This window comes from Tympanuchus pallidicinctus, unplaced genomic scaffold (genome assembly GCF_026119805.1).
Source record: "Tympanuchus pallidicinctus isolate F22 unplaced genomic scaffold, pur_lepc_1.0 scaffold6, whole genome shotgun sequence".
NCBI classification, from domain to species: Eukaryota; Metazoa; Chordata; class Aves; order Galliformes; family Phasianidae; genus Tympanuchus; species Tympanuchus pallidicinctus.
The window spans coordinates 911,358-964,957 of record NW_026294780.1 but is presented as its reverse complement, the minus strand read 5'-3'; the positions used below and the strand labels follow the sequence as shown (position 1 = coordinate 964,957).

The 53,600-nt window shown below is 48.8% G+C and overlaps 2 protein-coding genes across 2 annotated transcripts; both read left to right on the top strand.

Moving 5' to 3' along the window:
* The first annotated feature begins 23,801 nt into the window (after positions 1-23,801).
* On the top strand, positions 23,802-50,483 carry LOC128071752 (maestro heat-like repeat-containing protein family member 2B). Its single transcript, XM_052664776.1, has 33 exons — positions 23,802-24,022; positions 24,311-24,432; positions 24,572-24,694; positions 24,830-24,995; positions 25,151-25,249; positions 25,358-25,509; positions 25,861-26,004; positions 26,533-26,625; positions 26,904-26,973; positions 27,089-27,202; positions 27,305-27,378; positions 27,711-27,830; positions 27,978-28,085; positions 28,275-28,434; positions 28,562-28,602; positions 28,779-28,920; positions 29,330-29,382; positions 29,712-29,819; positions 30,083-30,202; positions 30,374-30,496; positions 30,631-30,786; positions 31,008-31,130; positions 31,426-31,505; positions 31,917-32,052; positions 32,168-32,260; positions 32,650-32,745; positions 32,920-33,043; positions 33,246-33,355; positions 33,742-33,894; positions 34,005-34,159; positions 46,646-46,692; positions 49,954-50,159; positions 50,295-50,483. The coding sequence occupies exons 1-33, from the start codon at positions 23,998-24,000 to the stop codon at positions 50,481-50,483; spliced, it is 3,825 nt and encodes a 1,274-aa protein (XP_052520736.1). The 5' UTR covers positions 23,802-23,997.
* On the top strand, positions 36,390-46,662 carry LOC128071702 (maestro heat-like repeat-containing protein family member 2B). The gene is made up of 30 exons (XM_052664687.1): positions 36,390-36,610; positions 36,899-37,020; positions 37,160-37,282; positions 37,418-37,583; positions 37,739-37,837; positions 37,955-38,106; positions 38,458-38,601; positions 39,130-39,222; positions 39,501-39,570; positions 39,686-39,799; positions 39,902-39,975; positions 40,308-40,427; positions 40,575-40,682; positions 40,872-41,031; positions 41,159-41,199; positions 41,376-41,517; positions 41,927-41,979; positions 42,309-42,416; positions 42,680-42,799; positions 42,971-43,093; positions 43,228-43,383; positions 43,605-43,727; positions 44,023-44,102; positions 44,515-44,650; positions 44,771-44,863; positions 45,010-45,105; positions 45,280-45,403; positions 45,606-45,715; positions 46,095-46,247; positions 46,358-46,662. The coding sequence occupies exons 1-30, from the start codon at positions 36,586-36,588 to the stop codon at positions 46,541-46,543; spliced, it is 3,414 nt and encodes a 1,137-aa protein (XP_052520647.1). The 5' UTR covers positions 36,390-36,585; the 3' UTR covers positions 46,544-46,662.
* Positions 50,484-53,600: the final 3,117 nt, after the last annotated feature.

Here is a 53,600-nt window from a genome sequence, read left to right as displayed (position 1 = left end):
AATTCACTTGAAACTGTTATTGGAGATACTACAGACTGTCTTGCTTGTAACAACCAAAAAGCTTTTCTCAAAAGTATCACCTTTTTGTACTTCTTGACAGTTTCAGTTGGCATGGCCTCCCAGGACAGTATCTCTGAATTTATAAAAACTTGTTTATTTTCGGCTACATCAATGTGCATCTCTGACATTCCTCTTCCCTACTGTTGCACTTTCTTTAGCAGATTTTATTTTCATATGTTTGGGTGTGGTGTTTCTGTTTTTTGCTTGTTTTTCAGTTTTATTTTTAGCGGGGACAATGCAAGAAACTTGCAAAAACTTGAACCATACTGGGGATCAGTAGTTCTTGGTAGTCCTAAATTATATCGGAACTTAACAGGTTAGCCCTAAAATTCCCACTGAAGTATCCAGAATCTCAGGTAGACAGGGAAGCTTAATACTGTAACCATACTTCTGTTTTTTTCTCTGTAACTCTTTAAATGTCCTTAATAGATGTTTTTAGTGGGATTCATAGCCATCCGAACAGATAAAGAGGTTTCTGTGCTTAGCTCTTTGTCATTCACTGCTTGCTGCTTGTAGAGCTGCTCATATCAGTGTTTTCTTACCTGATTCGGTCAGCATGGCTTAGGTTAGCTGAAGAAACACAAAAACCTGACTGAAACAGGCTTGTGAGTATTTCATGACCATGCTTGCCAGCAGGCTGCTGCAGAGGAGAGGCTGAGCTGAGGAAGCAGCTTGAAAGACAGTAATGAGTTAAACTGGCACTGCTGTAACACATGTGCCCTGCTTCCGAGGGTGTATTCTGTGTACGCATTTGAGGAAGTTATACTTGTGTGACTATAGTGTGTACTTAAGCTGGTGAATTTCTGAAGGTAAGTTCGTGCACGTACCTTCAAGAGTGGGCAGTGTCAGTGTATTGAGTATGGTGTAGGGTTTTGAATACTGCTGTCTGACTCTTCCTGTGGGAAGGCAAAGGAAAACTGAAGCGTGCTGGCTTTGATTTTTGTCAGCACTGAGGTATGTGAGCGGCTTGACACTGGGCTATGACAGTATGAAACTGAGTGAAGTGTTTTCAGATGACCAAAGGAACTCGACGAAATGTAACCCTAATGTTCTTCAGCTTGATTTCTAGTTTTTTATTTTGCTGCACCTATTGCACTTCCAAAAACCCAGGTGGTGCTGTTCTTTCACATGTGCCATTTAGAGCTCTTGCATCGCCTTTCGTTTTGGTGCTGTGTTGCTACGTGTTTCAAACTCCATGGAACAATTAACTGTTCCAAAGCCCATGCTTTTGTGTAGTGCCATCTTTAACTGAGATAATAGCACCTGGTCACAAGTGTTTTGGATCTAAAGTATGCTTTATGCCCCACTCTGAAAGAAAACACATGCAGATGTTGGGGTTTCAGTTAGCATTTGGTGTGAGCATTGAGCTCAGTGAGCATTTGGTAGAGTCAGCTGCTGCGTCTGAGATGTCCAGTATGAACTTGTCAGGCACTGGTGTGGGATCATGTTGCTCTTCATAATGCTGAGAAGTGTCTGCAGTCACAAGAGGAAATAAAAGGCTGATAGGAAATAAAAAGCGGTTACTGCTTTTCATGTTTGCATCATAATTGTTATCAAGGCATTTGGTAAATACGCTGAGGAGTTGGTTATTGGAGTTAAAGTACATACAAATATGTAAAATCCTTAATTTCCTGAAAACTATCCATTGCTCCTATGGAGTTGTAAGTATTTGTCTCCCAGAAGCATTTGTACAGGAGTGGAAATGCAGGCTTTTCATGGAGAAAAGCAGCAGTGTGTACGTGACATTACCTTAGCATCAAATGAAACCTTTCTTGTGGTAGTTAGCTGCACAAAGCTTGGGCAGCCCCAAGTCTTAACCTCTGGCCGGCTGTGTTTGATCACTTCCTACCCTTTGGACTGTTGACTGAGCAAAAAAGCAAGCTTGCCCTTAATGGATAAATTCTGCTTACTAATTTTAAGGAGTAAGTGCCAGATAATCACAGTGTGAGCATACTTAGCTCAAATGCATCAAGAAGTGTATTTCTGTGCTTTGTTCCTGTGTACTGTAGCATGTCCTCTGTGATATGACTTGAGAGCATTTAATAGCATTGTCAGGCCAAGTTACTTATTCTTCTGAGTAAATACAATTCAGTGTAATGAGCTTCTCTGAAACAATGGTTCTTGGTAGCGTGCTGCTTTCTTGATGTGTGTGACCATAATCAGTGCAATCTGGATGTGTTTCCATTGTCATTTTTCCCCAGTTGTTTATGACACAGTGTACTTGGAGGGATTGTCAACTTGTTCTATAGCTGCACCACTTTTCTGTAAGAAATGAATGAATACAGATGCTATACACGTACAGCCAGAGAAATATGGTATAGAAACACTAGAATACATTTCCTTTCTCAATTTTGGTGATTTTGGCTTTAAAAAATTTGGAGAATAAATCGCCTTGGGAAAATGCTACTAGCAATGAGTAAGTGACAGATGCGGATGCTTGCTAAAATCTAACTCAATACATCCTCTCTATGGCATGCATTATGTATTTTGTCTTTTTAATTCATACAACAGCTGACTTTTTTGATTGAGGCTCAAGATCATTGCAAACTGAGTTAAATCAGTGAAATATAAATGTGTATCCAGAGATGAAAAGAAAAAAAAAGAAAAACAAAAAACCCAAAGCAGAAGAAATCTGTTTTGTTGTTTGAAAAGACATACATCATGTTCCTTTGGTATATCGGTTGGTTGATCACATCACATAAAGTGCCTAACAATGTTAAAAAGAAAAGAAATTAATGAGATGCAAATTGATAAGTCCTGGCACTAATGGAGACCTTTAACAGTATCTGCCAAGGAGTGGGGTAAGTTCTCTAACTTTTTTTTCTGATAGAAATGACTGAAGGCTTTGATTGAGAATACCTTTCTCTCACTGTTACAGGATACTGGATCTACTTCAGGGGAAAAAAAATCACCAGGTATTAAAGTGTTGAATCATACAGTATGTTCCTGTGGATATTTCAGTGTGATGCCAAAGTGTATTTAACATCTGCATAGCAAAAAATGTTGAGATAAATGTGTTCAGTTTCTAGGAAAATGAGGAGCAGGCATTTCCATCAAAGCAGTAGTGTACTTCTTGTGCCTCTATTCTCTGTGAATGTTTTTCTAGTCTTTAACTATAATCTATTTATTCACAGGGCTAGTATTTTAACTTATTATTCTCTAAACTCCTTGAAATAAAGATATTTCCTAAGTACTTTTTGGCTTCACTCCCTTTTTTTTTCTTTACTTAGATTTTCCTAGTAGTTTAGAAAACAACAAAATCATGCCTATGTGATTCGGGGAGGGGAGAATGGTTCTAACAGACTAAATGTTTCTGATTTGTTTTGAGGTCTGATCACCAAATCCACCTTAAATATAACAGGATTTTGTTGATGGGTTCAAAAGTAAAGCCAGAACTGAGGAGATAAACTGTATGGTTCAAGTATATAGTCAAGTTCTAGAATAAAGTAGACAGAATTGCTTTTAGACTTATTTCTGTATGCATTTCTGTTTTCAACTTTATGGTTCTCCAATCTGTCTCGGTCACTTGATTGCAAGTACTGTAAATTAGGATCGTTCACTGGAGTGTAAAATTGATTAAATGTCAGCATGAGTAATCAAAACATCAAATTTTTGTCATTAGTTTTAAACATGTGAAATGTTACCATCCCATGTCAGGAGCAAAGACGTTCTGCCCTTCTTTTTACACGTTTCTTAGAAATACAATATATGACAAAATCTGCTGTCACGTGGCTGACCTGGCGAAGGTGTCAGTCTCAAGGGAACAGATATTTGGGGTAGTAAATGGCACTTGCCAACATCTTTATCTAGAGAGAAGGTGCTTGTGATGATCTGCTGCTGGGTAAAGGGTTGGTGTATAGATCTGCATGTGTGCTGTGGGAGACTCCTCAAGTGGAACCAGCCATTGCATCTCATCTCTGTATTTTAATGATAGAGGTGTAGAGAATGAAGCATAGCTGATATTTAGTGAGTTTTCACTGCTCACAGTCTTCTGTTTTGTAGGCTGCTGACTTGAGGAATCTGAAGTAGTTCAGTTGTGTTTAGATTTCACTTGCATGACTGCGTAGGAAGTAGATTTTAGTAATTGTTTTTAGTCAGAATGAAGAGGAATTTATTTTCTGTTGCTGTGACTGATGCAATGATGTAACTTGGCATTGCATTTGTGCGTTTTTCTAAAAGAAATATAGAATTGTCTATTAGAAACACTTGAGTAGTATCTAATTGGATGTTTCATAAGAATTTTGCTTACTGGCAGATGGATGATATGACACATGTAACGAACATGCAGTATTGCTTACTGTAGGCATTAAAATCATGAGTCAGACCCTTAAAAGTCTTGACAGTGATTAAGAAAATGTGAAGATTAACTCCTGTTCTTTGAGCCCCTTGGGTAACGTGAGTCAGGCTTATAGCAAGAATTGCTCAAGACTTCAGAAAAGAAAGTTGAGCTTTTCTGCTAAACGCGAGTTTTAGAGCTGGGGCTTTAGCGGAGGAAAAAAACACCAACCCACAACACAAAACCTTGCAAGACTGGCAATAAAACGATGATTTGGCAATGCTCTAATAGAACAGGATGCTATTAATCTGAAAATAATCAGAGACTGAATTTATTTGCGAACATCTGTGGGGACATAACACAAGCCTCAGATAGCAAGGTTTTCTGGGTAGGGCAGTTGTATCTGTTAATCTACTAAACAGTTTGCCTTTGCCAAAGGCGTAAATCTAAATTTGTGGATTCAATTTTTTTACTTGTTTGGAATGACTATTAATAAAATGAGAAATAAATTGCTTACCATAGTAACAGAATTGCCTGTGCATGATGATGAAGCTGCTGGAATTGTATCGGAAGAAAACAAGAAGCAAAATGTGGATTCCACTACGATGTGCAAGAGTAATATGTTGTTTATGTTGTTAAACTCACTTGTTGATTTATTTGTCTCTCTCTGGTTACAACATAAGAAACGACAGGTTGTCACTTTTGTCTTAGACCCAGACCTGTTAAAGATAGTGGGTATCTGAGGAGCAATTCAGGCTGGGGACAAGTCTGTGCAAGCAGAAGGAAGCCTCTTTCCAAAGCACATGGCAACCTGCATGCTTGTAGATACCTAGGTTTCTCCAGGGAAGTTATTCATTATTAGAAAGCTGAAATGAACTCTTTGCACCTGTGTCAAGTTTGCAAGGCCATTTGGGTGGTAGAACCTCTGCTGCAGGATGTCCATGTCCTGCCCATGGCAGTGTCCGCTACCCTGAAGGAAGAGTAATCGCTGCAATGAAAGCTAGGAGGAGTAGCAGACTGGAAATGCTGTAGCAAATGGGAATGCAGAAAGGGGTACTGAGCCTCAACTTTGCCATTGCTGCTTGGAGAGATTTTAGGGTGAAGAGCTTCGCAAAGATATGAATACATGCACTTATGTGAGATGATCTCTTCCTGTACTGTAATTCAAACTAACTTCAGGCATTCTAGAACTTTTACTTAAGGCTTTTGCTCTACAATACTTTGGGGATTTTTGTGAATGTATCGCCCTTGCTCTGAGCTTGATATAGGATACCACACTGCTACTGTACCTACTTATAACAAGAGCATTCAGAAACCTCTGAAGTAAGGAAAGAGAAATAAGGTGAAAAAGTACACAGAAGGTGTGAAGAGTAATGATTAGCTGTGGAAGGAGAGAACTGGCAAATAACAGGTTCACATGAGCACAATAAATGGTTTAAAGCAAGTAGCAGGTGAAATTCACTCTGCGGATTTGCTTGCTTCTCCTGCAGATTTAGTTTGTGATAGCTCGTGTCCTGGTAGGCATAGGCAGTCAGTGAAACCTGTACTTTGAGATCTTGGAGTGAAGAATCTGTTCTGCATGCTATCAGTTCTTGCTGGGGCACTGAGAAAGCTGATGATGCTTAGGGAGAAATCACTACTATTTTAGTGCCCTTCTCACTGTAGGACTCTTTATCTCCAGTTCCATACCAATCCAGACTTTTAAACGCTTGCATAAATCATTGTTGTTCTTTTCAGGAGCGTGTAACTCACAAACAGTAGAGGATACAACCTGGATTCAATTTTGCCGCTCTTCTCACCTTGTCCTATTGCACTGGTGAGAAAACAGCCATGAATGAGCCATACTTCTATTAGCACTATGGGGATTGAAGTCAACTGTGTCATATAATCGCCAAATCTCAGTATGACTGAGGTAGGAAGAGACCTCTGGGTCCACCCAGCCCAACCAATCGCTCAACAGGGGCCACCCAGAGGCTGCCACCTATGAGGACTTTCACAGTCAGTGACACCTTGGGGCTGGGCAGCAGTGTGCAGACTGACTGATTATGATTATACTACCTTTGGGTATCCCTACCTAGCTCAGAGGGAAGCACCTATGGGGTGTTGGCTTATGGAGGCATCTTATTTATACAATTATATTTATACAAATATATTTATCCAATATAATGATCAGATTTAACAAGCTTATAGAGGTTGGAACAGATGTCTGGAGGTCATCTTGATTGAGGAGAATACTTGTACAAGATGGCAGTGTGGTCTATACCGTGCTGTTAAAGGGTTTGAGGACAGCTGAGCTGTGGGCACCACGTGGGTTTAAAAGTCTGGATGCAGCACAGTATTTTGTATGGCTTTCTTTAGGATTAGCAGTGTGTTGCCTTTCAGGCCATGCAAGAGGCTCTAATAATGGCTGCTGGACATCATGGAGAATTATTTCTGAATGTAGGTTTTTTTTCATGTTTTCATTTCTGTTCTGAAGTCTGAGGCTTCATATTCTGATCGATTTGACATTGATTTTGACACGAGGTATATTTGGGCTGAAAAACAAGGTGAACCTTGTTTTGAAACAGACCTTAGTTTTTCTCTATAATTTTTTTGGTTTTTTTTGGCATAAATGACATTGAAGCCATTCTAGTCTTTAGCTATGTTAAAATATAAAATCAGTGATAATTAAAAAAAAATGCAGCTACACTTACCAAATGAGATTAAATGAAGCTCTAGTGTGCCTGGTGTGAACTTAGCCACAAAGAGGTTCAGTAGTCTTCTAAATAGATTTCTAAATAGACTTGGAATCAGTCATAAGAGCTAAAGAATATCAGAATCTCAGTCTGTCTCCTTAAGGTTACCTTGAGCACATGTGAACTGGGAATGGATGAAATGAGTCATTGGGCTTCCCCCATTGGGAAGATACCAGGGAGTCTTGGGCATCAGTAATGTGCTTGGTGAAGTTCCCATAGTAGAGAAGTGATGGGAGTTGAGTTGTACAGGGGAGCATACAGAAATGCTGAGGAACTGCTCAGAAACGTGGTAAGTGAAGATTTTGTGGTCATGTAACATATGCTTTCAAAATTGGGATGGGTGTATGCTTCTCTGTTCCTATTGATGAAATTCTGAATTATTCAGAAGGGAAAAAGTTCACTTTCTGGAATTATACAGATAGCATTTGATTAATATTCAGAAGAAGAGTGTAGTTTCCCACATGGGATTTAGGATGAGGAGTAGAGGATTACAACTGAGTCACCATATGCTACTCAATCTCTGTGTGTAATTTGGTAGTTGTTTCTCTAAATAATTAATTAGATAATGCTCTCTGTTAAGTAATCAGTTTGGGGTTCACTCCAAGAGAACTAACGTGAAATCCATCAAACCAGAGAGGATTTTATTAGGATAACCATGATTAAAGATTCAAACTCTAATTTAAGTATTCTTAATCATGGTATCCAAGTATAGAGAGAAAAACGTTTAGACTATGGCGAGGTCACAAAACACCCCTTTGGATGCCTCCTTCCTTGTTTGTTGGGTTCTTTTGTTTTAATTCCTCAGAGAGTAACAGGAAGAAAATTCACATCTTCCACTTAGAAAAATGAGTCTGACAAGCCTTGTGGAGCTATGAGTGGCAAACATGAAAGTAGAAGAGCGAATCAGTCAAAATATTTCCTAAAACTTTTCTTTTCCTCTCCCCCTCCCCCTTTTGACAACATCATTTCCTTGAATACAGGGTTATGTTAGGTATTTTTCCAGTCATTCTGTAACATTTGTTGTGTGTTAGCTATAATGTTCAAGAGCAAAGAAAAATCAGCACCTTTGTCTCTGATAAATAGCTTGAAAAATGTAAGTACAGCTGCCTGAGTGTTTTGGCCATATAGGAACAGAAAGATGTGCATGCTGCATGGCCTTGAATACTGGGGTTAATGGGGGTCATTAGATGGTTAGAGAGGAGCCATTTCTGTACCACTGTGTCTTGGTAACATTGCATGAGGCACAGAGCTGTCTGAGCAGCGAGGAAGAGATGAGTTGATGTGGACAGTCAAGTGTTTTCTGTTCTTCCTGCTTCACAGTGGAAAATACACTTGAGTAATGAGTGCTCCAGAGAGAAAGGATGTATGTGAACATCATTATGTGCAGCATTACACCTAATTATGTGTCATTAGAAGTACTGGGATACTTCTTAAATTAATGGTTGTGGCTGCCTGGAAGCGTTAATATATATATGTATATATTTATTCTTGAAATTGTCCCTCATTTTTGAATTTTTTCATATTAAGGAAGCATTTGTAAGCAAACTAATATTGAGATTATTCTTTTTTCATCTTACATGGAAGAAGATATAAAAAATCATAATTAAAGGTCCTGTTCTAATAATATAAATCCTCAACATATGTGTCTTGAGATGTGCAAGGCTAAGCATCATTGTAGTGCATCAGAAGTAAAATGTTGATGTGCTGCTGACATACTGCATATCCCATCATCCATCAAGTATATGTAGCAGGATGTATAGAAGTATACAATATATTTACTTCCTATACAGTAAATACTAAAATAATTGTTGTGTAAGCAGTCATATATGACTATAACTAGACATGCTACAGGCTACGTAGTTCTAAGGGAAGCCAGACAGATTTCATTGCTCTATTTGATTCATTTGTAATTTCAATGGAAAAAACATAGCTAGATCTGCAAAATCTGGATGGGTTTTGCTGAAGGAATCCAACTTAAACCATTTCTTTGAAGAAAACAAAATGATAAACCCAAGCAACAAAACATAAGAATATGTGTTTTAATGCAAAACAGGCTGAACAATGAGAAGCCAAAACATTTGAGTGGCAAAATAATAAGGTAGAGTTCATAGATTAGTGTTGATACTGATACTCTGTAAGTGATCTAAAATAATACCGGAAGAAAACTTAGGCACCAATTGAATTCACAGATGGTATTGAGAGATTATAAAGAAAGCAGGGATGGTAGATGAACCACAAAATAAACCTTAGAGTTTAGAGAAAAAAGAAACATTCAAGGACAATATGCAACTTCAATAACTATCAGGTTTTTTTGTGGAGGAAAAGAATGCTAATAGCATAAATGCATTCACAGAAGTCCATAGACAGCGATTTCACTGGGAGGCAGGCACCATCTTACATAACAGTGCCTCACATGCTGTAACCAGGGGCAAATAGCTCAAATCATTTTTTAACAGCACACTTTGGTCTCACATGCTTTGTGCCTGAGGGAGAGGCACCCGTAACTATTTCGCTCCCCTCTGCATAGAAGCTTCAGCATTTTGTTTTCATTCTCCCGTGGAAATAAAGCAAAACTTTGCATCTGTTGTTCCCAGTTTTGTCAGAGCTTGTATTTAAAGGAATCAGGCTTGGCTGCTGTTGTGTTTTGCCGATGACTGTTCATTACTAAAAGCTCTAACAGAATCAGCATGCCTGTGAAACTTGTTGACTTTCCCTCCACCAGCAGTGTGATGGGTTGGTACGTGACTGAAGTCATCTCCATCCACCCGCATGTGACACATGCTTTCGTGTATACAAGACAGCCTCCTAAAGCAGATTGGAAAAACTGTTGTGTTTAACTGCATAGGTTTGTTATCCTTGGATAAAGAACAAGCAAATAACTCTCTGCCAGATGAGCCAGTGGCCTAGAAGGAAACAACCAAATAGAACTTTGGCTATCAGCATGTTCTACCTGAAGAAAGAGACTAGCAGTTATATAAGGGATTTTTCTTACAAGCAGCCCTTCTTTGCTAGTCAGATAAAGAAAGATGCAGGTGAGCTGCGGGGACAGGAAGAGGTGAGACTTCAACAAAACCCTGGGGTCTCTGCAGGCACTGGGCATGTCCGAAAAGAACAGTGGAAAAATTGAGGCAGTGATTCAGATGCTATTTTTTTTAAGCTGCTTTTTCCTAAGTCTTAGTTTTCTTCACTGAAAGAGTAATATGATATTTTTAGAGAAATCTTGGTAGAGTTTTTGTGCTCCCATGTTTACAGATCCTAAACAAGGTTAGCATTAAACAATAGATGGTGTATCTACAAAGGCAGGTATCAGAAACTTGGAAAACATTTTGGTGGGAATGTAGAAAAAAGCTGCAAAGTGGAGCTGCTGATGCCCAGAGATTATGGTAATCGTACCAAGACTTTACTTGGTAAGGGCACACGTCACTGCAGGATAATGTCTCTCTACAGGCTGAAGGAATAGCTGCCGAATGAAGTTGGATAGCTAATTAGGAAGGGTTTATTTTTTGTTTTAACTGACAAATGGTTGATGCGATGTTGTTGCAAGAATGATTATGTCTCTGTAAATAAGTCATTGGTCACCTGCAGGGCAGGGAAGGCAGCTTACGGAGGGGAAGGGCAGCCTAGTTGTTTGGTCTGGAGAGCCAGTGTTTTGGGTTTCCCTTTCCTCTCATGTTTGTCACTGGTCTAAATTAATAAAGGATTGATGTTTCCTAAATGGGAATCATAGAATTACAGAATAGTTTGGATTGGAAAGAACCTCACAGCCCACCCAGCCCCAACCCCTGCCATGGGCAGGGCTGCCCCCCACCAGCTCAGCTGCCCAGGGCCCCATCCAACCTGGCCTGGAGCGCCTCCAAGGATGGAGCACCACAGCTTCTATGGGCAGCTGTGCCTGTGCTCATCACCCTCTGGGTAAAGGATTTCTGTATAACATCTAACCTAAATCACAGAATGTCAGAGATTGGAAGGGTTCTTGGAAGATCATCTAGTCAAACCATCCTGCTGGAGCAGGAATGCTTAGATTAGGTCACACTCTCCTCTCTTTTAGTTTAAAGCCATTCCTCCTTGTCCTAGCACTGTGCAAAAAGTTGCTCCTCTCCCTATTTATAAGTTCCTTTCAAGTACTGGAAGTTGGCAGTGTGATCTCCCTGGACTCTTCACTTCTCCAAACTAAACAAGCTCTACTCCTTCAGTCTATCTCCATAGGAGAGGTTCTCCAGCCTTCTGATCATCTCTGTGACCCTCCTCTGGACTTACTGTAACAGCTCCACATCCTGCTGGTGCTGGGAGCCCCGGGTATGGCTGTAGTGCTGCAGGTGGGGCCTCATGAGGTCAGAGCAGAAGGGGGCAATCCCTTTCCATTCCTAGCTGCTGCCCCTCTTCTGATGCAGCCCAGGATACAGATGGTCTTCTGGGCTGCAAATGGAGCCCAGTATGAGTAGTTCATAATCTTAAACCTAACTTTTTTACCCTTACTCCCTTGCTTCCTTTGCTAGTTGTTCAGGTGCATAGACTTGATAACCAGAATTCACCAAATGCTTAGTGCCTTGTTTCTATGCACCTGTAGAGAAGCCGTAGCACAGTGGCTACAACCAGACCTCTGTGCTTCTCATCAAGCGCCCTGCTGATGGATGTGGCCTGACAAAACTTTTCATCAGCCCTCATGCAGCATTTGGGGCAGAGACTTCAAACGCTCTCCTTTTATGTGTGCTCTGCAAATGACTGCAGAAAGACTTGCTGTTAATCACTCTTTCAGCAGGTTGCAGTCGTGGGCTTTGTGTACTTGCTCATTCTGACTTATTTCTGCAAAGCGTGAGCTGCTGCATGGAGAGCCTCGTTCCTGCAAACCACTCGTAAACATTTTGAATTTGCTCTTTTCCATAATACACTGTAGCAAAAGTTTGTCCGCTGTCTGGCTGTAGGCAGTATGATTCTTCAGTATAATGGCTGATCTGATATACCGTTAAAATCTTCATTTCTCCTCCAGCGATAGGACTTCTGGATCTGCTGGTCCTAACAGTTCCATATCCCTTTTGATCCTACAGTTGTGATAGACTTCATAATCGCTGTTTTGACAAAACAACTGCAATTTCTCTACTGCAGCTTCAGTTTTTATATTTTGTTTTTCTCTGCTGATTGTAGCAGGTCTGTCTATTATAATTTCATGAGAGCATCTGAACTTGGCAGGACAACATAATTTCATAACATACAGTAATCTTCCCTTATAACAAAAATACTTCATTCAAATTCTTAGTCTGAGAGGAAAAAAAAAATCTTATTTCAAGTAAAATAACAGGCTTTGCTCATATATTTTATTCAAGTTTTAAATCACTACTTAGGGGCTAGCTGAAATGCATAATTAAGCAAACCCTAGAAGGTTCCAATTATTTTACTGCAACTTTGAAATGTGCTTCAAGCTTTCTAAAATGTTTTCTCAACATATTGGCTTTTTCTTCTAAAATAGCAGTTGGGGGTAGTGAGCAGCGGACTCATAATAAATCTGAGTTAATCTATATTTTTCAGAGACATACTGCAATGCTGCATTCATGCCAACATGATCATCTTGCCATAATGACTGCATTGTGTTATTAGAGGGCTATTTTTTTTTTTTTTTAATGAAGTCATTGCCTGTTTTTCAGTCTAAGTGCATAGCTGTTTTAATTGATCTTGGTCTAAAAGCTCTCTATATTTTTAGAGTTACAAAGACAAGCATCCTGATGTAGAGACATATGCTCCTCTTGTTTCAGAAGAATTATCTCTTTCTTGCCAGAACTTCTTACAAATGTTTCAAGCTATCAGAATGGAAATATGAAAAGTTTGCAGAAGAAAATATGATCTGAGAATACAAACTCTCCTATTTCGACTTCATTGTTCTCTTCTAGTAGCAAAAAAAGCTTTCCAGCACATTTCTAGTATCTCTTTCTTGGATTAAGCTCAGCCCCAGATGTCCTGTCAAAGTAGCAAGTTGGTGATAATTATCATGCTTGTTAATTGCCGCCATTTACTGCTCCATAAATTATTGGTCTTATATTTTCTCTTCTTAAGCATCATTCACTGAAAATACAACCCAAAATTTCTCACCTCACGCCTGCAGAGTGCTGAGAGAAAACATGGAGTCAGCTCAGCTGAGGGATGGTTACTCATCCATCACAGAACTCCATCTAGGATGGCTTTGTCCTTTCTGCAGGGGAAATGTAGGAGGGAGGGAAGATTTTCAAATGTTTCAGATTGTGGCAGCATCTGAAAGCTCAGGTTCACAAAGGTGTTTCTCTTTAGTCTAGAAATATCAGTATCTTTGTTTTATGTGCCACATGATTTCCAGCCCTGCTAAAGCGTTCTAATCATGGAGTATTTTTGTATTTCTGGTTCTGAACTCCAAGGATGAGGTCTCCTAGAGGTATCAGATAAGTGAAAGAGAAGTAATTTTATCTTTGAAAAAGTATTTCTTTTGAAGCTCAAATATTTTCAAGCTTCGTTTTCAGTTTCAAACAGTACATTTGGGGCTTATAATCCTTGCTTGGTATCACAAATAAATGGGATGAGTCAGCTGAGTAAGCTAGAGCTATCTTGGATGCCAGTGCAGGAATGTTCCTAGAACAATGAAATAAGTACCCTGTTGTGTGCTGGATTTTTTTATTTAGTTGGATGGTTTGATTTTAGACAAATCTTAAGATTGCAGAAGATAAGTGGTCCAAATTTGTAAGGAATTTAAATGGGGCAGGATTCACTACCAGTTCTTCCTTGAATGACACTCCAGTGTGGGCCCTGCAAATGCAGGCATTATAAAGAGTGACTTACAGTTAGTTGCCAAAGACTAGACAGAAGAATAAAAACTGATTGCGATTATGGAGTTCTACTTTCCAGTAACAGCAAATAGGAAACAGCGTAGGAAAAAGATAAATTCAAATTGTATTAGTTGACTATGCTTTAAGAGCATAAGATATTCAAGGAAAGAATAAAGGATTTGGAAAATAGAGATAGATGGTCTGTTTGGTAAAAAGTCAGAATGAATCAAAACCTGAACTGGGAGGGAAGAAGGGAGCAGCTGCTCAGTGCCCACTTTGCCTTTTCTTTGAGTACGAGGGCAGTGGGAATTGACCTTTTTTGGAATTGACCTTTCTTCCACTCTAAAATTGCCAGGTGTTACATTAATGTGTTGGTTTTTATTTTTATTTTTATTTGTTATTTAGTTTTCTCCTATAGTGTTCAAGAGAGACTTCTAAGCAAAGTTCTTGCCTTGTGATCTCTGGACTTTTGCATCTGCATGCTTTGCCTTTGTGAGTTTATGTAAAATGAAATGAAGCATTGGCTCAAGTTTAACTCAGTTGCAAGAAAGACAGTTATATTTGTAAGTTAAATTAAGCTAATGTATGCACTCTGACATGTCTCAAGGCAAGAGAAGCTCTTTGTTTTAGACATATTTACATAACCTCCTCTGCCTTTTGCATCTTGTTGTCATTCTTTCTTATTTATAGCTTTTCTGTTCCTGAGAACGCATGACTGGAAAACAAAAACGAGAAAGATTTTCACCATTACATTAAGCTGCCATCTCTGATTTTTAGATGAAGAGGACAGCTTTTTTGGTTTTACCTTGTAGTCTCTGCTTGACTCTTTAGCACATTTCCAAAGCTTACCAAAAAAAGAGAAAACAGTTTCACCTGAGCAAGTTGTTGACTTGTATGCATCTTCACAATTTTGCATTATGGCAGTGTAGATCCAGAGATCTAATGCCTGGTCACATGTCTTCTTACAGCTGGGTCACAGCATGAACTAGGAGAGTTTACAACTCAGCAATGGGGTGAAAATCCAACCTCTGGCAATGTGAACTCTCCAGCAGTTTCCGCTGTCAGCACAGCTTGTGAAAGTGATAATGTAAAAGTGCAAAAATATCAAGACTGCGCTCAGTAGTGGCAGTTGCAGAAGCTTAGATTTTACTTTTAGGTCTTGAGAGGAAGTGAAGAAACTCAGTCCTGTACCAACGAAATACAGCAGAGTTGGCATGGCGAAGTGATTCTTATAGGCACCTTTGGGAAAGCAAAAAATATCTGCATATAGGAATGCATTTCTGGAGGACAGGCGGGTTACATTGGCTGGCTTTTCCAGGCAAGAATGATGGCAAATAACTCATGAGTTATGGCTGCAAATACTAAATAAAAAATGCTACTGGCAGAGTCAGCTCAGGGCTGTGACAATGACCATTTTACAACTTCCATCATGGAAGCTTTTCCCAGCAGCTTTTCCACTCCTCTGACAGTAAGTGAATAGGCAGGCCCCTGCAGTTGCCAAATACATTTGTTTATTTAAAATATGTTTGATTTCCTAGATCTGATTTTATCTGGCCTGCATGGTAACATCACTGTGAGATGAGTAACCTAGATCTTCCTACTCCTTGTTTGTATTTTGAGAGTGATACAAGGCCAATACCAGGGCTCAAGCAGGTTGGCAATACAGCCTCAGTCTATCAAAAAGTGAGTACCACCTTCACAAGTCTTAATGAGCAAATTGAGGGGATAAGAGGTTTGAGAAAATAAAGAACTTCCCACAAACGCCAGTAGGATTCCCATCACTCTTGAAATGGGCACAGGCCCATCAAAGAGGGATGAGACCCAGCTCTATTCACAATGAAGTTGGTAAATGACAGGGGGTACTAATTGCAGAGAAATGATGAGGCAAACCTCAAAAAACTGAAGACTGAAGGGAAATATATGTTGTAACTGGGGAGCCGCTGAATGTTTATTGCCAGAGAAGTAATAAAATAAAACATTATCAATGACAAAATCTAGTGGAAATAATTGCATTGATAAGAGACAAATCTTTTTCCCAACCCTTACAGAAACTCAGAGTAACTTATTAAATAACAGCAAGAAATATGTAATGATAGATTTCTAGAAACAACAAAGGAATCATGTTTTGATTTCAGGATGATGGCATTTGATGGGGTAAAACATTTTGCTTTAGAAAGTGTCATATTGTTTGAAGTTAATTTACACCATTTTCAAAAGCAGCAACCGTCTCTTCATGTTTTTTGTTTCAGAATGTTTAAATGAGAGACCTGCACTGGCCCATTTGTCAGAAGTGCTGAGTCCCTTAATAATCATCAGTCCTATGTAAAAGATATTGACATACTCATCTGAAAATAAAGATTCTCAAAATCACAACTTGCCTTCCAAAATATTAGTCTCAATTTACAAAGGAGCTCTGAAAACCATCCTCCAAATGGTAGAGATGCTACACACGCTATGCTCCATTGAGGCAGGGCCAAGACCTGCGGAGTGAGCAGAAGTGGGAAGCTTCAATTCAGATAAATGAAGTACTTAAGTACAACAATGCCTACAACAATAATGTTATCTCGGAATGAGAGCTAACACTTACAGTACAGTTTTTATGAAATATATGAATCATCTGTCTTTTGGGGAACCTGTTGGAGCTTCTCTTGTTTCTGTGCTAATATAGCGATTTAATTTCTGTTTCTTTCCCACCCTCTGGAGAGAAAAATAGTAGCAAACACCAGCATTTAATAACCTGGCCTTGCAAAGGCAATATATATACCTTCAAAAACATACAAATATGCTGGGAGCATGAGAAATTGCGGAGGGAAGAACAGCGTATTCCTTCAAGCCGGCGGGCACCTGGGCACCTGTGTGGAGTGGTGCTGCAGGGCCGAGATGCAGGGAGCCTGTGTGTGCCAGGGCTGGTGGCAGGTCGTTCTGAACCCAGCAGTAGATGCTGCTGAGATTAGTTACACAGCTTCCTTGCTCCATCCTTCAGAAAGATCCTTGGAATGCGTTTCGGCTATCAGGGGAGACAAACGTTTGGATGTGGTGCTTGCCTGGTGTACAGCAATCTGGGCAGAGTGGATACCTTCAGATTGCTACGGTTCAGCTCACAATTGCTTTTATTTGGAGACAGGATTACGGCCGCAAAGACAGTTTCTTGGCTCACTTCTCAGTGACACTGTGAGTTCTCCCTGAAAACCACACAGGCGTATGTGGGGATGCTTCATTTCAGCTCGCACAGGGTGCCACTGGGCTGTCTGTATCATTTCATTGAGTTTTGTGAGGGATCTCTCTGCATGCGTATCTTTCATATATGTGTTTCTTTTCTGGACGGCTGGAAATAGGCCATATGGTCACTTGGAGATTAAAACCCTTTTTACACACTATGATCTCTTGTTTCCCAGGAGCGCTATAATAACTCGTGGTATGTTTTGTTTCTATGAAACACGTTTTATAACGCCTTGTGCTTTGTTCAGACAGAACAAGGAAAACTTATCAATTATTTTAATTTCCTGCTTCTCATGTACCAGCATAACATTTAGCAAAGTATAACAAGTGTTGGCATTATCCAGGAACGCTTGGCAGTGCAAAATCACAACAGCGCTGAAATCTCAGCAATCTTTTCCCTGAGGAAAAGAAAAGAATAAATTTAAAATCAAATGAAGTGCACTGGTGCGAAGCGTAAGCGTGGGCAGAAACTAGTGGGTAGAGCTCACTACAGCGTAACATTCTCTAGCAAGAACTGATTCAGGTTTTAGGAAACTCTGAATGTAATATGGGCATTTAGGATGTGACCCAAAAGCCTGTGGAGTCCGTATGTTGTCTCCTGTTGTCCTCAGGGGCTGCAGATGAGGGACACGCTGGTGATCTGGATCTAAATTCCATTTCACCTTTCTCATGTTTAATTCTCTCCTAAAACTCATCTCTTGTTCAAGAATCAGAATGACAAGAGCTGCGAGTGAGCCAGTGCTCTGTTCTGTTTCATTCCACATTGTGTAGAAAACACGTGGATGACAAGAAGGTCATTTATACTCAATCTCAGACTTTAATCTCTGTGTTTCGCTGGTCTCTGGTTGGACTAATCAGAAAGTACAGTCTCCTTCTGTTGAGCACCACTTATAGTGTGACCAAAGCTATGTTCTCAAAGCATGCATTTGAGACTGTCTCTGCCATTCCACTGCTTTTTTAGAGCAGATTTCATTTCACGTTGGCGAGGTGATGCAGTGTTCCTGACATCGATGCTCAAATCCCTCATGCTGTCAAGAGTGAAAAATAATCCCTTTCCTGTGCCTTCTGCCATACACACAGATGTACGTACACATCCTGGAGCAAAATACTGAACATGCTGAAATCCTGCAGGGCTGCTAAGGTGGGAATGGGACAGCGTAGATATGTAATTTGCATCTCTCATGAGCAGGGTTGGGGAAATGTCGAATCTCCAGACAGGAGCAGGAGCAGGAGCAGAAAGAGAGAGAAGTTATAAACACAGCTTGTATTTTGGTATTTATACTGATGAATAAAGAATAGCATTAGCTAGATGTTTCCAAAATTACCAAGGGTGAGTGCTCTGCTTATTGTTTTGATGTATTTCTCTTATTTCCTCAGACTGAAGCTCTATTAATTTTTCTCATAAATAACACCTCTTTTTTAGTGCTCAAAGCTTCCAAGTGAGGCACGGCTCATTACTGATTCCCAAGAATGGTAATCCTTACACTGGTGAGGATTTGAGGTAGTGGGTATTCAAACCTTAAAACTGATTCTTGTCCTAAGCACTGTCCCATGGCAAAAAGTGATGCTTCTCCAATTATTACTTCTTCAAACTGCAGTTCATGCATACAGTTGATTTTGTATAAGTTGTTTCCTAATTTCACACTCTCACTACAAGAGTAGATAACATGATTAGCTCAAGGTCATAAAATGAGTCAGTAATGGGTTGTGTTATCTGTTGGGATCTCTACCAAGTACTTAATCCATGGAACTATCACAGGCAAGATTCTCATACTGAATTGTTAGCAGGACTGCATTTGTAGGAATATGACAGAAAAGGACGCAGTTGACTTAAAGGAAACTTGAGAACCCATCAGTTGAATCATATCATAAAGAAAAACTGGTAGCCTACCTCCTCCCAGCTACTTACTAAAAATATTCAACGTTGTTTATTAAAATGCAATCATGAAGTATTGCCTTCTGCTTCCTGCCTCCACACTAATAAGCAAGATATTTAGTAAATCAACCGCTTCCAACCAACGGGAGCCAGCTAATGAATATGAAACCCTTTTTGCTGCACTATGAAGGATTGCCCAAAACAGTGAATGTATCTAGAGAACAATAGAACATAGCTGTTTCTATCAGCATTTCATTTGCATGGGCACAGTTGGCAATTATTTAGAAATTGTTGACATTTTAGAAACTTATTTGTATTGCGGTATACTAAATATTGCAATTTTTTTAAAAAGTGTGTGATTTAATTTGCTGTGTGCTTTAGAACAGAATTCATTCTCTATGACAAGGCTAATGCTTTCTTCAGAAATGTCTGGGTAGACCAAGGGTACAAAAGAAAGTGCAAAATGATCCTATTGAAACTGTGGGATTGTCAGAGGAATGAAATCTGGTCCGGTTCCATTTGTTTTTTTTTATCATGTAAACTTTCAAACATAAGGCTCAGCTTTATGATTTTCTTTACTGAAGTAATTTACAAAAGCAGGTATTCAACCAGGCCTTTAAGTTATAGGCTGCTTGGTGGAGCACAGCGCAGGAGGCAAATAAGCAGGTGAGGGGTCTAGAGCACAAATCTTGTGAGGAGCAGCTGAGGGAACTGGGACTGTTTAGTCTGGACAAAAGGAGGCTCAGTCGAGACCTTATTGCTCTCTATGACCTGACTGGAGGTTGTGGTGAGGTGGGGGTCAGCTTCTTCTCTCATATATCTAGTGATAGGCCTAGAGGGAATGGCCTCAAGTTGTACCAGGGGAGATTCAGGTTGGATGCTGGGAAAAAATTCTCCAAGAGAGTGCTTAGGCACTGGAATGAGCTGCCCAGGAGTGTGCTGGAGCCATCATCCCTGGAGGTGTTCAAGGAATGCTTAGATGATGTACTGAGAGACGAGGTTTAGTAGAAGATATTGATGATAAGTGGACAGTTGGGCTGGATGGTCTTAAAGGTCTTTTCCAACATTGGTGATTCTATGATTCTATGAAAAGTCAGGAACTGTGTGAGTGGAGCCAAGAACTGGACTCTACAACCCTTGTGGGTCCCTTCCAACTTGAGATATTCTGTGATTCTGTTCTACTTCCGCTCTTTGTTCCAGGCATGCTGTATCCATTCTAAGGCAGCTGTTACTTGGCAGCTTTTCTCTCAGGCTAGTTCAGCCCCAGACATTTAAGCTCCAAGTTGAAATTGGGAACCCTTGTCCAACCAGGCTTACTAAGTGCCCATCATACGAAAAGGCAAAATTGTTTCAGAAAGACCCTCTGCCTACCTTTTCCCATTAATATGACATTGCTGCAAGGGCAGTTCTAAATATGGCAGAGGACTTGGCAAGGAGTTCCCTACAAACATTAAGCAGGGAGCTTCTTGGCCAGCATAATGGATTGTGCAGGAAGAAACTTTCATTGACCCAGCTCCCAGGTTTCCCAGGAGCTCCTGCTAACTTGCACCTGAATCCAAAGATTACAGAAAGAAATGAAGCTTCAGCATCAGTTTGGATCTGAAAGGTTATAAAGCTTACAATACTGTATAAATGAAAATTCAAAGAAATATCCACAGGAATTAACCTGCTCTCTGTCTTCCTCCACAGACTCAGGGAGAATAGAAACTGCCTTCTTCACATGGCTGATGTGAGAACATGTCTGCTCTCAGTGTTTTACCTTCTGTCTGAACTAGAATTCCAGGTTTGGGTTTTTTTTATTTAATGTCCACTCTTCAGCTATAAGTTACTGTGCAGGGCAGTAGTACCATAATTATTATGCACTCTTTCTCTTTCATTAGTTTTCATGGATGGTGGCTTTATACAATTATTGCATCTGGGTCAGTCACTCCATGAGCTTGAGGATGAGGTATGTTAAAGTACAGAACTGCAAATCAGATAAATGGGTCAGATGTAGACAGTGTTGGGCAGCCAACTCAGATACACAAATTTATGCTTTACAATCTGAAGTTAGGTGAGATGAAACCTATTCTCCATTTGCTGTGACCACAGTTACATTTTTTTCACTGTCCCTTGCTGTGTATGTTCCTTCTGCTACTTCTCCCCTTTCCATATCTCTACCACCCACTCAGTTGCTTCTCTCTCTTGCACTTTGTAATTTATAGAGCAGAAAAACTTGAATTCCAGTTTTAGCACTATGCCAAACACAGAGGGACACTGGCCTACAAGCTTCTCCAATACAAATTACTGTAATGAGCTTCATTAACAGTATCTTCCCAACAGGACAATATTTAAACACATTTGTGAAAGTAGGGATATGGTTATGTTCCACTGAAGACAACATTACCCAATTATGTGCTTAGACTGTAGTATGTGCTTTTTTACCTAGTCACAGATTGTAACTTACTTGTCTGAAACAGTTGGTGTGAAACTGCATCAACCCTGTGATTGCATGTTGTAATCAGAAAAATTACTGTCTGAATGCTATTGATGTTTCCTTGGCACTCCATCACTGCACTGTGATTGCCCATAATCATTCCTTGCATTTCTATTGCATTTCATTCCAGATCTCCACATATTTACAAATGGCACCAGAGGTAGTGAGAAGCCAAGTGTTGTGGTGGCTGATTGATTAGCTGTCTACTTAATAACATCTCCCCCTTTCATAAAATCTTGGCTTTCATATTAAGGCTCAAGTCTGACTTGGGAGCAGGTTTCAGATTCATTATGTTGTTGACAGATGCTGTTGCTGTTGTTCAATTTGGAAAATAGGGGTATGTTAATTTGAGTGCCTATGTTTAATGTACAGTACTCGGATTTGCAGCCCTCTGCATAATGTGGGTTACCTGTTATCCTTGGGTATGACACAGCTGAGCCAAAAAGAAAAGTTCATCCAACACAGGATGCAAAGTAGTAACGGAGCCTTTTGTACAAATTGGTTTTGTCAGCTGTTATTGTTTCCAAATTACTTCCATTTTTAAGCAACGTAGCTGTTATTGATTGTGCTGTTTCCAAGACTCAATGAGATCTTATAGCCCAATCAAACAGTGTTCCCCTGCAGCATCTCTCTGAATTTCAATGCAAAGAGCCACACTTATTGTACAGGACAAAGTTGTGTTGTTAGGTTCTTTTTTTTCCAAACTGGCAAAAAATTTAGCAGTCCTCTCCAGGTTGGTGCTGCCTGTTGCTTGACTAGAGAGGCAAACTGTCCTGTGTGCAGCAGGAACAGAAGAGCAAAGAGTTTGTCTGAAAGGCTTCTTCTGCCCCATGGTGATGGGCTGTGGAAAGGGAGATGGTGTGTGTCCAAGTAGGTCTACCCTTAAAATTTAATACTTTGTATGATTTATCCTGACGACAATATGTTTGATGTGCTGTAAATATCCACTCTGCTACAGGAAGGATAGGTGCATTTTTAAGGACAGAAACAGTTTGGGAAGTTGTGAGTTAAACAGTTCTATCCTTCATCTATTTATTACCAGCACTGTCAGATGCAATGTGTTTTGAGTTTGCTCAACACTTCCATCCTAATTTGTCTGCCATTCACACATGTAGATGGTACAAAAAGAGAGAAAGCTTCTTAATAAGTATTCCTTATGTATAGGTTTTAAAAAATCTGTTCTCATAAGGAAAGGTTAAAAATAAGTGCCAATAAAAGTACAGCAATCATACAGCTATTCTTTGAAAAAAAAGTCTTATGAATTTCTTTAATAATTTGGACTAAAAGGAAAATGAAGCTTTTGATAGATTAATTAGGAGATGAAATGTGTTTATTACCTCCTTTTTTACATGTCTTTATTTTCTATTAATCACACAGACTTGTTCTGCTCATCTTGTCTTTGAGGTCATTTCATCACAAACCAACAAACAGCTTGAAAGAACCTGTGATGCTGATAAAACAGTTCTACAAAAACTTTGTTTAGGCTTCCAGCTCAAGCACTGCCCTTTGGCATGGAGGAGGGAACGGCTAAGAGGAAAATGGAGAGCTGCTTTCCACCTGCTGACTTGTACTCACCTTCCTACTGCCTCACTCATGCAAGCCACTGAGAATAGACAAGGATGGCTACAAACGAACAAAGCAGCCAAATCTGTCCTTGGTGTGGAAACTGTTATGAAAACAATGATTATGTTGTTAATGAATTAATCTCTTCACTCACTTGATGTCAGCCTCCCTGAAGGGAGCTTGTGATGAGGAGGGGTTGGTCTCTTCTCCCAGGCAACAAACAGGATCTGATGAAATGGCGACAAGTTGCACCACAAGAGGATTCTAGGATTCCATAATTCTATGATGGTGGTCTTCTTGTTTGATCAGATGTGGTGGAGCAGCACTGTCCTTGTTCTGCTGAGTGCAGCTGCTCTGCTGCACTGGAACCCCACAGCCGATTGCGTCACAAAAATGTGCTGTGTTTGAGGGCCTGGAGGCATTCAAGGCCAGGCTGGATGTGGCTCTGAGCAGCCTGGTCTGGTGGTTTCCTCGTGGCAGCCTCCCATGACCCTACTTGGATGACAATAAGCAGATGGTGGTGTTCTTGTTTGGTCAGATGCGGTGGAGTCTCCTTAACATCTCTGACACGTGCCCCCAGTGGACAGCAGAGCTCTGTGGAGAGGTTGTCGGGCAGCAGATGGGGGCCTCAGTGCCTCCCGGCATGGAGCCCCCAGTCACTAAGACAACGCCGGGCAACGGTGCCCAGCAGCTGCTCCCTGGCAGGGGCTCTCCATCACCCGCTGAGGTCATTCCCTGCGTCAGCATGGAACCGGAACCCCAGAGCCGATTGCATCACACAAACGTGCTGTGTTTGAGGGCCTGCAGGGTTGCCCTGGGGACCTGCCTGCTCCCCAGCCCGGGGCGTGTCATTCATTCTCTGTGAGGTGACACTGCAGTGTGGTGTCACAGTGGCCGCCTCATCCACCCTTGTGGAGCGGTGGGAGCGGTGGCTCAGTCCGCTTGTGGGACCCGCAGGAAGTGGAACCAGAGAGAGCTTTGCGTCTACCTGGAGGCATCCTGCTATCATGGAGAGGCTGAGAGCCCTTCGAGGTGAGTCCCTCCACCTCTCTGGACACCACGACGCTGCCCGGGCACACGTGTGCCTCCAGTGTCTGTTTAGGACGTGCCAGCAGCGCTGTCCTTGCTCTGCCGAGTGCAGCTGCTCACCGTGGTTTCCCCAGCACCCCAGCAAGGGGAAAGCTCCCTCCCCTGTCCCCGCCAACCACACGCAGCCTCGCGCTGTGGAGCTGGAGGAGCGTTTTCCCCCCACAGCTGGCCGGGTGCTCGGCCCTGGCTCCAAGCAACACCTGCAGCAGCTGCTCTGCTCTTTCCTTCCAGGTCTCTTTGCTTGTGTGGGCTGCGTGCCCAGGCGTACGCGTCGCAGGGAGAGAAGCAGGGTGTCAAGCCCTGTCCCTACCTGCGCCGCGACCTTACTGCTTCGGCGCCTGCAAGATCAGGAGGTGAGTTGGGCACATCCAGCCACCAACCCTTGCCCTCCTGGCCCAGGGCCACGGTGCCGTGGGTGCCAGGCCCGGCAGCACATCCACCGAGCGATGGGTGGCAGCGGGCAAAGCGAGCATGACTGATCCTTGTCCCCAGGGTGACCGAGCGCAGGCGTACTGTGAGCTGGAGAGCGCCCTGTGCCAAGACAGCAGCCGCCCGCCGTGCGGAGTGGTGAACCGGCTGCTGGCAGAGGTGTCCCGGGACCTGACGGCAGCCCAGGTGAGGGCTCACTGCCAAGGGCAAAGGGAACCGCCTGCCCACGCTGGTGTTCTGCTGGCGGATGGTGGTGGCTTTGCTCTTCCAAGGGCCTCAGGCAGTCTCCTGGGCCGCGCATCACCAGTGACTCTCTTCCAGGGCGTGACCAGCAATGTCAAGACAGCTGCCAGCAATGTCCTGGTGGCTCTGGCTCGGACGCACTTCACCTTGGTGATGGCTGAGCTCCAGAGCCACCTGAAGGCCACGGGGGACATGTGCAAGGAGTTGGTGCTCATCACCCTGAGCAAACTCTTCAGCACCTATGGTAGAGTACCCTCAACCTCCTGACACCTATAACAGCCGGGAAAGGGGTCTCTGCCCTCCGCGTGTGATCTGCATTGAGCTGGGGGATGCAGGGCTGCAGCCCCTCCTCCCTCGCTGCCAGGACTCTGACTGTGGCCCTCTCCTTCCTCTCTGCAGCTCCGCAGTGCATCCCCTTTGTGTGGCTGATGCTGGCAGGCCTGCGCAGTGTGGTGGGCCAGGTGAAGAGTGGCCAGATCCTGCGCATCGCTTGTGCTGGTGAGTGCCGGCCCCAGAGCAGCCCTGCTGCAGACTCTCACAGACTCCGTTTTCTCTCACTCTCTTAAAAATAATAATAATAATTTTTTTATTATTTTGTTTTTTCAGTTTTGAAACAGTGGCTGGATGGAGTCAAGAATTACTTGTCCTCAGGAATGCAATGCCCCTGGCCTGCCATGGAGAAAGAGCAGATCTATGAGAACCTTCATGAGCTGCTCTTCTCCGTGATGTGGAACTGGCAGGACTGCCAGGAGGAACAGGTGAGCACTGCTGCATCCCCACATTCCCAGCCCAGGAAGGCAGCAGGGGCACCCATGTCGGCAGCTCTGTCTGTGCCCAGTGGGCTGAGAGCTGAGGGGTGATGAGAGGGAGTGGGCTGGCTCTGCAAAGGGCCCTGAAGTGGCTCTGTGCCAGGGAGCAGCTGCATGTCACAGCACTGTGGCAGGAAGAGCTGGGGATGAGGGTATGGGGAAAAGCTGCCTGCTCTCCAGAGCGAGCCCATCTCCTGTTGGGCGTGGGGGTGTGGGGAAGGGGAAGGGAAAGGGAAAGCCCTCTGTGTAGGAAGGGCAGACCTTCAGTCTTTGTTGCCGGGCCTCTGCCATCCTCTCCAGGACAAACAGGCCGTCCTTGGGGCTGTGGCTGCCATGTTGGAGGTTCTCCTGCAAGAGGAGCAGCACCAGGAGCAGGTCTGGGAGCAGCTCCTCTGGCTCGTTCACCCATGTCAGGAGATCCAAGACACCTGCAGGGTGGCCAAGGTGAGTTGTTGTGCAGGGCTCAGGGTAGACGTGGGGCCCGTGCAAATGCCACGAGGGGTCAGGGGGATGCAGGGAGGAGGTGGGGAGCCCTTGGAGAAAGAAGGAATGGGTGTTCAAGGGAGGTCTGAGGCTTCCTGAGCTCTTCAGTCAGAGAAGGAACAACCCAGACAGGAGCCAGGAGGGAACCAAGAATCACTGGGACTCATCTCCTGGGGATGGGAAGCTTCACCACCACTGTGGGGCTCTGAGTGCCTGAGGAGCTCTATGCTAACAATTGGGGGGACCACATCCAGTTGCATCTGATGGGGGATAAGTGGGCTGCTGGGTGGGAAATGCCTACGAATGATGCCCAAACATGGCTCGATTGAGAGCAGAGAGACTCTCTTGGTGCTGCTGGGAGGTGGGGGATAAACAAGAACGCCTGTGCAGGAGCTTCTCCCTGCAGAGAAACAATTGGGAAATAGTTTCTCCACTCGCAAGTGGCTACATGTGGCTTCATCCCTTTCTTCCTCTCCTGCTTTCTTGCAGAGCCTCACAGTCTTCCTGGAGGCCTTAGGGGGCATTCAGTCTGTAATCCAAGGGGACAAGTTTCAGGACATCATCAGTGCCGTGTTCTACCAGGTAAGGGGAGCCTATCCTTGCGCCCACAGCAGTTTCCCTTGTGGCTAAGTGGACTGCAAAGCTCCGAGCCCCTGAAGAAGGCGGCTCAGCCTTAGCTCCTGCATGCTCAAGGCTGTTCCAGAGCCGTGCATGTACTCCCGGGGATGCCGTGGGGTGGGCTGGGTTTTGTCTGCCTGTCCTCTTCCCGAGAGTGCCCAGGGAGACGAGAGCGGGCAGCACAGTGTCTTTTCCGTCCTCAGTGCTGATGTGATTGTATCAAATGGACCTTGTTCCCACAGCTCTATGATGACAGCAAGCAGCACAGCGAGGCTGGTCGTGCACAGCTGACCCACTGCATCATGCTGCAGGGTAAGGAGAGGAGCCTTGGCCATGCTTGGCTTTGCCCGGGCCAAAACCTCTCTCACAAACCTCAGGCATGGGCGTGAGGTTCTTGCTAACATAGCGTGGGATTTCCTCCCTGCAGCCCGGATCTGCCCAGAGGAAACCATCCTGTTTCTGCAGTCGCAGCTGGGCGATGACTGGGAGCCTGGATGCGTGGCAGCCCTGGGTCTGCTGGGTGCTCTGGCTCGCTCTGATGGTCAGTACCACGGGTTGGTCAGTACCACGCCTTGGCACTGCCAGGGCTCCCTTCTGCCATCTGCGCTGTGGCTCCGCTCATGCTTCTGTGCATCTCTTGCAGAGCCCATGATGACGGAGATGCTGCCCCAGGTCGTCGAGGCTGTGCAGCGTCTGTGCAGCGACCCCAGCATCCGGGTGAGCTGGTTTGGGAAGGGAAAGCGCTGTCGGGGTGGTGATGCTGCTGCCAGCACGGGCACGGCTGGGGTGACTAGAGAGGTGCTGGGGCATTGGCCACACGGTCATGATGGCTCCTGTGGGGAGAGCAGGCAGAGTGGAGCGGGCAGGTCCCTGTGCTGTGCATGGAAAGCGCACAGCCTGGTGCTAAGGCCTGGCCCTCACCTCAGTAGCTAAAGCCTCTCCACTGCTCTTGCTGTCTCTGCTCATGCCCAAAGGGCTGCCCCGATGCGCAGCTGGCTTCCCTTTGCCTTCTGACCAGGAAAATCACACCCATAATTGACCCTTTGCAGGTGAGGACGGCTATTCTGTATTTCATCAAGGATCTGCTCAGTTCGAACACCCGGATCTGCTCAGCCTGGGATGTGGTGGGGCACATCTTCAGGGAGTTCAGCCGCGCCACAGGAAGAAGGGTAAGGGCAGTGGGCAGCATCTTCCTTTGGAAGACCCGTGCTGCTCAGAGGCTGGTATACAGAAGCACCGCTGGGGCCACACCTGAGCCTCCTGAGAGGCTCCTGAGATCTGAGCATAACCAGTGTTTCAACACCACTGTCGTGCAGACAGCCGAAGACCTTTCTGCCCGGGAAGCCCAGGAAGAAGGAGCTCTCCAGGAGCTGTGCATGGACATCCTGGGATCACTGGACGTCTCCGTGAGAGGGATGTCCAAAGTAAGTCACGCTCTGCCCTGCTGCTGCTCCCTGCCCTTGCTCCACGTGTTCCTCGTCCCATTCCAAGACCCCAGGTCTCTCCTCCAATGTGCTCTGAAGCACACAGGACTCAGGGAAATTCACAGAGTCCTCTTCATCTCTGAGCAGAAGCAGGAATGCTGACCTGCTCAACTGCCTCGTTCCCTACAGCTCCTGTGGCCGCGGCTGCTGTTGTTTGTGGTGCCAGCGCAGTACACAGGCATGCTGATCCCAGTCTCCCGCTGTGTCTGTGCCCTGGCTGAGAGAGAGGAGCTGACAGGATGGCCGATAGAACATCTGGATCCCCATTTTGTCAGCTCCATGTTTCAAGGTAGGAGCAAAAACTCCCCCAGTGAGCTCTGCTGACCTGTGGTAGCACCCAGAAGGGACAGCGGAGGTGTGCATGGCTGGGCACGCAGAGTCTTGGAGTCTTACTCAGCACTTTTTTCTCTTTGCAGGCCCACTGCTGACACCCCAGACACTGCTGGCACGACTGCTGGTGAGTAGATGCTCCAGAGGCTGGTTCTACAAGCAGCCAGGAGGAAGCAGCATGGCCATGGGCAAAGCTGTTGGCTGCTCCTTGCCTGCCAGAGCAGAGCCAAGCTGCTTCCATCCTGGAGGGAAGCCGTTGCTCTTGCTGCAGAAGTGACCCTGCTTTTTCTTGCTCTCCCTCAGGTGGTGGCAGGCAGCCCTGTTGCAGGCAGCAAACTCCAAGCTGCTGCCTTACTGCTGATAAAAAACCTCCACAGCAGGTTCCACAGGGCTGTGGGGGCCATGTGGGCTACTGAAATCCCCCTGCTGCTGCAGTGTCTTGAAGGTAAAGTACTGGAGGGGAAGAAGAGGCAGAGGCAGGGAAGGGAAGGGAGGGAGTGAAAATGCAGCTCTGTAGCATGGCAGAGGGGAAGCACTGCCTGCAGCCCAATTCTTGCTCTGCTGCTGTTCCCATTCCTGGGAGTCAGCGCTGAGGCCCAGGGACCAATCCCACCAGAGATCTGCCCATTCCAGGACATGGATGGGCCCTTCCTGTCCCCTCAGACAGCAGCCTTGGAGCACTTAGTTCCGTGTTCCTGTGGAGGCAGTGTCTGTGGGGAGGGACAGGTCATTGTGGAGGGGATGCAGGTCCCAGCTTGGCAGTGTCAAGCGCCCAGGCCAAGCCAGGTTTGCAGCAGCTCTTCTTCTGTGCCTTGATCCTAAGTAAGGGTCTTTGTCTTCCTATTGCTGTGCAGGGAAAGATGAGAGCTTCCCGGACACTGCCGAGTTTGAGCGCCGTCTGCTAAAGGTACAGCACTGCCGGGAGGCGCGGTGCAGAGAAGTGCTTGCCTGCCCCAAGTAGCCCCGCTCCCACGTGAGCCACTGTGGGGCAGGAGCAGCCTCTCAAGCGCTGCTGCGGAGCGGCCGCACGCCTTTGTGGCGCTGCCTCTTCCGCTCTGTCCCAAGCCCAGGGGGGTCTTAGGAGAAGAGGGCGGGCGGCTTTAATGGAGGGAACGCTGGGGGAGCTGGGAGAGGCACTGTTCTTCCAGGCACCTCTCCCCAGAGGGCTGCGGTGACTTGGGAGTGAGGGAAGAGGCAAAGGGCAAGGGAACATCGTCTTCTCCTGTTCTCCAACAGTTCCTGAAGGCGTCGCTGGACACCATAGAGGAGAAGGCATGGATCGAGGCCCTGAGCTGTGAGCTGAGCCAGCGGCTGAGCAGCTCTGCCAGCAGCTCTGCAGAAAAGGTGAGTTCCCCCCGGCTCTACCCAGCGGTGCAGCTGCAGGTGTCCAGCTGGGGCTGGGGCTGCGGCTGGTGCTCTGCCCACGCGGGATGCTGATGCTGCTTCCCAGTCTGTGCCCCCCAGAGGCCTTTCCCTGCCATCTGCCCGGGGATGGCTAAAGCTGGGCCCTGCAGCTGCTCTCAGCGACTCCCAGCGTGGGAGCTGGCCCTCCCCCAGCACGTTAAGCTGCTGCCACATCTCAGCTTCTTCCTTCTCTTCCCATGCAGTCGTTCCTGTACAAGGCTCTGGGCACGGTGCTGGGATCCTGTAAGGGAGTCCTCCACGTGCAGGAGAAGCTGCTGCAGCACCTGGAGGAGGCAAATGCAGAGGAGCCATGTGAGGCCCAGGTGAGCTCTCCTTTTCTCCAGCTCCTGCGAGCATCCCTGCTCTGGCCGTGGGGCAGAGGCCTTCTCCTGGCCCTGCTCCAGGCCTTTCTATGTCCTCACTGCTGCCATTTTGCTCAGGAGAGGACCTGTAGATTCAGGCCTGTGCCAACGGCCCCTTGTTCTTTTGTGCAGGGAATCATCTCTCTTCTCAGCCATGCTGCTGAGAACAACTTCCACACAGTCCTGGCCACGCTCACCATGTTTGCGTCCAGGCTGTGCAAAGGCCGCAATGCCAGGATTTCCAGGCGCAAGAAGGTAAAGCGTTACGGGTTTCCATCTTGGCATTCTTCTGCCTTGTTTTCCCTGCAGCTCCTGCCTTGGGAGCCCAGGTGCATCGCGGGGCACTGGGGGCCGTTAGCGAGTGTCTCAAGGCATTTCTTCCCACACAGATGGAGCTGGACAGCACGAGAGCTCATGCCACACGCAGCGCTCTCATGCTGGCCCACGGCAGCGTGGCACTGCGTGCCTCCAAGGAACAGCTGCTCGCCCACCTGGAGGGAGACATCGTGGGCAACGTCCTGATGCTCTACAGCTGCAGCTGCCAGGTGAGAGCTCAAAGCGTGCCAGGGTGTCAGAGCGCCCAGCTGCAGCCTCTCCACATGGGGGGATGCTGAGATGGGCCTTCCCTTTCCAAAGGTCCCTCGGGGAACTGTTTGTGCCCAGATGAAGATCCAAGCCCTTCCCTTAGCGTTGTCCCCACGTGTGTCCCTTGCAGCCCTTGTCCCTTCCCGCAGTTCAAAGAATGTTCTTGTCTCTTGCTCCTCAGGACTTGCAGAACAACCTCGCGCTGGTGCAGAGCATCACCGACTGCAGCTCTGCCTACCAAGCTGTGGGTGGTTCTGCAAGCTTTAACCCCTCCTTGAAGAGCAAGCTGCTGGAAATCCTGATGGTGAGTGCCTAGAGACAGGGCTGTCTGCAGAGGAGTTCTGGGCTGTGCCACAAGGCTCGCTTCCCTGGGGGCATGCAGGTGTCCAGCAGCCACACGTCTCCTGCTGGTGGGGACCTTGGGTGCTGGCAGGCAGCGGCTGGGCAGCGGGCTGGGTGCACCAGCTGCTGCATCCTGCAGCGCTTCCATGGGAAAGTGATGGGGCTGGTGTGTGGCAGTTGTGCCTGTCTCGGGGCCGGGTGGAACAGCTCTTGTGTGCCCCTTGCCCACTTTGACAGCGTGTCTCTGGGACTTGCAGGACCTGATGAAGAAGTATTACTCGGGCATCCCTGTCTCCCCAGTGCCTCTCAAGGTGGTTCTGGCCCTGGAGCAGTTGAGGTAAGGGCTGAGGTTGCAAGTCAGGATGGTGATCCCCATTTTGGGTAGCTCCTGAGGGCCCGGAGGGGTTGGGGGGAAGGAGCCACATCTACAGCAGGAGAGACAGCTGGGCTGTTGTGCCCAGCAAAGCTGAGGTTCTGGGCAGGGAGAAAGGCCCTGGTGTTCCTGTCCCCTGGCAGGAAAGAGAGGGAGAGCTGGGGTCTCCTTCCCTCCAGAGCGGGAGGTGGTTCACTGCTGCCGGGGAGGAGGTGGGCGCTGCTGGAACTGAAGGCAGTGCTCAGCAACATGAGCTCGGTGGGGGTATTGGCTTTGTAGCTGTTGATTGGGAGAAACTCAGATGTTGCCTGAACCAGTCTGGAGAGCACTGGTAAAGGCCCTTTCTGATTTCTCTTCCTGTTTTCCTCCTCTCAGCAAGCTGAAGCCTTCTTTCGAAAGCAAAGACATGCGTGAGATGTTGGTCCTGTGCTGCAAGAACATCGTGACACACCCTTCAGCAGAGATGATGCTGAAGATCAGGAAGTCACAGCAAGCAGCACAGTACCTGCAGGTAACCTGCTGTAACTTTCCCAGCCACCTCTCGGTCAAACCCTACCTCAGCACACACAACCTCTGCTCTGGCAGCAGCCGTGATGCTACACGTCACTCCCCTCTTCTGCTTTCAGCTTCAGCAAACGTCACTGAAAGCTCTGGGCCGGCTCATGGTGGTCCTGCTGGAGACAGAGCCCAGCGGCGGCTTCTTTCAGAACATAGTCCATGTGAGTATGCGTGGGACAAGGGAGAAAGCATGGTGCCTGTCAATAGCGGGGGCAGAGATCTGGGGACTGAGAGGAGGATCAGAGGGGGAGAAATCTCCTGCTGACGTGCCAGCTCACTGCGAGCTCAGAAATGGGCAGAGAAATGGGCCCTGCAGGGGGAATGCAGGAGCCAGCCCCTGGCAGGCCACAGCCGAGGAAAAGCTCCTGGGTTAGGAGGCAGGAGTGTCTGCAGAGAGCGGGGCAGCAGTGCCGGTGCTCAGTGAGGCAGGAGGCCACATGGAGCAACAGGGCAGGCCTTAAGGGAAAGTGCTGGGAAAGGAGGGACAGGGAGAGGGGTGGCTGGAAGGGAAAGAAAAGACGTCCTCAGTGAGACAGGTGCTCTACCCCAGGTCCTGCAGAAATCCATGGTATCGAGCAACGTGTGGGAGCGCGAGAGGGCCCTGCAGACCTGCTCCCAGCTGCTGTCTGTTTGTGAAGAGCTTCAAGTGAGTAAAGAGCCCCACCGCATGCCCCCTGCTCCCTCTCCAGCGCCCCTGAGCTGGAAGGTGAGCTCCGCCCAGCTGTGCATGCTGTGTCATGGCGTGGGGAAGGCACAGATGGGAGAAGCTGGGGAGAGCTGGGGCCGTCTACAGCTTTGTTCCTGCCTCTCACCCCTGCAGAGAGGAGATGCCTGTGAGCACTTTGGCTCCTTGGTGGGATTGCTGGCGCCTCTGACGTGTGACCCCATGCCTGCATCCCGCCAGCTGGCCGTCACCTGTCTGAGCTCCCTTCTGCGAATCCAAGGTGAGTGGAGCAGGCGTGCTCCAGCCCTCTGCCCTCCTCCGTAGCACTACCAGAGCCCCACGGGCTGGGCCCTCTTGACAGGAGGGAGAGGCACCGTGCACAGCTCTCTTCTTGTCCCCATCCTGTCCTCTGTCTCTCCACCGTGGAAAGCAGTTTCATTTCCAGAAGCATGACTTCCCTTTTCTCCCTGTGCTCTTTCCAGCCAAAGTGACCAACACAGACATTGAGACGGGTGACATCGGGAGCCTGTGCGAGGGGCTGCATGCCTGCAGCATCGCCTCTCAGCTCCAGACCACATCCAAAATGGCCATGGTATGTGGACCCAAGAAGGGGTGGTGTGATCTCTGTGTGTAGGCTTCTGCACGACCATGTGCTGCTCCCAACCTCTCACACTGTTTCCAAAATGAGCTGTTACCCTGAGTCCTGTTTTCTCAGTGCAAGTAGCAGGAGGCTCTGAGCTACGTCTGGCCTTCAGGCACCCAGTGCAAGGATCTGACTCCATGATGTGCGTTTGTGTGTGTGTGTGCACTTGCATGCATGAGTGACTGTGGCTGCTGGGAGGTAGGCTTTGCATGTAAGCAAACACCATGGGTGCAGAAGCTGAGAGAAGGCTCAACCACCTTCCGTATCAACAGCAGGGTACAGACAGCTGCAGCAGAGCAGTGATGGGATCTCTCCCGCTTCTCATTTCTCTGCAGATCGTGTGCAGGAACTTCCCCCTAGAACGCACCGTTGACTTCATGACTGCCATCAAGGAGACGATCCGGAAAGCCAACGGAGTGCGTGTGCGTGCTGCTGGGAAGTGGATGACCACCTTCCTGCAGATGCACGGGAAGGACATCAGTTGGAACGTAAGAGACTTTCTGCCACGTGTCTTGGACTTGTTCTGGCCATTGCACATGGCTAGGCCCTGCAGAGTGCAGGATGCAGCAAGTCATTCTTTCTCCCCTTCTTCTCTCAGGTGCCTCCGATCCTCTACATCCTGCGCAGCATCACCTCGTTTGCGCAGCAGAGCACGTTCCTGCCCTTCCTGTGCCAGGCGGTGGTCATCCTCACCCGCTGTCACACTGAGGCCGTAATGAACAACTTCTCCCGGCCGCTTGTGCCAACAGACAGGTACTGGCACTCCCGCCTTTGCTGTTGCTGCAGAGGGATGTAGGGAGGAGGCAGCTTTTCTTTTTTGTGAATAGCCTCAAGTTGCGACTCTACTTTTTCTAGTGAGATGTGGAGGAGAATAAGAGAATTTTGTCTTCAGCGATGGAGCCAATAGAAAAAAGAAGAAAGGATAAGAAAGGAAGGGAGGAGAGGAAAGGAGCAGGGAAGGAAAAAGGGAATGAAAAGGGAAATTTGAAAGGAGAAAAGGAGAAAAGGAGAAAAGGAGAAAAGGAGAAAAGGAGAAAAGAAGAGAAGAGAACGAGAAAAGAGAAAATGAGCTTAAAAATTGTACTATTTATTATAAATAAATAAATAAATAAATAAATAAATAGTTAGTAGGTTTTTTTTTTTTTACCAAGTCTTTATTTTAATAGCTGCTGTCTCTTCTCCATACCAGTTACAGAATCACAGTCACCAAATGTCAGGGATTGGAAGAAACCTCAAAAGCTCATCTAATCTAATCCCCCTGCTGGGAACACCTAGATTAGGTCACACAGGAATGTGTCCAGGCAGGTTTTGAATGTCTCCACAGTGGGAGACCCCAAAACCTCTCTGGACAGCCCGTTCCAATATTCTGTTACCACCACTATGACGTTTTTCTTCTAGCATTCATGTGGAACCTCTCATGTTCCAGCTTTTACCCATTGCCCTTTTCCTGTCACTGGATGTCACTGAGAAAAACCTGGCTCCATCCTCCTGACAGACATCCTTTACATATTTATAAGCGTTCATTAGGTCACCTCTCAGTCTCCTCCAAGCCAAAGCTTCCTCAGACTTTCCTCGTAAGGGAGATGCTCCGGTCCCGTCATCATCTTTGTGGCTCTGTGCTGGACTCTCTCAAGCAGTTCCCTGTCCTTCTTGAACAGAGGGGCCCAGAACTGGACACAGTACTCCAGATGCGGTCTCACCAGGGCAGAGTAGAGAAGCAGGATAACCTCTTTTGACCTCCTAACCATGCCCCTTCTACTATGTCCCAGGGTGCCATTGGCCTTCTTGGCCACAGGGGCAGGTTGCTGGCTCATGGTCACCCTGCTGTCCACCAGGACCCGCAGGTCCCTTTCCCCTACGCTGCTCTCCAACAGGTCAGTCCCTAACCTATGCTGGTATGTGGGGTCGTTCAGTGCAATTTAAATCCAGGCCACAGGCAGAGCTGTCAGCTGCTGCAGCTGGGCTGGAAATCTGCTCCTGCTGGTGTTCGCCATAGGGAATTAGGCCAAGGGAACGGCACTGGGAGGTCAGTCTCCAAATCCAGTGTTTAAAGGGAGCTTTTTTTACACTCATTTTCACACATGCCTATTTGTGTGCCTTCATGCCATTGCAGAGCTCACCTGGCTGCATTTCCACATGCAAATAATTGGTATGCGTGTTTTCTGTGCTTGTGTATGCACGTGCATACATACACACTGACGGGAGGAGAGGCATTGCATTAAGCTGACTGCATCTACGTTTGAAGCAGATTTGATAATGACCCTAAATATGGACCCAAGTGTTTCTTCTGCTGCTAACTGACCTAATGGATTTCATATTTGTATTTGCGGTATTTGTCACCACAAAATGCCAAGGAATCCTCAAGTTTGATAATGCCCCTCTCCTTACTCACTCAGCTGCAGGCCCTTACACAATACTTTGTCTGTCTGATTTACACCGAATTCCTGACAGGACCAACATACACCCTGTGTATTCACAGTTTCACTAAATGTCAGGGATTGGAAGGGAACTTGAAAGATCATCCAGTCCAATCCCCCTGCCTTAGCAGGAACACCTAGATTAGGTCACACACAAATGTGTCCAGGCAGGTTCTGAACGTCTCCAGAGAGGGAGACCCTACAACCTCTCTGGGCAGCCCGTTCTGCTGTTCTGTTACATTCACCATAAAGAAGTTTTTTTTTCTAGTATTAATGTATTCATTTTTGATCAGATGCGGTGGAGTCTCCTTAACATCTCTGACACGTGCCCCCAGTAGACAGCAGAGCTCTGTGGAGAGGTTGTCGGGCAGCAGATGGGGGCCTCAGTGCCTCCCGGCGTGGAGCCCCCAGTCACTAAGACAACGCCGGGCAACGGTGCCCAGCAGCTGCTCCCTGGCAGGGGCTCTCCATCACCCGCTGAGGTCATTCCCTGCGTCAGCATGGAACCGGAACCCCAGAGCCGATTGCATCACACAAACGTGTTGTGTTTGAGGGCCTGCAGGGTTGCCCTGGGGACCTGCCTGCTCCCCAGCCCGGGGCGTGTCATTCATTCTCTGTGAGGTGACACTGCAGTGTGGTGTCACAGTGGCCGCCTCATCCACCCTTGTGGAGCGGTGGGAGCGGTGGCTCAGTCCGCTTGTGGGACCCGCAGGAAGTGGAACCAGAGAGAGCTTTGCGTCTACCTGGAGGCATCCTGCTATCATGGAGAGGCTGAGAGCCCTTCGAGGTGAGTCCCTCCACCTCTCTGGACACCACGATGCTGCCCGGGCACACGTGTGCCTCCAGTGTCTGTTTAGGACGTGCCAGCAGCGCTGTCCTTGCTCTGCCGAGTGCAGCTGCTCACCGTGGTTTCCCCAGCACCCCAGCAAGGGGAAAGCTCCCTCCCCTGCCCCCGCCAACCACACGCAGCCTCGCGCTGTGGAGCTGGAGGAGCGTTTTCCTCCCACAGCTGGCCGGGTGCTCGGCCCTGGCTCCAAGCAACACCTGCAGCAGCTGCTCTGCTCTTTCCTTCCAGGTCTCTTTGCTTGTGTGGGCTGCGTGCCCAGGCGTACGCGTCGCAGGGAGAGAAGCAGGGTGTCAAGCCCTGTCCCTACCTGCGCCGCGACCTTACTGCTTCGGCGCCTGCAAGATCAGGAGGTGAGTTGGGCACATCCAGCCACCAACCCTTGCCCTCCTGGCCCAGGGCCACGGTGCCGTGGGTGCCAGGCCCGGCAGCACATCCACCGAGCGATGGGTGGCAGCGGGCAAAGCGAGCATGACTGATCCTTGTCCCCAGGGTGACCGAGCGCAGGCGTACTGTGAGCTGGAGAGCGCCCTGTGCCAAGACAGCAGCCGCCCGCCGTGCGGAGTGGTGAACCGGCTGCTGGCAGAGGTGTCCCGGGACCTGACGGCAGCCCAGGTGAGGGCTCACTGCCAAGGGCAAAGGGAACCGCCTGCCCACGCTGGTGTTCTGCTGGCGGATGGTGGTGGCTTTGCTCTTCCAAGGGCCTCAGGCAGTCTCCTGGGCCGCGCATCACCAGTGACTCTCTTCCAGGGCGTGACCAGCAATGTCAAGACAGCTGCCAGCAATGTCCTGGTGGCTCTGGCTCGGACGCACTTCACCTTGGTGATGGCTGAGCTCCAGAGCCACCTGAAGGCCACGGGGGACATGTGCAAGGAGTTGGTGCTCATCACCCTGAGCAAACTCTTCAGCACCTATGGTAGAGTACCCTCAACCTCCTGACACCTATAACAGCCGGGAAAGGGGTCTCTGCCCTCCGCGTGTGATCTGCATTGAGCTGGGGGATGCAGGGCTGCAGCCCCTCCTCCCTCGCTGCCAGGACTCTGACTGTGGCCCTCTCCTTCCTCTCTGCAGCTCCGCAGTGCATCCCCTTTGTGTGGCTGATGCTGGCAGGCCTGCGCAGTGTGGTGGGCCAGGTGAAGAGTGGCCAGATCCTGCGCATCGCTTGTGCTGGTGAGTGCCGGCCCCAGAGCAGCCCTGCTGCAGACTCTCACAGACTCCGTTTTCTCTCACTCTCTTAAAAAAAAAATAATAATAATAATATTTTTTTTTATTATTTTGTTTTTTCAGTTTTGAAACAGTGGCTGGATGGAGTCAAGAATTACTTGTCCTCAGGAATGCAATGCCCCTGGACTGCCATGGAGAAAGAGCAGACCTATGAAAACCTTCATGAGCTGCTCTTCTCTGTAGTGTGGAACTGGCAGGACTGCCAGGAGGAACAGGTGAGCACTGCTGCATCCCCACATTCCCAGCCCAGGAAGGCAGCAGGGGCACCCATGTCGGCAGCTCTGTCTGTGCCCAGTGGGCTGAGAGCTGAGGGGTGATGAGAGGGAGTGGGCTGGCTCTGCAAAGGGCCCTGAAGTGGCTCTGTGCCAGGGAGCAGCTGCATGTCACAGCATTGTGGCAGGAAGAGCTGGGGATGAGGGTATGGGGAAAAGCTGCCTGCTCTCCAGAGCGAGCCCATCTCCTGCTGGGCTTGGGGGTGTGCGGAAGGGGAAGGGAAAGGGAAAGCCCTCTGTGTAGGAAGGGCAGACCTTCAGTCTTTGATGCCGGGCCTCTGCCATCCTCTCCAGGACAAACAGGCCGTCCTTGGGGCTGTGGCTGCCATGTTGGAGGTTCTCCTGCAAGAGGAGCAGCACCAGGAGCAGGTCTGGGAGCAGCTCCTCTGGCTCGTTCACCCATGTCAGGAGATCCAAGACACCTGCAGGGTGGCCAAGGTGAGTTGTTGTGCAGGGCTCAGGGTAGACGTGGGGCCCGTGCAAATGCCACGAGGGGTCAGGGGGATGCAGGGAGGAGGTGGGGAGCCCTTGGAGAAAGAAGGGATGGGTGTTCAAGGGAGGTCTGAGGCTTCCTGAGCTCTTCAGTCAGAGAAGGAACAACCCAGACAGGAGCCAGGAGGGAACCAAGAATCACTGGGGCTCATCTCCTGGGGATGGGAAGCTTCACCACCACTGTGGGGCTCTGAGTGCCTGAGGAGCTCTATGCTAACAATTGGGGGGACCACATCCAGTTGCATCTGATGGGGGAGAAGTGGGCTGCTGGGTGGGAAATGCCTGCAAATGATGCCCAAACACGGCTCGATTGAGAGCAGAGAGACTCTCTTGGTGCTGCTGGGTGGTGGAGGATAAACAAGAACGCCTGTGCAGGAGCTTCTCCCTGCAGAGAAACAATTGGGAAACAGTTTCTCCACTCCCGAGTGGCTACATGTGGCTTCATCCCTTTCTTCCTCTCCTGCTTTCTTGCAGAGCCTCACTATCTTCCTGGAGGCCTTAGGGGGCTTTCAGTCTGTAATCCCAGGGGACAAGTTTCAGGACATCATCAGTGCCGTGTTCTACCAGGTAAGGGGAGCCTATCCTTGCGCCCACAGCAGTTTCCCTTGTGGCTAAGTGGACTGCAAAGCTCCGAGCCCCTGAATAAGGCGGCTCAGCCTTAGCTCCTGCATGCTCAAGGCTGTTCCAGAGCCGTGCATGTACTCCCGGGGATGCCGTGGGGTGGGCTGGGTTTTGTCTGCCTGTCCTCTTCCCGAGAGTGCCCAGGGAGACGAGAGCGGGCAGCACAGTGTCTTTTCCGTCCTCAGTGCTGATGTGATTGTATCAAATGGACCTTGTTCCCACAGCTCTATGACGACAGCAAGCAGCACAGCGAGGCTGGTCGTGCACAGCTGACCCACTGCATCATGCTGCAGGGTAAGGAGAGGAGCCTTGGCCATGCTTGGCTGTGCCCGGGCCAAAACCTCTCTCACAAACCTCGGGAATGGGCGTGAGGTTCTTGCTAACATAGCGTGGGATTTCCTCCCTGCAGCCCGGATCTGCCCAGAGGAAACCATCCTGTTTCTGCAGTCGCAGCTGGGCGATGACTGGGAGCCTGGATGCGTGGCAGCCCTGGGTCTGCTGGGTGCTCTGGCTCGCTCTGATGGTCAGTACCACGGGTTGGTCAGTACCACGCCTTGGCACTGCCAGGGCTCCCTTCTGCCATCTGCGCTGTGGCTCCACTCATGCTGCTGTGCATCTCTTGCAGAGCCCATGATGACGGAGATGCTGCCCCAGGTCGTCGAGGCTGTGCAGCGTCTGTGCAGCGACCCCAGCATCCGGGTGAGCTGGTTTGGGAAGGGAAAGCGCCGTCGGGGTGGTGATGCTGCTGCCAGCACGGGCAGGGCTGGGGTGACTAGAGAGGTGCTGGGGCATTGACCAGACGGTCATGATGGCACCTGTGGGGAGAGCAGGCAGAGTGGAGCGGGCAGGTCCCTGTGCTGTGCATGGAAAGCGCACAGCCTGGTGCTAAGGCCTGGCCCTCACCTCAGTAGCTAAAGCCTCTCCACTGCTCTTGCTGTCTCTGCTCATGCCCAAAGGGCTGCCCTGATGAGCCGGTGGCTTCCCTTTGCCTTCTGACCAGGAAAATCACACCCATAATTGACCCCTTGCAGGTGAGGACGGCTATTCTGTATTTCATCAAGGATCTGCTCAGTTCGAACACCCGGATCTGCTCAGCCTGGGATGTGGTGGGGCACATCTTCAGGGAGTTCAGCCGCGCCACAGGAAGAAGGGTAAGGGCAGTGGGCAGCATCTTCCTTTGGAAGACCCGTGCTGCTCAGAGGCTGCTATACAGAAGCACCGCTGGGGCCACACCTGAGCCTACTGAGAGGCTCCTGAGAACTGAGCATAACCAGTGTTTCAACACCACTGTTGTGCAGACAGCCGGAGACCTTTCTGCCCGGGAAGCCCAGGAAGAAGGAGCTCTCCAGGAGCTGTGCATGGACATCCTGGGATCACTGGACGTCTCTGTGAGAGGGATGTCCAAAGTAAGTCACGCTCTGCCCTGCTGCTGCTCCCTGCCTTTGCACCATGTGTTCCTTGTCCCATTCCAAGACCCCAGGTCTCTCCTCCAATGTGCTCTGAAGCACACAGGACTCAGGGAAATTCACAGAGTCCTCTTCATCTCTGAGCAGAAGCAGGAATGCTGACCTGCTCAACTGCCTCGTTCCCTACAGCTCCTGTGGCCGCGGCTGCTGTTGTTTGTGGTGCCAGCGCAGTACACAGGCATGCTGATCCCAGTCTCCCGCTGTGTCTGTGCCCTGGCTGAGAGAGAGGAGCTGACAGGACGGCCGATAGAACATCTGGATCCCCATTTTGTCAGCTCCATGTTTCAAGGTAGGAGCAAAAACTCCCCCAGTGAGCTCTGCTGACCTGTGGTAGCACCCAGAAGGGACAGCGGAGGTGTGCATGGCTGGGCACGCAGAGTCTTGGAGTCTTACTCAGCACTTTTTTCTCTTTGCAGGCCCACTGCTGACGCCCCAGACACTGCTGGCAAGACTGCTGGTGAGTAGATGCTCCAGAGGCCGGTGCTACGAGCAGCCAGGAGGAAGCAGCACGGCCATGGGCAAAGCTGTTGGCTGCTCCTTGCCTGCCAGAGAAGAGCCAAGCTGCTTCCATCCTGGAGGGAAGCCGTTGCTCTTGCTGCAGAAGTGACCCTGCTTTTTCTTGCTCTCACTCAGGTGGTGGCAGGCAGCCCTGTTGCAGGCAGCAGACTCCAAGCTGCTGCCTTACTGCTGATGAAAAACCTCCACAGCAGGTTCCACAGGGCTGTGGGGGCCATGTGGGCTACTGAGATCCCCCTGCTGCTGCAGTGTCTTGAAGGTAAAGCACTGGAGGGGAAGAAGAGGCAGAGGCAGGGAAGGGAAGGGGGGGAGTGAAAATGCAGCTCTGCAGAGTGGCAGAGGGGAAGCACTGCCTGCAGCCCAATTCTTGCTCTGCTGCTGTTCCCATTCCTGGGAGTCAGCACTGAGGCCCAGGGACCAATCCCACCAGAGATCTGCCCATTCCAGGACATGGATGGGCCCTTCCTGTCCCCTCAGACAGCAGCCTTGGAGCACTTAGTTCCGTGTTCCTGTGGAGGCAGTGCTTGTGGGGAGGGACAGGTCATTGCGGAGGGGATGCAGGTCCCAGCTTGGCAGTGTCAAGTGCCCAGGCCAAGCCAGCTTTGCAGCAGCTCTTCTTCTGTGCCTTGATCCCAAGTAAGGGTCTTTGTCTTCCTATTGCTGTGCAGGGAAAGATGAGAGCTTCCCGGACACTGCCGAGTTTGAGCGCCGTCTGCTAAAGGTACAGCACTGCCGGGAGGCGCGGTGCAGAGAAGTGCTTGCCTGCCCCAAGTAGCCCCGCTCCCACGTGAGCCACTGTGGGGCAGGAGCAGCCTCTCAAGCGCTGCTGCGGAGCGGCCGCACGCCTTTGTGGCGCTGCCTCTTCCGCTCTGTCCCAAGCCCAGGGGGGTCTTAGGAGAAGAGGGCGGGCGGCTTTAATGGAGGGAACGCTGGGGGAGCTGGGAGAGGCACTGTTCTTCCAGGCACCTCTCCCCAGAGGGCTGCGGTGACTTGGGAGTGAGGGAAGAGGCAAAGGGCAAGGGAACATCGTCTTCTCCTGTTCTCCAACAGTTCCTGAAGGCGTCGCTGGACACAATAGAGGAGAAGGCATGGATCGAGGCCCTGAGCTGTGAGCTGAGCCAGCGGCTGAGCAGCTCTGCCAGCAGCTCTGCAGAAAAGGTGAGTTCCCCCCGGCTCTACCCAGCGGTGCAGCTGCAGGTGTCCAGCTGGGGCTGGGGCTGCGGCTGGTGCTCTGCCCACGCGGGATGCTGATGCTGCTTCCCAGTCTGTGCCCCCCAGAGGCCTTTCCCTGCCATCTGCCCGGGGATGGCTAAAGCTGGGCCCTGCAGCTGCTCTCAGCGACTCCCAGCGTGGGAGCTGGCCCTCCCCCAGCACGTTAAGCTGCTGCCACATCTCAGCTTCTTCCTGCCCTTCCCATGCAGTCGTTCCTGTACAAGGCTCTGGGCACAGTGCTGGGATCCTGTCAGGGAGTCCTCCACGTGCAGGAGAAGCTGCTGCAGCACCTGGAGGAGGCAAATGCAGAGGAGCCACGTGAGGCCCAGGTGAGCTCTCCTTTCCTCCAGCTCCTGCGAGCATCCCTGCTCTGGCCCTGGGGCAGGGGGCTTTTCCTGGCCCTGCTCCAGGCCTTTCTATGTCCTCACTGCTGCCATTTTGCTCAGGAGAGGACCTGTAGATTCAGGCCTGTGCCAACGGCCCCTTGTTCTTTTGTGCAGGGAATCGTCTCTCTTCTCAGCCATGCTGCTGAGAACAACTTCCACACAGTCCTGGCCACGCTCACCATGTTTGCGTCCAGGCTGTGCAAAGGCCGCAATGCCAGGATTTCCAGGCGCAAGAAGGTAAAGCGTTACGGGTTTCCATCTTGGCATTCTTCTGCCTTGTTTTCCCTGCAGCTCCTGCCTTGGGAGCCCAGGTGCATCGCGGGGCACTGGGGGCCGTTAGCGAGTGTCTCAAGGCATTTCTTCCCACACAGATGGAGCTGGACAGCACGAGAGCTCATGCCACACGCAGCGCTCTCATGCTGGCCCACGGCAGCGTGGCACTGCGTGCCTCCAAGCAACAGCTGCTCGCCCACCTGGAGGGAGACATCGTGGGCAACATCCTGATGCTCTACAGCTGCAGCTGCCGGGTGAGAGCTCAAAGCGTGCCAGGGTGTCAGAGCGCCCAGCTGCAGCCTCTCCACATGGGGGGATGCTGAGATGGGCCTTCCCTTTCCAAAGGTCCCTCGGGGAACTGTTTGTGCCCAGATGAAGATCCAAGCCCTTCCCTTAGCGTTGTCCCCACGTGTGTCCCTTGCAGCCCTTGTCCCTTCCCGCAGTTCAAAGAATGTTCTTGTCTCTTGCTCCTCAGGACTTGCAGAACAACCTCGCGCTGGTGCAGAGCATCACCGACTGCAGCTCTGCCTACCAAGCTGTGGGTGGTTCTGCAAGCTTTAACCCCTCCTTGAAGAGCAAGCTGCTGGAGATCCTGATGGTGAGTGCCTAGAGACAGGGCTGTCTGCAGAGGAGCTCTGGGCTGCGCCACAAGGCTCGCTTCCCTGGGGGCATGCAGGTGTCCAGCAGCCACGCGTCTCCAGCTGGTGGGGACCTTGGGTGCTGGCAGGCAGCGGCTGGGCAGCGGGCTGGGTGCACCAGCTGCTGCATCCTGCAGCGCTTCCATGGGAAAGTGATGGGGCTGGTGTGTGGCAGTTGTGCCTGTCTTGGGGCCGGGTGGAACAGCTCTTGTGTGCCCCTTGCCCACTTTGACACTGTCTCTCTGGGACTTGCAGGACCTGATGAAGAAGTATTACTCGGGCATGCCTGTCTCCCCAGTGCCTCTCAAGGTGGTTCTGGCCCTGGAGCAGTTGAGGTAAGGGCTGAGGTTGCAAGTCAGGATGGTGATCCCCATTTTGGGTAGCTCCTGAGGGCCTGGAGGGGTTGGGGGGAGAGGAGCCACATCTACAGCAGGAGAGACAGCTGGGCTGTTGTGCCCAGCAAAGCTGAGGTTCTGGTCAGGGAGCAAGGCCCTGGTGTTCCTGTCCCCTGGCAGGAAAGAGAGGGAGAGCTGGGGTCTCCTTCCCTCCAGAACGGGAGGTGGTTCACTGCTGCCAGGGAGGAGGTGGGCGCTGCTGGAACTGAAGGCAGTGCTCAGCAACATGAGCTCGGTGGGGGTATTGGCTTTGTAGCTGTTGATTGGGAGAAACTCAGATGTTGCCTGAACCAGTCTGGAGAGCACTGGTAAAGGCCCTTTCTGATTTCTCTTCCTTTTTTCCTCCTCTCAGCAAGCTGAAGCCCTCTTTCGAAAGCAAAGACATGCGTGAGATGTTGGTCCTGTGCTGCAAGAACATCGTGACATATCCTTCAGCAGAGATGATGCTGAAGATCAGGAAGTCACAGCAAGCAGCACAGTACCTGCAGGTAACCTGCCATAACTTTCCTGGCCACCTCTCGGTCGGAACCCTACATACCTCAGCACACACAGCCTCTGCTCTGGCAGCAGCCGTGATGCTACACGTCACTCCCCTCTTCTGCTTTCAGCTTCAGCAAACATCACTGAGAGCTCTGGGCCGGCTCATGGTGGTCCTGCTGGAGACAGAGCCCAGCGGCGGCTTCTTTCAGAACATAGTCCATGTGAGTATGTGCTGCAGGAGCAGCAGTGCCGGTGCTCAGTGAGGAGGGAGGCCTTGGAGGAAAGGGCTGGGAAAGGAGGGACAGGGAGAGGGGTAGCAGGAAGGGAAGGAAAAGACGTCCTCAGTGAGACAGGTGCTCTACCCCAGGTCCTGCAGAAATCCATGGTATCGAGCAACGTGTGGGAGCGCAAGAGGGCCCTGCAGACCTGCTCCCAGCTTCTGTCTGTTTGTGAAGAGCTTCAAGTGAGTAAAGAGCCCCACCGCATGCCCCCTGCTCCCTCCCCAGCGCCCCTGAGCTGGAAGGTGAGCTCTGCCCAGCTGTGCATGCTGTGTCACGGCATTGGAAAGGCACAGATGGGAGAAGCTGGGGAGAGCTGGGGCTGTCTACAGCTTTGTTCCTGCCTCTCACCCCTGCAGAGAGGAGATGCCTGTGAGCACTTTGGCTCCTTGGTGGGATTGCTGGCGCCTCTGACGTGTGACCCCATGCCTGCATCCCGCCAGCTGGCCGTCACCTGTCTGAGCTCCCTTCTGCGAATCCAAGGTGAGTGCAGCAGGCGTGCTCCAGCCCTCTGCCCTCCTCCGTAGCACTACCAGAGCCCCACGGGCTGGGCCCTCTTGACAGGAGGGAGAGGCACCGTGCACAGCTCTCTTCTTGTCCCCATCCTGTCCTCTGTCTCTCCACCGTGGAAAGCAGTTTCATTTCCAGAAGCATGACTTCTCTTTTCTCCCTGTGCTCTTTCCAGCCAAAGCGACCAACACAGACATCGAGACGGGTGACATCAAGAGCCTGTGCGAGGGGCTGCATGCCTGCAGCATCGCCTCTCAGCTCCAGACCACGTCCAGAATGGCCATGGTATGTGGACCCAAGAAGGGGTGGTGGGATCTCTGTCCATAGAATTCTGAATGGCCCTATGCTGCCCCCAGCCTCTCACACCCTTTCCAAAATGAGCTGTCACCCTGAGGCTGCTTTCTCAGCAAGTAGCAGGAGGCTCTGAGCTACGTCTGGCCTTCAGGCACCCAATGCAAGGAGCTGATGCCATGATGTGCATTTGTGTGTGTATGTTTGTGTGCATGAGTGACTGTGGCTGCTGGGAAGTAGGCTTTGCATGTAAGCAAACACCATGGGTGCAGAAGCTGAGAGAAGGCTCAACCGCCTTCCGTATCAGCAGCAGGGTACAGACAGCTGCAGCAGAGCAGTGATGGGATCTCTCCCGCTTCTCATTTCTCTGCAGATCGTGTGCAGGAACTTCCCCCTAGAACGCACCGTTGACTTCATGACTGCCATCAAGGAGACGATCCGGAAAGCCAACGGAGTGCGTGTGCGTGCTGCTGGGAAGTGGATGACCACCTTCCTGCAGATGCACGGGAAGGACATCAGTTGGAACGTAAGAGACTTTCTGCCACGTGTCTTGGACTTGTTCTGGCCATTGCACATGGCTAGGCCCTGCAGAGTGCAGGATGCAGCAAGTCATTCTTTCTCCCCTTCTTCTCTCAGGTGCCTCCGATCCTCTACATCCTGCGCAGCATCACCTCGTTTGCGCAGCAGAGCACGTTCCTGCCCTTCCTGTGCCAGGCGGTGGTCATCCTCACCCGCCGTCACACTGGGGCCGTAATGAACAACTTCTCCCGGCCGCTTGGGCCAACAGACAGGTACTGGCACTCCCGCCTTTGCTGTGCCTGAGGTCACAGTTGTAGCTGGCCTCTGCCAGAGGAATCCAGGGAGGAGGCAGCTTTGAGTCTGTTTGAGGTCACAAGTCACAACTTGAGACTCTCCTTTTTCTAGTGAGACGTGGAAAAGAATCAGAGAGTTTTGCCTTCAACGCTGGAGGCGTTAGAACGAAGAGAAAGACAAAGAGGAAGAGGAAGGAAGGAGAAGAAGAAGGAGAAGCGACGAGAAGCAAAGTGGAGAAGCGAAGAGAGAAGAGAAGCGAAGCAAAGAGAGAAGCGAAGCAAAGCAAAGAGATACCATTAATCACATAGAGAATTGTAATTGTATTTGAATTGTAATTGTAACACTATTATTATTAATATCTTTAATAATAAATAAATAAAACCACTATTTATATTCATATTATTAATATAAAAAATCTCTCTGATAATAGGATTGTAAAAGCCAAATGGGAGGTGGCAAAAGTTCAGACACTCTTCCTTATCATAGCTGAATCAATTGGTTTGTTCAGAAATATGGAACAGACTCTAACATCTGATTCAAGCATTTCCTGCCTCGGAAGAATTAGATCACATTATTCTTGGAAACCTAGAAAGCAAGGGATGATTAGTTATGGCTCTGACCGGTGAAGGACTTCCTCCCCAAGATGGGCTGCTGTGATGGAAATGATGTTCCTTGAGTAACAGACCAACAGCAAAAAGCACAGAGAGCAGCACTGCAAACTGGTGAAGCTGGTTGCATGGAGGGCTTCTATCAGAATATTCTGCAGTGGTTTTAAAGGTTTGTTTCCAACTGCTTGACTTTCCACGTGCATCCTGAATGGCCAATATGTTCATCCCTCAGTCTGTCACTGGCAGGAGATGGTATGTTACGAGAAACATAGGGGCGTTACAATAGGAGCAAGCAGGGTGCGCTTGCAGCCTGGAAAGCCAACTGTGTTCTGGGCTGCATTAAAACAGGGAAGGCCAGCAAGGAAAGAGAGATGGTAGTCCTCCTGTACTCAGCTCTTGCGAGGCCCTGTCTGGAGTACTGCATCCAGGCCTGGAGCCCCCAGCACAAGAAATATGCAGAGCTCTTCTATCAGGTCCAGAGGAGGGCCGCTAGGATGATCAGAGGTCTGGAACACATCTCCTAAGAGGAAAGGTTGAGGAGACTGGGCTTGTTTAGCTGGAGAAGAGAAGGCTCTGAAGAGACCTCACTGTGCCCTTCCAGCTCTTGAATGGAGCGTACAAACAGGAGAGGGAACAACATTTTACAAGGGTGGATATGATAGGACAAGGGGGGATGGTTTTCAACTAAGACAAAGGAGATTTAGGTTAGATATGAGGAGGAAGTTTTTCACACAGAGGATGATGACACACTGGAACAGGCTGCCCAGAGAGGTTGTGGATGCCCCATCCCTGGAGGCATTCAAGGCCAGGCTGGATGTGGCTCTGGGCAGCCTGGTCTGGTGGTTGGCGACCCTGCACATAGCAGGGGGGTTAAAACTAGATGATCATTGTGGTCCTTTTCAACCCAGGCCGTTCTGTGATTCTATGATTCTGTGACATGTCTTTGCAACTGCATCTGTCTCTCAAATACAACAGATACCAGCCACATGAGGCATATGTGTCCTGACGGGGAAATGTAAATAAAAAAGAAGACTTTTAACTTTGCATGCAACTCAAGTAGAAGTATGCAATTATATCTATCCCAACATAAAGCTCTCAAAATCATTTCCATCTTGTGTAGAAGGCAGCTGGGATAGCACGAAAAGCAGAACACAATACTTTAAAAATGGCTTCTTTAGTAATTTAATTGATTGATTGGGATACCAAGTCTTGGAGTACAAATCTGGTCAGAGAGCAGTAAAAAGGGGCAGGCAGAAGAATATACTCCACTGTGTTCCTTAGTTCAAGGTTGCAGTCGTCTCTTCTGTGTATTTTGTGCCAGTGATGGAAATCGTGGACATCTTAGAGGAGCTGCCTCCTGTTTGAAGGCACAGTCCTGTACTCTCTGGGGATTTTCTGTAGTGAGGGAAGGTGCAGAACTTAGAATGGGGTTGATGCACATACACTGAACTGTGTTACATTAATGAGGGGTATTTCCCATCTATTCCCATTCTCTTTGACGGCAGGAGAACCAATACCCAGTGGGGATGCCTACTGCCAGGAAGACATCACATTTACTGGGAGGATCTATGAATAAATTTCTTACAGAGGCAGTGGGGTCTCAGAAAGCAATCTAGGTGACTTATGTATCAGTTAGATGTTAAGAAGGCAAGTATTGGCTCAGAGTACTTAACTTGAGATTAATAGTTGCCTTTTTTTTTTCTGCTATACATTCACTGCTAACCATTCTGCTGCTGTTTGGTCAAAAAATTGTTTTGTGAGCCCGTGGGTCACTGGCTTGTACAGTGATCTTGAAATGGTAATGGATGTTAAAGAAGGGAGCTCCCAGTCATGATGGCCACGGATAGGTCCATTGAATCTCCCCCTGAGAGAACCAGCAAGTAAATCAGCTACAAAGTAATCCTATGTTTCCCACTGCAGGATTTGGTGGACAGCAACATCAGTATGGGAAGTAGCTGAACAGGCCTCTGAGCAACCTGATGGAGCTGTCATTCCTGTTCACTGCTGGGGAGTTGGACTAGATGAGCTTTAAAGGTCCCTTCCAACTCAAATAGTTCCATGTTCCTATGAAAAATGTAGGAGAGCTGGATGTGGGGATGGAGCATTCACATACTTTGTGCAGTTTTCGGTGGAAGTAAGAATGTCAAAGGAAAATGCAGTTATCCTCAGATCATTGTCCTTAGAGGTAACAGCTAGTTTAGAACCCCTGACTATGTAGATGTAGTGATAAATATTTATTACTGGTTGGCTACTTCGCAGTCACCCACAGTTTATTTTCCCATCCTGCTTTGTAGCACTCAGTATCACAAGGTGCTTTGGAGACAGCTTTACGTTTGACTTTCTTGAGAAACAAAGGCAAACCTGTCACTTTGCTGTTCACATTTTTACTGACCATTTTCAGTATGTCTGCAGCACAGATCATAGTGCATCACAGAATTATACAGAACCACAGGGACTGGAAGGGACCTCAAGAGGTCATCATGTCCAACCCCCTGGTTAAGCAGGTACCCTACAATAAGTTGTGCAGGTAGGCATCTAGCTGAGTCTTGAATATCTCCATAGGAGAAGACTCTACAGCCTCTCTGGGCAACCTGTTCCAGAGCTCCATCACCCTTACCATAAAGAAGTTCTTCTGCATGTTAGTAAGGTAAGTTTTAAGCCAATACTCCTCGTGCTATCGCTAAACCATCAAGAAGAGCCTGGCCTAGTCCATATGCCTCCCATCTCCCTCAAGATCATAGAATCATAGAATGGCCTGGGTTGAAAAGGACCACAATGATCATATAGCTTCAGGCCTCCTGCTTTGGGCAGGGTGCCAACCACCAGACCAGGCTGCCCAGAGCCACATCCAGCGGGCAGCGGGCAAAGCGAGCGTGACTGATCCTTGTCCCCAGGGTGACCGAGCGCAGGCGTACTGTGAGCTGGAGAGCGCCCTGTGCCAAGACAGCAGCCGCCCGCCGTGCGGAGTGGTGAACCGGCTGCTGGCAGAGGTGTCCCGGGACCTGACGGCAGCCCAGGTGAGGGCTCACTGCCAAGGGCAAAGGGAACCGCCTGCCCACGCTGGTGTTCTGCTGGCGGATGGTGGTGGCTTTGCTCTTCCAAGGGCCTCAGGCAGTCTCCTGGGCCGCGCATCACCAGTGACTCTCTTCCAGGGCGTGACCAGCAATGTCAAGACAGCTGCCAGCAATGTCCTGGTGGCTCTGGCTCGGACGCACTTCACCTTGGTGATGGCTGAGCTCCAGAGCCACCTGAAGGCCACGGGGGACATGTGCAAGGAGTTGGTGCTCATCACCCTGAGCAAACTCTTCAGCACCTATGGTAGAGTACCCTCAACCTCCTGACACCTATAACAGCCGGGAAAGGGGTCTCTGCCCTCCGCGTGTGATCTGCATTGAGCTGGGGGATGCAGGGCTGCAGCCCCTCCTCCCTCGCTGCCAGGACTCTGACTGTGGCCCTCTCCTTCCTCTCTGCAGCTCCGCAGTGCATCCCCTTTGTGTGGCTGATGCTGGCAGGCCTGCGCAGTGTGGTGGGCCAGGTGAAGAGTGGCCAGATCCTGCGCATCGCTTGTGCTGGTGAGTGCCGGCCCCAGAGCAGGGGGCCTTGGGACAGCCTCTGCACTTCACCTTGCTGCAGACTCTCACAGGCTCCCTTCTCTCTCACTCTGTTTTTTTTTTTTTTTTTAATTATACTTCTTTAATATTTATTTTGTTAAGTTTTTTCAGTTGTGAAACAGTGGTTTCAACAACCTCGCGCTGGTGCAGAGCATCACTGACTGCAGCTCTGCCTACCAAGCTGTGGGTGGTTCTGCAAGCTTTAACCCCTCCTTGAAGAGCAAGCTGCTGGAGATCCTGATGGTGAGTGCCTAGAGACAGGGCTGTCTGCAGAGGAGTTCTGGGCTGTGCCACAAGGCTCGCTTCCCTGGGGGCTTACGGGTCTCCAGCAGCCACACGTCTCCAGCTGGTGGGGACCTTGGGTGCTGGCAGGCAGCAGGCTAGGTGCACCAGCTGTCAACCTGCTACATCCTGCAGTGCTTCCATGGGAAACATGGGAGTGATGGGGCCGGTGTGTGGTGGTTGTGTCTTTGTCTGGGCTGGGTGGAACAGCTCTTGTGTGCCCCTTGCCCACTTTGACAGTGTGTCTCTGGAACTTGCAGGACCTGATGAAGAAGTATTACTCGGGCATCCCTGTCTCCTCAGTGCCTCTCAAGGTGGTTCTGGCCCTGCAGCAGTTGAGGTAAGGTCTGGGTTGCATTTGTGACAGTCATAATTCATGGCTAACCAACAGTAAATAAATGTTGTCTCATCTGGCTCCATGTCACTATGTTTGCTCTCTATTTTTTGGGTATTGAAGAAATAGTCTCTAGATATTATGCTTACACAGGCATTAGTCAGTTTTTCAAGAGAAGCAAATTCCCAATGCAGTAGATAGGACAGGACAAAAATGTCCCCTATCTATCTATCTATCTATCTATCTATCTATCTATCTATCTATCTATATATCTATCTATCTTTCTATCTATCTTTCTATCTTTCTATCTATCTTTCTATCTTTCTATCTATCACACATGGCAAGGAAATAATAAATGAGTGAGTCAGAACATAAAGGCTTAAGGCTATACTACGATAGGCCTCAGATCAAAGTCTAGCTTCTGAGCACCTGCTTAGCCACCTAAGTCACAGTTAGTGACTTTACTCCAGAGGTGTCAACAGAGTTTGGGCATTCAAGTTAAGCATCAGTGTTCCCTATACAGCCTGTATAAAGCAGGGGAGTCAGAAAATCAGTCAGAATGGGAAGGGGAAGGGGACGAGGAAGGGGAAGGGAAGAGGGAAGGGTAAGGGAAAGGGAAAGGGAAAAGGGAAAGGGTAAAGGGAAAAGGGAAAGGGAAAAGGGAAAAGGAAAAGGGAAAGGGAAAGGGAAAGGGGAAAGGGAAAGAGAAAGGGAAAGGGAAAGGGAAATGGAAAGGGAAAGGGAAAGGGAAAGGGAAAGGGAAAGGGAAAGGGAAAGGGAAAGGGAAAAGGGAAAGGGAAAGGGAAACGGAAAGGGAAACGGAAAGGGAAAGGGAAAGGGAAAGAGAAAGGGAAAGGGAAAGGGAAAGGGAAAGGGAAAGGGAAAGGGAAAGTGAAAGAGAAAGGGAAAGGGAAAGGGAAAGGGAAAGGGAAAGGGAAAGGGAAAAGGGAAAGGGAAAGGGAAACGGAAAGGGAAAGGGAAAGGGGAAGGGAAAGGGGAAGGGAAAGGGAAAGGGGAAGGGGAAGGGAAAGGGGAAGGGAAAGGGGAAGGGAAAGGGGAAGGGAAAGGGGAAGGGGAAGGGGAAGGGGAAAGGAAAAGAGAAGGGAAAGGGAAAGGGAAAGAGAAAGGGAAGGGGAAGGGGCCCCCTGCGAGCCGCAAAATGAGCTGACGAGGAAGAAGATCAGTGTGGATGAATAGGGGGGCTATTCTTGAGGCTCCAGAAGAAAAAAGAGAATCTACCTCCTGTTGAAGAAGGGATGGGCAACTGAGACAGAATACAGAGAAGTTGTTAAGATGTGTAGAGAGAAAATCAGAAAGGCATAAGATCATCTTGAGCTCAACCTCACCTCTAGGGTAAAAAGGAACAAGAAACTCTTCAACAGATTCATCAACAGTAAGAGGAGGACTAAGGAGAATCTCCATTCTTTACTGGATGAGGCTGGGAATATGACCACTGAGAATAAGAAAAAGGTAGATGTTCTGAATGCCTTCTTTATGTCTGTCTTTAAAGATCAGACCAGTTATCCTCAAGGTACTCCACTCTCTGACCTGGTAGTCTCATCTGGGGTGCAGACTGTACCCTCCACAATTGAGGAGGACAAAGTCAGAGACCTACTACTTCAGCTGGACTGTCACAAGTCCATGGGGCCAGATGTGATTCACTTGAGAGTGCTGAGGGAACTGGCAGAGGTGATAGCTGAGCCACTCGCCATTATCTATCAATGCTCCTTGCTGACTGGTGAGGTCCCAGAAGACTGGAGGCTTGCCAATGTGACTCCATCTACAAGAAGGGTTGTAAGGAGGATCCAGGGAACTACAGGCCTGTTAGCCTGACCTCAGTGCCAGGGAAGGTTATGGAGCAGGTTGTCTTGAGGAAGATCATGTGGCAGGACAACCAGGTGATCAGTCTAGCCAGCATGGGTTCACAAAGGGCACTTGATCACAAAGACCAACCTGATCTAGTGACCCGTCTGGTAGATGAGGGAAAGGCTGTTGATGTAGTCTACCTAGACTTCAGCAAAGCCTTTGACAAAGACTCTTCTCTCGTGGTGACAGGACTAGAGGGAATGGCTTAAAGCTGTGCCAGAGGAGATTTAAGCTGGATGTTAGGAAATACTACTTTTCTGAAAGAGTGGTCAGGCACTAGAATGCACTGCCAACAGAGATGGTGGAGTCACTGACCCTGGAAGTGTTCAAGGGATGTCTGGATTTTGTGTTGAGGGATATGGTTT

Coding starts and splice junctions, on each gene's coding strand:
- LOC128071752 (XM_052664776.1), top strand. CDS start 23,998: ATGGAGAGGCTGAGAGCCCTTCGAG. Junction 26,626..26,903: donor TCAGTGCCGTGTTCTACCAG/GTAAGGGGAGCC, acceptor TTGTTCCCACAG/CTCTATGATGACAGCAAGCA. Junction 32,261..32,649: donor TCTTTCAGAACATAGTCCAT/GTGAGTATGCGT, acceptor GCTCTACCCCAG/GTCCTGCAGAAATCCATGGT.
- LOC128071702 (XM_052664687.1), top strand. CDS start 36,586: ATGGAGAGGCTGAGAGCCCTTCGAG. Junction 43,728..44,022: donor AGCTGCTGGAGATCCTGATG/GTGAGTGCCTAG, acceptor TGGGACTTGCAG/GACCTGATGAAGAAGTATTA. Junction 45,716..46,094: donor CCACGTCCAGAATGGCCATG/GTATGTGGACCC, acceptor ATTTCTCTGCAG/ATCGTGTGCAGGAACTTCCC.